Genomic DNA, 68,647 nt, shown 5'->3' on the forward strand with positions numbered 1-68,647 from the left:
TCAACATGTCATTTTCGTCTCGTTGAATTAGATATAGATTTTCGACTCAAACATTAGCTCCAAGTTTTGGATAACTCATTTAGTGGGAGCCGCTATCACCACAGAAAGCTCTCGTTTTTATCTCGATAAGATTTCTTCTGTCTACTGAATTCAAAAGCTCATAACGCTGCCAAAAACTTAGTTTGAACTAATTCTACATTGACTAAATCATGAATTCAACAATTTTAACGTCGAGAATATAATAGAGATTAAAATGTTACCTACCCATAATAAACTTTAATATTAACGTTAAAATATTTCTTATGACGTAAATAAAAGTTAGTTTTATATAATTTTTTATATGGTCGATCTAATCCAAGGCGGCCACCTAAAATAAATAATTTTAAAAAATAATTTATTAAAAAAGATTGGTATATAAAATTATTAATATTATATTGTATCATTGAAATTATTATTCTCTCTTCATGATTAAATTTTACATCAATTTTGTCATTTGAAAGTCAACCTTAATTAAAAATTAGGTGGAAAATTGAAGCATTATTTCAAAGCTTTTTCTAAAATAATAATATAAAATCAAAGATTTAATAAAATAACATAAAATAAAGTCAATATCATACGACAATTATGCTTTTGTTTAGATCTCAAAAACATTAATTAATTACATACAGCTGTCGTGCATAGGATCTTGTTTGGTTTTATTTATTTCCACCAAACATAAGATTTTATTTCATGATTTTCTAATTTAATTTGTTTATAATAAATCCTTTTAAAAATAATTAAACATTTTATTTTTATTTCAAGTTCATCCATCACATTTATAATCTAATCAATCTATAAATAATTATTTTATATAAATATAAAAAAAAAAAATTAAAATAACTTTTTCATCTACTCGTAGCTTCTTAAAACTAAAAACTATCGCTACGAGCCGATACGAGTTCTTCTAATATGACCCGTCCTCACTCACATGCTGAAAAAGAATGTGCACATTGTTGGTATAGATAGTAACTTTCATGTCATTTGAACTTTTTTTTAGTCATCATATTCTCAGGATCGTTCTCATTCAGATGTGATTTCAGTTTATTCATGTATCTGTTTTTTATTCGAGTATCACAAAAATAAAGAGAATCCCGGGTGAAAACATGAGCTGGAATGAATTTAAATTTTGTTTTATTATTATTATTATTATTATTGGCAAGTGGGTGTGATAATGTTTGAATTCATGGTATATGGAATATTCTTCTATTATAATGGACAAAGAACATGAATAAAAAGATGTCTCCATTCCTTTTCAATAATTTCAAAACAAATGTCAAAATTCTTTAAAGATATCAATATTTTCATTTTAGTCCTTCAATTTTAAAGTAATTTCAAAAGATACCCATCCACCATTTTATATATATATAACATATATTTTTAAGTTATAATAAAAGGGTAAATAATAATTTTAATTTTTTAAATATTTCCGTTATGTCGGATGAGTTTTTGAATTTTTACACGTTAGTTGTCAAATCAATTTGTATTATTTATTTGAACGAACCATTCGAAACTTCGAGTCAATAATTTATTGTGAATATTCTAAAAATCTACACTCCCAACCCCACACGTTTTCGAGAAAGTTATATTGTCGTATTGCTTTTTATTATTCAAAATTTCTTAAAAGTAAAATATGTTCATAAATTTGATGGTGACATTTAAACTTTTACACCGTATTGTTTAAGTCAAGGGTTAGGTCTCTATTGTGTATTGTTTTCGATGCATTTTCTTAATGAATTTCATTTAGTAGTTAGAGCGTTCTTTGTAATCGTTTTTCGCTCGATTCAATTTTATCAACCTAAAAATTTAAGTGAATGGGTTAAGTAAATTTAATAGTTTGTTAGTTTGAAATTTTTGTAGAAACTCCAACAATTGGAAATTAATATTATCTCGAGGAGAATTGAGAGGTTTGAATATGGATCTCATGCTCTATATCGTGTTGTTTGTAATGTGAATTTGAACCTTCGACTTAAGTAAAAGAGTAGATATCTATTATTATTGAGCTATACTCATTTTGTATAACGTTGCATGCCCATGATTTGAAGGTTTTTTTTCTCGAAAGAGTAAAAATTAAAATATGGTCACATGGAAGATTACCCACAAACCAGCACGAGTTCTTTTAGTATGTTTTTTCTTACTCACATGTTTCGTAAAATAATTCACAAGAAACTATCCACATATATAATTTCTCCAAACTAAGCTTATTGAAGTTATAATTGATTGAGTAATCAAAAGGAAGACGCACGTCGTTGTATAAGTAGTAACTATCAATTGTTTGTAGCATTTTTTACCATTCTATTTAATAGATCACTCTCGTTTAGATATGGTCTCAGTTCATTCATATATCTACTCTATATCATGTTAATCCATCAATCAACCCAAAAGTTTAAGCTAAACAATAACGAAAATTAATTTTTTTGAGAGTGTCATGTTAATTTGTACGTATTTTGGGTAGAAAATTATGAATAGTTGATTTGTGATGTCCCACATCGGTTGGGGAGGAGAACAAAACACTGTGTAAATCTTTTCTTAGCAGACGCGTTTTAAAGCCTTGAGAGAAAACCCGAAAGAAAAAGTCTAATAGGACAATATCGACTAGCGGTGGATCTGAGTCGTTACGTGATTCATGTGAAGGTGTCGTGATCGTATTTATTTGGTGAGGTATAGTTGAGAAGAGTGGGGTTAGGTTCATAAGAACAGTAACAGTTTGTTGAAAAGTAATGAGAGTTTTTAGTATGAAACAAGAAGAAGAATCCAAGTTTGAATATATCAACAAAAATAGCAATGAGTGGATACTCTTTTTGTTTGATGAAAGTTGTTATTTTTACTGGAAATCAGTGATATTCCTGCAAATTCATTTATGAATCTCAACTTAATTGGTTACACCAAAGTTCCATTAATTCAACTTGGATGCATTGGAAATTCATCTACAAAATTCTGAAAGCAATACTCTTTAAACCCTAAAATACAAAATTTAATGAACAAATATACTCACGGTTAAATTAGATGGAAATATTCTCGATTTCAATTAGGCATTATGTATTTTGGCGCTTAAACTTTGAAATTGTTCTTGGATTGAGACTACGTGACGTCATATATGATTTGACGCTTAATATTGTTTTCTAGTATAAAAAATGTGGGGTACGAAAAAATGAAACACCTAGATATTAATAAAAGTTATAATACAATTCACAAAATAAAAACGGTGAGCTACTAATTACATGAATAATAATGCTATAAATGATATCACGTGCCTCATAGTTTCAGTACAACCATGCCAATTTTCATCCATTATAAGAACAATTTCGAAAGTTGAAGTGAAACTTTTCGAAAACTAATCGAACAACTTTATGTAATAGAATGTTATATTTGATGGAACGGTTCATTAATTACTCTATACACCGATCACTTTTTGAAAAATGAGGTCTTTTGAGTCTATGGAAAGCTAAAAAAAAGGTATTGTTTTGCAGCTCTTTAGCTGTGATGAACTCTAATGAAATAGTTTCATTTGAATCCATAAATAACAAATCCTTCCAAATGAAGTTAGGATTAATGCATACCAAAATTGAAATGATCGGACCTCTCAACATCCATGGATTTTAGAAAAGGTAAAATGGAGGAAAGTCAGTCCCCATTGTTGCTTCAACCTACTTTTCTTACTTAAAACAACAAATGCTATCATTATTGTGCCCAGAAACTATACCTCAAATAAACATTCACGAAGCAAAGTTGGCTTCATATATCTTGGCCACCATTTCCATTTTAGTATGGCTGCTACAATAATCAAGTTTGATCGACTCAAATAGCTGAACTTGATTACAACTCTTCTTCTACCAATAATTCATAACAATTTAGAGTGAAAATTATCCAAATGGAAACTTTTAATAAGTCCTCGAAACTTCAAAAGAAAAGAGTCAGTATCTTGACAAAACCAACGTCTTGAGTTTACAGTGGAGAAGAGCAGACATGGGAATGCAGGTCAACGTCACTAAGAGAGTCATTCCATTTAGGGACGAGCACAAGTCGTCTCTAGAACTTTCAATAACAACATTAAACCCTGTAAAACTTAGAGCTCATCTTACTCTCTCTTCATCTCCCAAATTTCCCTTACCTTCGACTGTTAATTTTAATTACAAAGAGATAAATCAATAGAGATCGAGATTATCTTTCATTAATAATCAACAAGTACAGAAATCAGTAATTTACCACTGATAGAAGCTTACTCTTGATGAAGTGAAGCAATGATTGCCCATTCTTAGCAATCGAAACAATCAATAAAAGGATGATATCTTACACTTCAATTTGTATTAATTTCTGCCCTTTTTGAGTAAATTGAGTACCTGCAACTTCAGATAGTTTTTCTAAAACAAACCATTGATTCCTTTGTTAGCTAGCTCCACACTGCTTTTCCCTAGACCCCCTTTGCTTCATAGAAAAAGGTGGTGCCAGCCAATTTGGAAACTATCGATATCACTTTTCCCAGCTTTTACATTCAATAAAGACTTCTCCTTTACCACTAAACAACACTTTACCAAAATTCACGCATGATTTCCTAAAGCATAAACACAATTAAAGTTACTTGCAAGGAAAAAATACATCTTGAGAAAGAAATCAGAAAGAATCTGATCACCTACTAATAATTATATAAGATATTGCCAAATCTTCTATAATGTATGGCCTCTAAATAAGTGAGAAAAAGAAGCATTATGATGTGTTTAAGGAACAAAGCAAATATATACACCTATAGTTAAGAAAAAGAAATGTGTGTTGAACAACTTGGAAGGCTAACAACAGCTCATTTTACTATATTTGCTGAAATATCCCGATGGGTCAAGTAATTTTGTAATGAGAACATGCTACTTCTTTTCTTTTTTTTTAATTTTTAAATTTCACTTTGCATGCTTATGGTNGCTTCTTTTTTTTTTTTTTTCACATGTACAATATTTGTATGACTATATGAAGAACTGAAAAGGGGAAAACAAAATAAATATCCTCACGCAAGATACATACAGGATAAAGCCGAATTGATTTACTGCACCTTCTACAAGTACATCAGCTCCCATTAACCGCTGCATGATTTTCTTCATATTTTGTACACATCTAAGCCCACATGGGAGCAGAAAGTTAGAAGGGTTGCATATTATCCATGAGGCTGAAAAGACAAAGAGGAAGGTATAAATAAGCTTACCTGAACTTCTTCCAGGAGATTTTGAAGTTCAACTTTTATCACAGTAAATGGAGGCCGATTGACCGGATCTGCATCCCAGCATCTTTGCATCAAATCCAATACTTTAGGGTGCACATTTTCGGGAAGATCCGGGCGTAGTCCCTGAAAACAGATTGTAAAATCTAACCCTTGAATACTGCGTTCTGTCAGGTTGCTAAATGGGAAATAATGCAATGCTTTGGACTCCTCCATACCAAAAACTTGAGGAATTCTAAAGAAAAGTAAAAAACCAGCAACCGGAGAATTCTTCTAAATATATCCTCAATTCATCCTAATTATCTGGACTTTTGTATATATTTATCAGCAACCTTTTTCAATTGCCCTCATCTTTCCTTTCACAAACTTTAAATTGAATCTTCTGTTCAGTTTTCCCATTCGTGTATCATAAGCATGAGTTTTCTTATCAAACGGAAATTTATACAACAGCTACGTCAAGTTTCCTCATTTATCATTGATCAATAGGTGCTACATATGGGAAGGAAAAAATTGATCTTCTCATATATTTTTAGTAAAGCGCCAAAAATTAGGACATATACAAACCTGTCTTACTCCTAGGGCAGCTTGTAGCGGTGTCAATGAATCATAAGGAACCTGAGATGCCAAGAGATTGGGTCAAAAGGATAATCCCAAACGTTGAAGTAATTATTGTATAAATATTAAGCGATCAACAAAATAATAATAAAGATATCTAACCATCTTATACATAATATTGCTCGGTAATAACTGCCCTATTATATAACAGGAAAGTGAAAAAACAAAGAAAATTTAGCATTGTAGTCAGACTTGAGACGTACCTTTGCTGTAACTAGTTCCCACAGCACAATCGCAAAACTGAAAACATCTGCTTTCTGATCATACGGCAGATGATTTATTACCTTGAGGTAAAAATTATTCATCGCCAAAAGATTGAAGTCAAATGAAATGCTGTCAATACTATAAAATACAATTTCTAAATTCAGAAATTAAGTTGGCTTGGTAATTTGTAAATCTTAGTAGTGAAAGTTTTACTTCTGGTCTCATGTCTTAAAAAAAAAAGCATAAAAAATAAATAAAAATTGGAACTCCATGTATATTATTGAAAATAAAAAAATCAGTTTATCTATGTATACATAGAGCGAGAGAGAGAGGAAACACATATTTAAAGAAAATAGCTATTTCATAGGGCAACCTTGCACTGAACCAACAAATCAGTCCCAAGAGAAATTTTCAGGCATTTCCAGGAAATACAGGACGATCAAATGGTTTTAACTTCTAAGAGATGAAAGATCTATTAATATATATATATATATATATACACAGAATATCCACTGACAGATCTATCACCTCAGGCGCCATCCATCTATATGTTCCAGTTTCCGCTGTCATGACTCCTTGGCTCTGGAATCGCGCGACACCAAAATCTGCCACCTTTACAACCTTGAACACAACAAGAGGGCATGCCTATTACTCGTGAGAAGATTGAAATTTTATCAGTACAAGCTCATAAAAGCACATCAATAGGCGTATATAGACTTATATCCATGCCCTCTATTAATTCTCCATAAGTTAAATGAAAGCGAACAGAATCCTCAGATGAGGCTGACTAAGTCAACAGGAAGTAATTGTAAGGTATACTATTGCAGAAAATTTACAATAAAAAAACATGATGTAAAATTGTGAGCTACGTTAACAGTTTCCTAACTTCATCTCTTTAAATGTTGGCATTACTATTTTTTAACAAGAGAATATCCAAAAGCTAAACAACCCAAATCCTGCTACAACAAACAATGAACAAAATATTGCCGACTTTGAAGTAATAATGAGTGTGTGCAATCGGTTCAGAAGTTACAGAAATGATCAAACAGCCAAAGGATCCTAGCAATGTTAACCAATAATACAAAATGCCATAATGTTATGTACCTAATAGGTACAAAACGCCAATTCAAGAAAAACAACAGACTAGTTCAAAGTAGCAGTTATACATGAAGACACCATATATATTTCGTAGAGGATAACATGACACCACTTAATATATTGACCTTTACAGGCAGCTTGGGGCAACAGTGACTGTTAATTATGATGGTAGAGTGAATTACTTAGAGCTTAGAGCTATATCTCGTTTGTATAGCCGTTTCAGTTTGGTTACCCTGGTTTTTTACCCATTATCCAAGGGAGGGAATGACTTCTTTCAAACTCCAAAAAACTTGGAAATATATTTCATTTTAATTTTATTTTCCAACACCTAATACAAATAAAACCCGTTTGACATTAAAATAATCATTTAAGATGCCTACACTACTACAATTCAGAAGCTAACAAAGCAAATTGCAGTAAGAATAAGGTTCTAGTCTTACATGTTCAGTGTTCATTAGCAGATTTGCTGTCTTCAAATCTCTATGAATAATGTTATTTAAATGTAAGTATGCCATTCCTTCACAAACATCAATAGCAAACTTCAGCAGTTGCGACAGCTGTAACACGCAATGATTCTTGTGCAAGTACTCATAAAGACTCCCTCCAGGCATATACTCTGCAAGAAACAACGAATTAAGATTTATATTCCACAATACAAATAGAACACAAATACAATAAAACAGAAGAAAGAGAATTTAAGATCACACCAGTTGGAAAGACATTTCAAGGGTATAGTAAACATACAGTTGGAGAGACAGAAGTTGCAATAAAATTTCCCTACTCTCTTATTGTTGCAACAGTCATCCCTACTAAAAAATCACACCAAAGTTGTGATCCCTACATCAAAAACTACTTTCATGTTAAACTGATTTTATGGTCTTCCATCAAATTAGTTGATATCAAAATACTCTTGATCTCCAATGGAAACTGAGACAGCTTCATCAATATTTTAATTTTAGATTCATGCTCCCAGCCTCCCAGGGTACCAATTAGATAGACAAGACATACTTATTTGTATTGAAATGGTAGAAAGATCAAAATGGGGAAGAAATTAGAGCCCTCACCTCAAACTCTATAACTACCTATCTACCCCACCTCAAACTCTTCATTTCTTCCCTGTGGTCTTCCAAGACATGTTATTCCCAGGCTTTTGTTTATCTTAAGACAGTGAAAGTTTTTTTTAACACCTTTTCAAAGAGAAAAAAAAAAAATCATCAAACCAATTCTTTTCTTCCCCCCCCCCCCCNATAATGAGTCCTTCGCTTCCTTGTGCTGTCTAATAAACATCACGAAGTATTGCATGACGAAGACACCAAGAAGTCTTGTCTATTTGCCAAAACTATTGTTAGGTCAATTTCAGACGGCCAACTTACTCTCTAAGGAAAGTGACTATTCCTGGTAACAAAGTTGCCGTCAATCAAAACCTTGCACTAGAACGTGAAGTTAGGAGAGCTTCAATAGACCAACTAACTTCTGATTGCTGCAGAACAGCACCTTTTTGCATGCAACTCTATCCGGTAGCAGGCGAACAATTATCAAGATAGATATGTAAACTACAGAAAAAGATCCTACAAGAGTGCTGTCTAATACCATCACGAAGTATTGCATGACGAAGACACTAAGTAGTCTTATCTATTCACCAAAACTATTGTTAGGTCAATTTCAGACGCCAACTTACTCTCTAAGGACGGTGACTATTTCTGGTAACAATGAGGCCCTCAATCAAAACCTTGCGTTAGAACCTGAAGTTAGGAGAGCTTCACTAGACCAACTAACTTCTGATTGTTGCAGAACAGCACTTTTTTGCATGCAACTCTGGTCGGTAGCAGGCGAACATTTATCAAGATAGATATGTAAACTAAGCAAAGATTGATGATGGAAAAAGAAGAAACAAGAAAATAAAGAAGGAACACTAGAGCAGAGATTTCTATACCTGTTACTATACACAAATGTGGAGAGTTTGTAGATGCACCTATAAAACGAACTACATTTTTATGCTGGACCTTCCTGCATATCAGATTAATTAAGATCCCTTCACAAAGGATGTATGGCGGTAGATACACCTATAACAAATTGATTAAAAACATAACTCCGGAAATTATCCCTCAATAATGTTGAGATAAAAGGAAACCATTATCAATGGGTAGGGGAAATGTGAATTGGAACATCAAAACAGTTCCAGGAATATGAAGATTTTTTAATCCGTAGCACCTAACCAATATTACTATCTGCTAAAAGATTATTTCAATACGAATGTATTTAATTCTATTACCATCACTGAATGCCAAGAATTTCATGAACATCATATTTTGTAATTCCACTTTCAGGAGTGCAAGTTTATTTCTGATTAATTAATTGAACAGTCATAAATTTTAGGAAGTCTCTTTCCAAAGCCACCTATATGTAAAATAATCTAAACCTGATCACCTCTAAAAACAAAATAAAGAAAGATATCTCATAGGTTCATCACCATTTAGTCCATATACTTTGGATCATTCCATTTTAGTACTTTCAAGCGTCCAATGTTAAACCATATACTTTTAATATATCTTAAAATGATTCCACATGGTTAGTTTGAAGTTAATTTTTATCGAAATTAGCTATATAATAATAATTTCATTAAAAAAAACACGATGTGAATATGATTCAAAATTTTATAGGAGAAAGGCTAATAGTCTGTTTTTGGGGGAAAAGTTCACATAAACCAACGATAGGGACTATTTTTAAGGTTCATGAAATAATAGGGAAAGTAAATTTGGACAATTGAAAGTACAAAAACCAAAATAGAACAAGCCCTAAATTATATGGACCAAAATGATATTTTAACCTATTTCATAATATCTATCATAATGGGTGAAAAATGTGCATCTCCCAATGTGTACACTTTCAACATTTTTCATCTTTATGTCTGCATTCCCTAAGTTCATAAACTCAGATTTGATAGTTTTCCAAAAAAATATTATTATCACACATCAAAATTACCTGAGAATTGCCACTTCTTGATTGAATTCATCCTCTAAATCAGCATTTAGATCTTCTGATCTTAATATCTTGACAGCTACATCTTGACCAAGATATAGTCCATGATACCTGTAGACGAGTAAAGCAAAATGAGTCACATAAAAAGGCTGTCAGAAATCAAAGAAAAAATAAATAGCAAACATCTAATTTTATCATATGAAATTTGAATGAATGGCAACGATGACTGCTTAATTTATATTATTATTATTATTTATATCAAGAGTGTTTGAGCCAGGTTGGAACAAATACTAGAGAGGTGGTCACAATAGCTTGAACTCACTCCCTCTAAGTCCTAGCTTGGACTCGTTCGCTCCAAACCCTTATTGACCATTAATGGTTGATGGTCACTTAACTTTATTGCTCAATTTGAAAATAATACGAGTCTTCAACTTCCATGTCACATATCACCACAATATACCCAGATGTAATTAATTCAGATGCAATTTTTGTAAGCTCCTAATAACGGAACCATGGTTCTAGACATAGTCAAATGAAAGTGTGTTTTTTGTTCAAACTTACAAATCACCACAAGATCCAGTTGCAATTTTTTCTCCAATCTTCAGCAACCGTCTATCTATTTCCCAATCTGCTGATTTTGTCTGGGCGTCTAATGCTTTCTTGACTGCTGAATGAGAGTGTGAAGAACCAGACCACGACCCCTGCATTCCAAAGTTGTGCATTATTTCCTTATATTCTCTCTTCGGGAAGGGAAAAAGAGTGGAAATGAGGTTCAGGCAATAAAAAACAAATCACTAAAATTTTCATATGACAAAAAGACAAAAATAATAATTAGTTAAAGTATTATAACTTATTGATGCGGGCATTTGCTGCAAAAATATCTAGGGACTATTACTCATTCAGCAATAACCATTTCACTTAATATCTCTTATAAGGAATCATTTCCAAAAGACATAGTTTACCTCATATCTAGCAACTGCTTTTTCCATAGCTTCGTACAAGCCATCAGTTTCCTGGTCACAAGATTGCAAAGTCAGCAACATTTGGACTCAGCACAGATCCTGTCATAAAGGATACATAATACCAGTCCTCCTTAAAATATTAGAAGGTGGCAGTCCTGGGATAAACCATAATTTTTTAAGCAACCCGTCTGATACAATTTTCCATTTAAATTCTTAGATACAAATGCAAAATGTGAAGAATCTTTGTTAAACATCATATCCAATAATATCATACATGTTTTCATCTCTCTTTATTAATATCCGCCAGTGTCCAGATCAGCTTGCACATACCTCAATATATTAAGATGTCAAGATTCAACTGATGTGTACCTCAGCTATTCTTAGTAGTCAACCGTCCAACCCAACTACATTTGATTGCCAAAGCACCTCATAGACACTAAAGTTGATAAGACCACCATAACTTAACCTATTCTCTTTGACCTTTTTATTATTTACATTTTTACCCTAATTGACCACTAGGCCAATCCATAAAAATATTTAAAACAGACATGTTAAAAAACCGCCTAGTTGAATGGACAAATTTATTAGTTTGGATCCTAGCATAGAAATATCATTTATTTTGATTAATCTAAATTCATGTCATTTTCTTTTTCTTTTGTTTAGTTGTTGAGAGAAAAAAAGTTCTTTTAATTTCTTTCCTTTTTTTATAATTCCCTAATAGGGTAATCTTTTTTTCCACTAATACTCTTACTCCTTGATGGTAGATACCTTCCTTATGTTTAGATTATTCGTCTATTTATGTTCCCTAAGTGAATCTTTAGCCATGTTTATTTTGCCGTGACCTAAGTTTAAAAAAATATATAATAAAACTATGGTCAATGATGATCCTAGGTGGCTGTTGCAAACATGCAACTTATAAGGCCGATGTCAGTTCTCAGAGTAAATCTACAGTTCTTCAACCAAGAATTTTTTTTCTTTTTCTGGAGGCCAGAGAGAGACATGAGGAAGGTAGGACCAAGAAATAATGAGGGAAATAGGGAAAAATTTCAACAAAATAGCAAAGATATACCAGAGTTTACCATCATTCCATATGATAATTGCATATCATGCAAATTTTGGATATGATAAGTATAAGAGAATAAAACCACAAAATTCGACAAGATAAGATAGAAAATGTACAGTACAGAGGCCTAAACTATACATTGAACATATATCACAATACTGTACCTCAGCAGGCCATCCATCCACCACAAATACATCCAAGGAGTAACCATCAGATGTTGAAAACACATGTGCTTCTCGAATGTTAAGTCCTATATCAGAAAGCAAAGCAGACAGCTAGAAAAAAAATTGAAAACTTGTTAGGAAAAACCAGAGTGAATGCTACCACATTGACATTTTCATAATGTTGATCTACAGAAAAATGACAAGGAGAGAAGTCGAAATTATTCTCAACACCTAGTATGAGCATTAAACGCCCCATAATTGTTCATTTACTGTCCATCTCAGATACAAGCTTCTAGCATTTTTAGCCCTCAATTTGCGTACCCTTGGGTTTGAAGATAGATATATTCCATGCGTTAAATTACATGCATTAATTGATGACCTCTCTGATAGTCAGAAGAACTTTGTGCTTGTGGTTCAATGTTGTCAAGGCCTTTTTTAGGGTTTTTAGTTATTCAGGAATAGAAGTCTTTCGGCAAGATTGGAAGGGTACCATGAAATTTGGGTCAACATATCTTTTCATTACTTCTTTACCGAGTACAAGCTTTTTATAATTACGTCCCTCCATCTATATACATTGGAAAGGTATTCCTCTTCTTACATTATATAGCCTTTGTTAGAAACAAGTAATCATATAGTCCTAAGTTGCACCTAAGGGTTCCCTCAAGTATATTTCATTCTTTCAATACAAAAGGTTTCTTGATGAAATAAAAATTCTCCCACCTGCCAAAAACATCTTGTGGACTCTAGTCGTTCAAAAGAGAGTGACAAACACGTAGATAATGTAGCCACTAAAATTGATTCTTTTTAAGAAAAACTATCGAAAAGTTTCCACCCTTGCTAAAAGTTCTGTAGTTCCTTTCGATCCATCTACCAAAGACTGTACCAGAAAGCTAGTAAGAAATAATAAGCACCTATTACAAAACTAAGTGGACGGATAGGAACTAAAAAAGAAAGATTGATAAATTCTATAACTCCCATAAATGTGGAATTCCAACCTTGATATATGTCAGTTCATTTAGTACAGGAGCATTAAGAACAAGCCACCAAAGAGCATGCCTGGCTAATAAGGTTTGGCTTCTTAAAAGATTCATATACGAGACAATAATAAAAATAAAAAAATAAAAAAAAAATAAAAAAAAGATAATACACAGTCCAGCTTACCTGGCTAAGAAGCTTAGGCTTGTCAACAGTTGAAAATATCACTTCATGTACCGGTACGTGTGAAATACCCTGCCTGCATTGTGCTTTTATCAAACATCTTAATTTCTTTTTACAGAGATGGCCAGAAATAATTATACGTAAAAAATGAACCCTAAGGAGAACTACAAGAATTTTCAGCATGATGAATCCACAGAAATACCAAATACGAACAGGCTTATGATAAATCATAAATTTCATTTTCTTCAATTAAATTGTACCTTTTAGAAAAACTTTCCATATGATATCTCCCATCCATGGCCTTTGAGTTCTTTCTAACATCCAGTTTTAAGTCCTCAAGCTTGGAACAAGGCTCAAAGTCAAGTATATTGCCCCTTATTCTGAAAATCAATGATTAAGAAACCAATTGACATAAATTATTTGTTGAAAGGAAACAAGGTGATTGGAGAGAGGGCAGAAGGGAGGGGAGAGGCAGTTGGCCTGTTGATGAAAATGCAATAAGCCCAAGAATCACCTCTTGTGTGACACTGGAAAACTTTTATCAGCTGCCTCATTAGATGAACCACTTAGAAGAATACTATCAAGTTCTTCATCGTCATTGCCATCTGTTTTAGTACATATGTGCTACAAAACAAAAAGAAAAATGTAGAGCAATAAAACCTCCAACCGCTAAAACAAAGCTGAAACAAACATGTGAACCTTTGGGGAAATGAAACAAAGTGATTGGAGTGAGGGCAGAGTTGCACGGGTATAAGAGAGATTAATACAGAGTATATCGATACGAGAGAACAAACATGTGAACCTTTGGGGAAATGAAACAAAGTGATTGGAGTGAGGGCAGAGTTGCACGGGTATAAGAGAGATTAATACAGAGTATATCGATACGAGAGAACAAACATGTGAACCTTTGGGGAAATGAAACAAAGTGATTGGAGTGAGGGCAGAGTTGCACGGGTATAAGAGAGATTAATACAGAGTATATCGATACGAGAGAACAAACATGTGAACCTTTGGGGAAATGAAACAAAGTGATTGGAGTGAGGGCAGAGTTGCACGGGTATAAGAGAGATTAATACAGAGTATATCGATACGAGAGATTGTTACAGAGTTACAAGGGTACAAAGAATCATTACGAAAAAAGGACAATAATTTCATACCTAAATGCAACGGGACAAGAGAAGAATCAAAATACAAAGATTTTATATCGACATTTCAGACCACCAACAAGTAAATATCCTCCTATCGTCTATATCCACATAATCGGTTTTCAGAAAATCTCTCATTTCTCTTGAACCAAATGACTGAACATAATGCAAAGTTTTCAGAATCCCAAAACAACTATTTCCTTATGATTGTCCTCAAAAGTCAAAATTATCATTAGATCTATTTTGGCATGTGGACTACCAGAAAATAAATAAATAAACAAATAAATATATAATAAAAGGAAAAAAATTACAGTACTTTTATATCTTACAAAATATGAATGACCAATGCAGCCACTAACTTATAGAACAGCTTATATCAATCAATATTCAGGAAAGAACATAAATCGTAGTCAAATTATATAACGTATTATCTTAATTCTTTTGTACAACCATCTGACTTTCTTCTGTGCAACCATATTGCTGAAAATCCAGACAACCACATTCTAGATTCATTTTGTATTGGATATTCGAGAAGATGCAGGGGCTGGGGAGGATTATATTTAACAAGCAGAATAGCATTCCTACCCTCCAGGTGCCACCGATGGCAATTTGATGCAGTCCGTCGCAATGTGCCATCCTCAGTTTTTTTTTCTCTGATATTAGGAAGTTCGACCTTCAGCAGTTGTGGTTATGACCCCATACACAGTAATTCCAACTTGTCCCTCTCTAACTAGTCATCAATAGGAAACTGATAATATCTCTCTCTTTCTGCAAGCATTTTTCTAATTTTTGCCTCAGGTTATATGTTTTCACCATATGTTTGGGATAATCACACTCTATGCACAAAACTATAAGAACGTTTAGAGCCAAGCAACAATACCCATTAGTTTCCTCTACAAATTTAACAGATAGAATTGAAAAAATACCTCGAGAAAGCGAATGTGGTAAACAGGGCACTTCTCTGGATCCTTTGCTAGAGAAAGAAGATTTTGATGTAACACAACATCTTCCACCTTTTCCATGTTAACATCAAGTCCATAACTGACACAGAATAATTATCAAAAACGAAGTTAATAATTTAAGAAGAATGGAGTAGACCCTCCCTACCCAAAAATACCATATAGCGATGTGATTTTTATAGGTTTTACTCCTATACTTGCCTGCCATTCAGAATTCCATCTTCTATTTTCCAATGAGAAAACATAATCAAAAAGATCATAAAGTAGGGGATGAAGATAAGCCATAAGCGCCAAGCCCAAGCCATTGGATTATTATTTGAAAAAAAAACTGAAGTAGTTTTTTATAACATTAGTAAATTTCTTATCCAAAAAAGTCTGAGGTGACACAATACAAGTTTAAAAATTCTATAGTACTTCAAGTCTTGATCCTTATGTTCAAAAGATCTGCCTTTCTTTTCCACTCACAAGTACTACCAAAGAGCTCCGCAAGCATAAGAGATGTGATAGCAAAAAAATTTAATCATCAAAATAAAATTTAAAGCGCTTTAATCTGTTCCCTGTGTCTCCAAACAAACTACTAAATACTTTCAGTCCTCATCTAAATTTCAGTAACTTCATCAGAAATACATCATTTTCTAAAGTCAGAAGATGCACTGATGAACTCGGAACATATTAGTTATGTAGGGAAGAAAATGTTGAAATGTGAAAGACTTTTTTAATGGAACAACTAAGGCAATAACTACAGTGATGACAAGTAAAAATGCTTCCCAAACTCTGAATGAAATCAGAGAAGTACTTTTATTAAAATGAAATCATATAATAGAATTGAAACGTTGTGAAAGAATAAAAAATGCAAGTGCAATATATGACCCTTAGCTAGCATGATGAATAGAGACTTTATCTTATTAAAGGTCCAGTCAACAAATAGGATGATCAAGTTGAGGGCAACCTCGTCTTCCCCTAACGTTCTTTCAAAGCCAAAGCAAAAGTTCAGTGAACCTCACAAAGATCACTTACGGTTACTCCTTGCTCTTAAAGTGAGTTTTCTTATAACCTTAAAAGCTAAGTAGCTAGTGGCTGTTCGTCTATCTAAGTGGTAGGATGAGCCTGAACTTTTTGTTTTTAAGAAGTGACACCATTTAGGATCAAATTTCTCACCTCGGCCATTGAATAGCTAGGAAAGAAGAACAATATCTCACCATTTATGGAAACAACGTTAGAGGGCTCTTTAGAATATTATGTATCAGGACCATGACTGACAACAACACTTAAAAAAGATTCATTGGTAAGAATAAACTGAACATTTTACATGTTGCTATGAACACTAGTTCTAAATTCTAATGTCTAAAGTACAAGTCAATTATAAGCATCTCAAATAATTATGTGCCTCCAGCTCCAAGGAGCATTCATGTAAAACAACTAACCTTTCTCTTGACTTGAATATAAATGGTTATTTTCGTAATCAATATAATTGTATTCTACAGCATATCAACCTTGAATCAAATTACACATGAACTCTCGCCTTCATCCATATCATGACTACGCCATTGTTCCTTCATTGTTTGTAATATTTAAGCACTAAGATGTTAAGCTGGGAAGTTCAACCTTACTACAAACAAGTAAAAATGCAATCCAAATTTAATATATATCGTCTAGTAATAATTATTTAAAAAACCAATGAAGTCTCAATTAACCATTCAATTTCTGAACACGCTTTTAAAATATGACCTAAATTTTAAAAACTAAAACAAGCAATTAAAAAGAATCCGTTCTTTGTTATCAAAAACAGAAAATTCAAAAAAGAAATCGTCATCTCACGAACCCTCCCAGCATCAGAATACAGCATATCAATTAGCAGAGGTGGTAGGATTATGACAGACATGTGATAGAAAGGAAAAATCCCCCCACCAAAATCAGGAATCACTAATCAGCTTCCTAATTCAGTTAGACAAACTACATCCACTACAAATTCCTAGGAAAAAATCGAAAAGCAACTAAAGCAAAGGATGCAAAAAGCACTTACACTAACACTCACACCATTAAAGCAACTCAAAATCAAACACAAAAAGAGAGTGAAAACACATAGAAAACAGAAAATAAAACAAAGCTAGAAACAAAAAGTCAAAAATCCAAATCAGAGTTAAAAATATCGAATGAAACTACCTTGGAGGCAAGCGATTGAAGTGTGCATCCAAGTTCTCACGAAACAGTGGATTAGAAGCGGCCTCCTCATGTCCACTCTCAACCAACCGAGTATAAACATCGTTCCGAATATCGTGGACACCACAGAAGGCACCAAAGCTTCGAGGCGGCGAAGAACTCTCTCCAACACCTTCAACGAAATCCATATCCACCAAGGAATCAACAGAGACGAGGAAAAGCCATTAGGAAAGATAGCGAGATAGGGAAAAATTGGAGGAGAAAGGCAGAGAAGAAGATTAGGATATTTATTGCTCAGTAGAGAGGATCTTTGACTGCTGAAGAATCTTGAGGAAGAAGATGGACTGGTTTGGTAATTTGAAGTGAAGATGGAGGGCAATTTCGTCATAAAGATTTTGAAATTTGAGGCCAAATAAATAAGCGAATTTCGAAGGTTGTTTTAATAGTTTCTATTTATACTCCGGAAGTTGGTGCAGAATGGAAATGGATACTGGATAGTCTGTATAAGGCTGACGTGTCAAAAACGAAGAATGTTCTGTTTAATTGACGAAAATACCCTTCCGTTTTGCTTTTAATTACGAGATGATAATTAAAGTCCCCACGCGGTTCTGTAATCTCAACCAGTTGGCTGCAGGTCATGCTGTCTAATTAACAGCTGTAAAATCTGAGATCCTCATCAATTTTTACCAATAACTTTTTTAAACTATATTCTTTTAATTGTTATTTTTTAAATTTTAATTATATATTTTAAAACTAATATTCCATATATTATAAAAATATTTTTCAACTTTTTAAAAATATTTATAGGTATTTTTAAGTTTTTAAGACCGGAATTAACTCTTTGAATATTTATAAACATTATTTAAAACCAACCAGTAAAAATCTGGTCTATAATGTATCCTTAATTGTGTGTGCCTTTCAAGGATGACCTGTACTCCAAATTGAAGTACCTATCGAGGATTATTGGGAGTGAGTCCCACATTTGCTAATTTAGGGAATGATCATCGGTTTATAAATGAGGGATACTATCTCCATTGGGATGAGACCTTTTAGAATACTCAAAGCAAAGTCATGAGAGCTTATACTCAAAGTGGACAATATCATACCATTGTGGAGAATAGTGATTCCTAACAGTACCCATAGCCAATAGGATTCAAATTTATAAATTAGTCGTGATTCCTAAAATATGATTGATTGAACGTCATGTATATCCATGGGCTCGAAGTATGCGAATATGTTATGTCATCTGCGTGTATAAAAGCAACGTGCACAAATTCCGACATTAAAGTCACTTACTAATTATTTTTAATTAATAAGACAGCAAAGTTACCATAACTTCTGCATTTATATTATTTAATGTTTTTAAAACATATATTTTTAATAATTATTATTATGAGAACATTTATTAAGTCGGGTTGTAATAGATCATATAAATAAATATGTGAAAGAATTAATTTCATTATCTTTGCCTCCTCACAAATATCAAGATATTTTCTCTCCTCAACCCTATCCTCACAAAATCAAATACCATAAATAAAATATTATTTTAGTCACCATCTAACTTAATCATATTAGTTTGTCCAATTATGCCCTTAAATTGTGAAAAAAATGTAATATTATTTTATTTTATTTTTTTCAATTTGAAAGTACAACAATAAATAAATAAATAAAGGTTGACTCTTGCTTATTACGATATTTCTACTCCAAAAGAGTTTTAAAAGCAATTACACTTTTCTCATAATTATTTTTTTAAATAAATAGAAAATTTTAAATATACATATTTTATAATTTAGACTAAAAAAACCAACGGGGTAGAAACGTAAATCTAACACCTGACGTGGCTTTCTAGGAGATTCCAAAGCGGAATCACGTGATTCGGGCGATGTCGGCTCTCCTTTCATTTTCCGTAAGAATATTCAATTACTTATTTTCTGGGGCCCACCCTTCCACATGTGTATGGCCTCCCGACCATTTATTTTTTTACCCCCGAAAATATCATTGCTTTAATTAATGTACATTAATTTTAATTAATTAATTAATTTTTTAATATTCTCGACCGCGTCTATAACAGCCCAGATCCACCGCTAACAGATATTATCCTCTTTGGGTTTTTCCTTTCGAGCTTTCCCTCAAAAGCGTCTATTAGGGGAAGGTTTCCACACCCTTATAAATGGTAGTTTGTTCTACTCCGTGGGACATCACAATCCACCCCTCTTTGGGGCCCAACATCCTCGTTGTCACTCTTTCCTTCCTCCAATTGATGTGGGACTGCCCCCAAATCCATCCCCCTTTGGGGTTAGCGTCCTTACTGGCACACCGCCTCGTGTCTACCCCCATTCGGGGAACAGCGAGAAGGATGATACATCGTCTGGTGTCTGGCTCTGATATCATCTGTAACGGTCCAAATCCACCGCGAGTAGAGATTGTCTTCTTTGGGCTTTCTCTTTCGGGCTTCCCCTCAAGGGTTTAAAACGCGTCTGCCAGGAGAAGGATTCCACACCCTGGTTTGTTCTCCTCCCCAACCAATATGAGAGACATCACAACGTCTATTGTCAAACCCTACCAAAATATATATTCGGCTAATTCATAGCTAAAGGATCTTATATTAATTATATTTGGAGATAAAGTTATATAAATTTATAAATGATTATTAAAGGCATGCATAATTAAGTCATTAATAAAAGGGTGAAGATTCGATAATTTTTCATGATCATCACATGTGAACTTAAGATTGTACTCATCTTCATTTCTCTCTCTCTCTCTCTTTCTTCCTCCCTTGGCAAGAGCACACGGCGCAACATTCTTGATTCCAGCACATTTCCGTCTCGAGCGCGAATCCTCGGGCTAGCCACTCAGGTTCCGTCTTCATCTTTGCAACTGTCTCTTTCGTTTACTTTCCGTTTTTGAGATCTGTTTGGAGTGTAAGTTTTGATTGGTTTTTGAGATCTGTTTGGAGTGTAAGTTTTGATTGGTTTTTGAGATCTGGAATAGAAACAAAGAGAAAGAGTTGTTGAGAGGAAGATTAGTGAGATATGGTTGGCAGCGCGATGGGGATGAGTGAGAAGAACGGTGAGGCTGAGATTTTGATCGGAGATTTGGATCCCAGTGGTCTTTTTTTGGAGTCTCTGACCAACGGCATGGATCTCGATGGAGAACATCATGCGGAATTGAAACAGAATGGGAAGAGGGAGATTGTGCTCGGTAGAAATGTCCACACTACTTGTTTCACCATCACCGAGCCAGATGCCAATGATGAATCCACTGGTGACAAGGATGCTTACATGGCTAGTGTGTTGGCTCGCTATAGAAAGAATCTCGTCGAGAGGACTAAGCATCATTTAGGTTTTTTAGTTTCTTGAAACCTCTGTCTTGTTTCCGGTTGCGAAATTGAAATGTTCGTTGTTCTGATTTGGATTTGTATTTCTGCTATTTGTTTTAGGTTACCCTTATAATTTGGACTTCGATTACGGTGCTCTGGGTCAGTTGCAGCATTTCTCGATTAACAATCTCGGCGATCCGTTCATTGAAAGCAATTACGGTGTGCACTCGAGGCAGTTTGAGGTTGGGGTTTTGGATTGGTTTGCTCGTCTTTGGGAGATTGAGAAAAATGACTATTGGGGTTACATTACAAATTGTGGCACAGAAGGCAACCTTCATGGGATTCTCGTCGGGTTAGTTTCATTGAGTTTGATTTACTCTTATGTACGGTGTTTATGTATGCTGTTTTAGCAGTGGTGAATTNCAGATGGGATTCTATATGCTTCTCAGGAATCTCATTATTCCGTTTTTAAAGCGGCTAGAATGTATAGAATGGACTGTGTGAAGGTTGGAACTCTGATATCTGGTGAGATCGATTGTGCTGACCTTAAACTCAAGTTGCTTGCTAACAAAGACAAGCCAGCTATACTCAATGTCAATATTGGTAAATTCTCTTTCCTTTTCTTCATGTTTGCATCTAGAAAGGGGATCATATTCGTTTTATTGGTGGGAATTGAGGGAATTCTTGTTACAGGAACCACTGTGAAAGGAGCCGTGGATGATCTTGATCTTGTGATACAAACACTCAACGAATGTGGATTCTCAAATGATCGGTTCTATATTCATTGTGATGGGGCATTGTTTGGACTTATGATGCCTTTTGTCAAACGTGTAAGTGACTTTTTTGCCTACTTACAATTTTCGATAGGGCATGTTCAGACTTTCGCTGTTTTTTTTCTTTACATCTCACACGAGGTAAATGCCCCGTGCTTGAGCTTAATTGCATCCATAAGATTAAAATTCTTGTAGGTTGTGTACTGACTTGAAGGAACTTGGTTACTATCCAATTTGGGTCCTATGCCTTGGAGCCTTTCCAATGAGCTACGCTCTAAATGCTAGTTAAAATTCACACAACCACCATCATCCCTCTATGATTATACATATCTATTTTCTTCCAGACCAAGTTACTGCACCTTTTTTTCTTTTGGGTTTTACCGACTGCCTTCTAATTATTTCAGAAAGGGTGGTTGCTTGTGCAGTTGCTACTCTCCTATCTTACCGTAGTTCTTGGTTGCTAATTGTGGCCTCCTATCCTATCAATGTTACTTTTACCTTTTTACCTTCACCTATTCCAAAGAATACTCTCTTTTTCATACTTCGTCTGCAAGCACAAAGTTGGCTAGGGCTTCCAGTCATCATCATACACCTGATGAAAGAGCTTTGAAGGCAGCATTGCTCTTCTTCACTTGCACAATATTGCTGGACCAAACGTTCTCCCGCTGTCCAAGATTCACCACCATTCCTATTATCAGCCCTTGTTAGAGTTTGGATGTTGCATCAATCTTGTTGTGGCTGATCATCTAAAATGACTAGCTAAACATCATTGACTTGGTCAGAAATGACCAACTACTTAATATCATACATTTTAGGATTTGGCCTGAACTATATTTATTAGATTCTTGCACATTATGCACCTCTTTCTTGCTACCTATCTCCTTGAAAACAATGTTTGACGTGCATGTGTTAAGCATATTGATAACATTTCTTATAAGCTAGGTTTAAACTCTTCTTCATAGTATGATTGGGCCCTATTATGGTAGAACCTAGTGAATCAAGCATACTTCCTAACCTTCTATAAACCTTAGTGTTCATATCATTTATTATTGTCTTTTGCTCAAAATGTTTTGATATCAAAGGGAGTCAGTGGATATCAAGGAGAGTCTCAGTTTAGGCGACAAACTTATCTGGTTATGGAGTTCCTTTGGTAATAGTAATAATGTGGGAATTTAGATTTCCCCCTATCTGTTAAAGCTATGTCATTCCTTCGATCTAGTGGTAGTATATAAGATTTTTGCTCCCCACTTCAAGTATTCACCCAGTCTTCCAAATCTCACAACTAATGGTTGCTAGGCAAAGGCAGAATGGAGAAGGAACCCTTCTCACTTCGTCTTATGTAAAGGAAATTGTATAAAAACATTAGAATTTTAAAGTTGTCTATCTACTTTGTCTCTCTCCTACCTATACTTTCAGAATTGAAAGATTATATGTATAAAAAATGTAATTGTATGTAAAATTTTGCCCCTCTATTTGAACTACTTTTTGTACTAACATTTGATTAGTGAACGGCTGAATCATTTTCATACGCGTTAAAGCTTTAAAACATACTCGCGATTATCTTTTGGTTTTATATTCCCCTTCACTGTTGTCTTGCATGAAATGAAAGCAAATATAGAACTGGGTATCTCTTTTTTTTTTCTTCTTCTTTGCTGGTAATTTTCAATCTGAATTTCTGTAATTCATCCCGGCTCACTAGTGTTGTTTTTGAGCAGGCACCAAAGGTCTCGTTTAAGAAGCCCATTGGAAGTGTTAGTGTTTCAGGTCACAAGTTCATTGGATGTCCAATGCCTTGTGGTGTTCAGCTTACAAGGTTGGAGCATATAAATGCCCTCTCAAGGAATGTTGAGTATCTAGCCTCAAGGGATGCCACAATCATGGGAAGCCGGAATGGCCATGCTCCTATCTTCCTTTGGTACACCCTCAACAGAAAAGGCTATACAGGATTTCAAAAGGAAGTTCAGAAGTGTCTCAGAAATGCACACTACCTGAAAGGCCGGCTTCTTGACGCAGGAATTAGCGCAATGCTGAATGAACTTAGCAGCACCGTTGTGTTTGAACGACCCCGAGATGAAGAGTTTGTTCGTAGGTGGCAGCTTGCATGCGAAGGAAATATTGCTCATGTTGTGGTAATGCCCAATGTTATCCAAGAGAAGCTGGATGATTTCATAGCAGAATTGACCGAAAAACGCTCAACCTGGTATGCTGAAGACAAAGATCAACCTCCTTGCCTCGCAGCAGAGTTGGGAAAGGAAAACTGTGCCTGTAAGTTGCACAGGACTTGATATGCTTTTATTGTAGCTTTATTATGTTGCGTTGCTTATTTCTAGTGAAACTCTAGATTCACTTGAATTCTAGTTGTTATAGTCGTGTGTTTCGAGTATTAATGAACGGCTGTAGGCGAGTATTCCGAGTATCAATGAATAATAGTATGTTCTAGAACTCCTCCCTCATCACTATTTATCTATTTGTAGATACTGAACCAAATAATTGTTGAATAAATATCTGATCTCTCTCAGGGAAGTTGATATTAAATGAGGAGAACAGTTCGTTCATAACAAGAAATATGATTTGGTCGCTCATAAAGAAGAGAGGCCCTATTATTTGCTGAGTGGTAGTACAATACAATCCTCAATCATCAAAGAGATAATACAGCTTTCTATACACATGTATTTGTTTGTTTTTACAAATATACTCAATACAAATTCAAATGTAGAAGACACATGCTGCTACAATTCCTTAGCTTTCGAAATAAAATATCAAGTAATGGATTAGCTGAAGATGTTACTCAGGAAAAAGAGGAAAAGCTATTCCAGGAAGATCGATAACTGACCCGGATTGGCGGATTATGCTCCGGAGAAGCTGTGATGGTGGAGCATCATAGCCAGCAGTAGCTATTACTGTTGATGATTCTGAGAGTTGCCAAACTGATGCAAGGATGGCTGGAGAGTATGGAATTGAGGGGGTAGCGCCCCTCCTCCAATGTTGAACGAGCTGCCATTTGCAACAGGCAATTGAGCTGCAGCTATCTTCAGCCGTTGCACTTCCTCCTTCAATGTCTCGTTCAGTGCTGTAATCCACCACCTCGAGTTACCATTTTTATACGAGCCATAGTAAGTAAGAAGATGAATGATGAAGAAGAGCCACACATACCATCTCTGAGTTGGGCTTGTTGCTCCATGGCCTGCAGCCTTAGTTTAAGCTCTCTGTTTTCAGTAGTCAATTCAGTGGTATCTCTCTGCACCATATTAGATTACAGAGCTTGATTTAATCAACAGTTTCCCACCTTTTCTAATTCATCAAGAAACCCACAAATTATAAAGCCTGATTATCTGTTCAACAGTTCTTGAAAAGTCAAGGTCACCAGTTCCTCCATCAGCACAACAAATTAACAAGTCCAGTTGATAGCTACAGCCCACCCGTGAGACTTGTAAAGTAAGAACAGATAAAAGATTATTGTTCTTATTCCCTTCCCCTTTAAGCTACAACAAAATAGAAGCTATACCTGTAATACAGTGACCTGTGCAGAAAGGGAAGTCGCTTCTGATTGAAGCATCTGCACCTTCTTCTCTAATTCGTTTGTGTAACGTATTTTCCTCTCCTTGGATCGTGCAGCAGATTGTCTGTTCGCCAGGATCCTGAAATGGAAGATTAATCCCGAACTGATCATGACTTAATCAAAGACAGCGACTCATAAATTCAATAATCCAAGCAGAAAATGACGGATGAACAACCTCTTAGCTCTTTTAGGGTCCATCAAAGCAAGCTCAGCGAGTTTATCAGGTGCCATGGCCTTCTTGGAGCAATCAATTACGCCGGTGGATTCAGCTTCAAACGACGAGGTCAAAGCGCCATCCATGGAATTGCTATGCCTATGGCGACCGATCTTCTTCTCCCCGACCGTTACCCTCCCGCCAAGTACCTCACCGTCGCTGCCGTCTCCGGCGATCCCTAAGCCGTCGAAGAAGTCTGAATCCATCGACAAACTCCGGCAGTGAGCACCAAAGAAGTCCGAAGCCGAGGTATCGTTACTAGCTTTAGGTTTCGAGGCAGAGGCGTCGTCAGGGGACTTTGAATTGAAGGAATCGAGAGCCATACGAGCGCCCACCGGCGTCGGAGACGGCGACGGCGAGGGAGAACGAAGGGAAGATGATAAATCGTGGTCGGGATGATCGAAGAGGAGAAGATCGTCGAAATTAGCAAAGCGGAAAGATGTATCGGAGTGAGAACGGCGATGGTGATAGCCACGCTGTGGAGTCTCCGGCATCTGTTCTATGTCCATCCTCGTCGCCGTCTGCGGCGGTTTCCGGGCGGTGAAGTTCAAATCCATCATCAAAACTTAAGATGAACTACAGAGGAGAAAGAAAGTAGCTGAGCGAGCTCAAGTTTTGGACATGGTTAAGAAGAAGGAGAAGCTATTATAGCGGGATTAGTGGGGTGAGATTGTAATTTTCTAAAATGAAGGGTCAAAAACACAATAAGAGGAAAAAGTGGGCATTACTTTGCTTTCATATTATCAAATTTTGGTGGTATTGTGTAATTTGGAGGAAGTTATTTCAGTTGTAAACATACAAAGAGAAAATAAAATAAAATAAAATAAAATAAAAAGTATTCAAGAATTTTCCATAGGTAAAGACCAAATTCAAATAATCCAAATCTCGACCGTAACGGCCCAAATCCACTGCTTGCAGATATTGTTCTTTTTGGGCTTTCCCTTTCGGGGGAAGCCGTCTCCTAGGGGAAGAGGTGTCTGTAACGGCCCAGATCCACTGCTAGCAGATATTGTCATTTTTGGGCTCCCCTCAAGGCTTTAAAACGCGTCTCCTAAGGGGAGGTTTCCACATCCTTATAAATGGTGGTTTATTCTCCTCCCCAACTAATGTAGGACATCACAGTGTCAAGTCGAGCATAGAATGTTTTTCTGTATTTTAAAGTACGAACTGAGTTATTATGTATATAGAAGACGGAAATGAGTTGATACAATGTCATATTAATTCGTGTCGTGATCTACAACCTTTATCAGTTGAGCTATCTACCTTGAGACCCAGCCACTTGGAGATCGAAACCTGCAAGTCATCCAAGTCTAATAAGTTGAGCTACCAACCTCGAGACTACACACCCTTGAGATGTTTCGATGATATAATAATTAGCCCTGAAATTATAATATATAGTTGTGATTAAATTGGAGCAATTAGGTTAGAAATTGATTGAGGTGTTTCCATCCCTACCGACACTTATAATCCATGAATTAAATTGACATCTTACCATTAACGATTAGACAACATGACTTCATTTAGACTTCATTCAGGTAGAAACAATAATAATAAATAAATAACTTTTTTTTATTCATATTTAAGACAAATAAATTTGACCAAACTATATACAATTAAAAATATATTTTACGTAGGATTTATAACTAATAGAGCATATATCGTAGATTTGGGACGTTATTGTGTTATGTTGACGTTCAGATTGCTTCAAAGACGGTATATTTTACATTGTTATTTAGGTAAGTAGGTCAGATTAATAGTATGACGTGTGCTATATTGTATAATCCAGTAACATGATGATTATGATATATGCTATGCTGTGATGATTTTTTTTTATAAATATTAATGTTGTATTAAAACTGATGTTATATACTCTGAGACCTCGTGTATGTGTGTAATTCATTAGACATGAAATGAAAGGAAAAGGAATAATGATGTACAATATATTCGTGTTCCCTTCTTTCTACGACTCTTCTGGGGTCCTAACTTGCAGTAAAGTGTTTAGATTAAGGTTGATGCATCTGTAAGTGATACCACTTATGTACGAAATGATGCATACTTGACAAGACCCATAGTGTAACGCTTGAGTCCGAACAAGGTATTAGATACTTGATATTTCCTATCGAGCCAAAACTTTTGGGATTTTATTGAGAATCTTAAGGATGGAATTTCAAGATAGCGTAGAAGAGAAAAAGTCTCACAAACTCAAGAAAAATACAAAAGTAAATGTTGAAAAATTAGAAAAATGGTATCAGAGCCCGACATTGGATGATGTGCCAGCGATGAGGTTGAGCCCCAAATGGGGGTGGATACTAGGTTGTGTGCAACCGAGAACGCTGGCCCCAAAAGGGGTTGATTGGAGGGTCCACATCTATTAGAGAGAGGAACGAGAATGCTGGGCCCTGAAGGGGGTGGATTGTGGGATCTCACATCCGTTGAAGAGGAAAACAAAACATTCTTTGTTAGGGTGTGGAAACCTATTGTTTTAAAAACTTTGAGAAGAAGCCTAAAACAAAAAGCCCAAAAAAGACAATATCCACTACAAGTGAGTGGTATTTTGGTAACTTATTCCATTACAAAAATATTTTTATTTATTTTTATTTTTTTATGACATTTTTATTTTATATTTTATATTTTTAAAAGATTAATTTTTTTTTTTAATAAAATAACAATTATTTAATTGATTAAAATTGTTGAAGGAAAAATAAAGTAATTTCTTTATTAAAAATACAAATATACTTGGCCCATTGTGTTATGTGGTATAATGGGCCAAAGCCCAATGGGCCAGTTTCGAAACCCAATCTACTTTTGTGATTCTTTCGTTGAAGCCCAATAGGGATCCAAAGACGGAGGATGGTCCAACTTCAATTTGGGCCTTACTTATATCTTGAAACCAATCAAATCACAAAATTTCAACCGACCAATAAGCGGAGTCCGAACATCTCATCACTATCATCAATATCGCCACTATCATCAGAAAACCCTTATGGTTGTTATCCGGGTTCAGCAACGGGATTGAATATCTGAATCAAATCAGAGTTCACGCCCCCGCCTTGAAAAAATAGGACCACAGGTCACACGATAGAAGAACACCCAAGATAAAAGATGCACACTCCTCCATGTGAAATATTCATCTTCATTGGAGTTTTTAGTAATAGTCGTGACCAACAACCATAAGTCGTCAGCTCGTAGGAAACGCGAGAGCTTCAAGCCCGATTCCTAGTAACACACCCCACACACAAGCACCACCCAACGAAAGGTGGATGAAAGCTACCGACTTTACTCAAGTTCCGTTTGATATATTCTCACACACCCATTTTATTCACTAGACCTAATATATAAACAAAACCGAGATCGTTTTCCTATAATGACCTAAATATGCACGTTCAAGTGGTCTAGACACTTCCTAATCAATTGTTGCTCGTCCAAGCCCAATCCCAACTGGGGTCGTAAGACTCCTCAACCTCCTACATGGTTAAATCTAAAAATTTTAAACATATAGCCAAGAATAAACTCGATCTACATTTCCAAGCTCACATAACACATGTTTGAATCTAGACTTTGCAGTAATATGATTAAAAAAAATCTTAAGAGATAATTACAAGTCAGATCAATTTTTTTAATTAAAATAAAAAATCATCGCACATTTGAATACAAACGTTAGCCACTAAATAACGATCATTACGGCTTAACTATAATTACGAGTCAAATTAGTTTTTTAATACTTAAATTAAGATCATGATTTGGGTAAGATTAAGAAGAAATGGATGGATTAATAAGATTAGAAAAAGAAAAAAAAAAAAAAAAAAAAAAAAAANTAAGATAATGGTATAGTTGGTGGTGGTCACGTGGATTGCACACTCTTTAATATTTTTTTATGTCATCTTCCTTACTCTCCACACTTGGTGTAATCCCTCTCACCATTCCAATATTATTTTTGTTTTCTCAAATTATTTAAATATTCTTTACATTATTATTTAAAAAAAAAAAAATTAGTGGTCGTTATGATTTATTGAAATTAATATTTAAATAGGTCGCTCTAACCATATAAATAATATATATTGAATAGCGATTATCGATATTGTTATTATTATCTTATTTAACATATTTAAATTATAGTTTTTAATGTTATATTTATATGTATGTTGTTTATATGTGTTAAAGATCTCACGTCGATTAGATAAAGGAATGAAACATTTTTTAAAAGGGCGTGGAAACCTTTCCGTGGTAGACACGCATTTTAAATTTAGCGGGTCAAAGCGGATGATATCTTTTAGTGGTGAATTTGAGCTATTACAAATAATATCAGAGCCAGATATCGGGCGGTGTGCCAATGAGAATAGTGGCCCCAAAGAGGCTGGATTGTAAGATCCTCCATCAATTGGATAAGGGTATTAAACATTTCTTACAAGAGTGTGGAAACTTTTCCTTAATAGACACGTTTTAAACTTAACGAGGCAAAACAGATGATATCTGTTATCAATAAACTAGATTATTATAAATAGTATTAGAGCCAGACATCGGGCGGTGTGCCAACGAGACCAGTGGCTCCAAGGAGGGTGTATTGTGAGATCTCACATTGGTCGGGAATGAGAACAAAACATTTTAAAGTTGTAAATTGGAGAGATAAACGAAACATTTTTTACAAGGGTATGTAAACCTCTCCAAACGCGCGTTTTAGAACTATGAGGCTAATAACGATACGTAACAGGCTAAATGATTTAGATTAGATAACCTACGTCGGTTGGATTTGTGTTCATACGAACACCTCTACCAAATATAAACAAACCCCTTTATTAATAAAAAGATGATTCAAAGGTGGGATTAATGTTTTTTTATTTTTTATTTTTTATTTTTTATTTATTTTTTTATTTATTAATCTCACTTTTGTATTTTTTAAGCTTCAAATCTGTTCGATTCCTTTTATAAAGCTTTTTTAATTTTCCTAATTATTCTAATTTTATAATATTTCTTTAATATATTCTTAATATTCAATTTCTTTTACCGAAAACTCGAAAAATTGCATTAAGTCAAAAAAGTTAGGCTTGTTCGTTCATTCATCTGGCTTACGTTCTTCGCGTAGCGGTTTAAAATAATCATATTTGAATAAAATAAAAAGAAGAATAATAATATTTAATTAACCTTTTTACTGTGGGGGCATAAGCCACCATGTTTTACCTTGTTCAAAGGGGGATAGAATTTGCATTTTTCCACTCTTTTTCTTTATTTATTTTTTAATTAATTTCCTAAATATCACTTTTGAATAACTTTTTTTTTTTAGAATCCTAAATAATTCTTTTAAAATTTAAAATATTATGGAGTAGTCTCAATGTTAGAAAAGTAAAAACTCTTTTTTGAAATTTAATTATATATTTAAATATTTCTCGATTTTTAAAATTTTTAATAATATTATTACAAAAATACCCTTTTAAAACGTGAGGGATAGTTCTATCTATATACTAATGGTAAGGACATTTTGGAACTTTTTAAAAAAAGTTTAAAAGGTCTCGGTTAACATTTAAAAGTTTAAAGATATTTTTTAAATAAATTATTAACCACGGTATTGTTGAAAACTTTCAAAATTCATAAATATACAACTGATATTTTAACCACTCAAGCCCACCACTAGTAGATATTATCTGTTTTAGTCAGTTAGGAAGAGGTTTCCACACCCCTACAAACAATGTTTCATTCCCCCTCTCTTATATTGTAACAGCTCAAGTCTACTGCTAACGGATATTGTCTAGTTTAGTCGGTTAGGAAGAGGTTTCCACACCCTTACAAGCAATGTTTCATTTCCCTCTTTGATATTGTAACACCTCACGTCCACCGCTAGCAGATATTGTTTGCATTAGTCTGTTAGGGAGAGGTTTTCACACCCTTACAAGCAATGTTTGATTCCATTCTCTAACTGATGTGGGATCTCACAATACACTCATTTGGGAGTCCAATGTCTTCGTTAACACACAATAATATTATTTATAATTGTCAAACCCCATGGCTAGCAGATATTATCCACTTGTTACATATAGTCATCAGTTTCACGATTTTAAAACGCAACTATTAGAGAGAGGTTTCCACTCTTATAAGCAATGATTTGTTCCCTTCTCCAAGTCGGTACGGGATCTCACAAATATACACGAACAATAAAATAAAATAATAATAATAATAATAAATAACGTAAAAGTTTGTTTCTTTTTTTGTCATTAATTTTGTTGTTTGTGTTGGTTCTTTAAGTGGGTGTTGTGTGTGAACTCCACTTTGTTGTCTATTCTTGAAACCCCAAATGAAAAGCTTTTGTTTTTCCTTCATAAATACTCTCTTAAGGCGTGTGTCTTCCACAATTCCCCCTTTACTCTTCTTCTTCTTCTTCAAACTTCATTGCTTTTCTCTTCAAAAATGGACCCCAACAAGTTAACCCTAACCAATTTGGAGCAACAATCCCCCTCCGACGTCGAAACCAAGCAATTCGACTACTCAAAACGCGCCCAATGGCTACGTGCAGCCGTGCTCGGTGCCAACGACGGGCTCGTCTCCACCGCGTCTCTCATGATGGGAGTTGGAGCCGTGAAACAAGACATCAAGGCCATGATCCTCACTGGCTTTGCCGGGTTGGTTGCCGGTGCGTGTAGTATGGCGATCGGTGAGTTCGTGTCGGTTTACTCACAATTAGACATTGAAGTAGCTCAAATGAAGAGAGAAAAGTTGCAAAGAGGTAGCCATCTAGATGGGCAAACCCAAAGCCAAGAGAGCAAAGGTAATGAAAAACTGCCTAACCCACTCCAAGCCGCTATAGCCTCTGCCTTGGCTTTCTCTATTGGAGCAATGGTGCCATTGTTGGCTGCTTCCTTTATAAGAGAATATAAGGTAAGGCTTGGCGTGGTTGTTGCAGCGGTAACGTTGGCTCTCCTTGCGTTCGGGTCGTTGGGCGCTCTCCTTGGAAAAGCATCACCGGTTAAGTCGTCCATCCGAGTGTTGGTTGGAGGTTGGCTAGCCATGGCTATAACCTTCGGATTAACTAAGCTAATCGGAGTAAGTGGACTCTAGTCGTTCTAATATTATTTAAAGGACCCGAACCGAACGTATGGAGCTAAACTATTATTTTGTATACAAAAAAAAAAAAAAAAAAAAAAAAAAAAAAAAAAAAAAAAAAAAAAANGAATTCATATGTTGGTTTAAATTAGAAAGATGAGCAAAGCAAAATCAAAAAGCCAAAAAAAAAGCTTATTTTCTTTGATGAATACATGTAGCAGGTATTATTATTATTATTATTATTTAATTTTGTTTGGTGTAAGATAAATATTTTATTTATTAATTAAATATTTTATTTTATTTTCATAGAATATCAATATTTTAAAGAAACTGAAATAACTAAAATTGAAAAAGAAAATATTAGACGTTTCGTTCTTTAATTAACGATTCCTTTTTGGGTTAGGAAAACTATGCACACGTTTCGTGCCTATTAGACGTTAGAATTAGCGTATATTTTTCTTTTTTATTTAATTTAATCGTCTGAGTTATAAGTAGTTTAATTTATTAAGATATATATTTCAACTCGGAAATAAAAAGAGACAATACTGCTCGCTCAAAATATTAGGAATGATTTTGATTGATCTCGATTTATATATATTTTAATTTAAAAGAATTTTAAAAGAATTTTGTAGTTTGGGTTGGTGTTAGGGGTTCTTGGAGAGACCAAGGTGATTAGATTAGTTTAATATTTTAATTAATATAATATGTGTTAACCAATGTTCTAACTTTGGAAATTTTGATGATTTAAATTATATTATATGATATTTAATTTAAGTATTGAAGCAGTTTTTAATACTAAATTATAAATACAAGGAAGAGTTAATTAGAAATTAAAAATAATAATTAGAACTTCATATCTTATAATTATGAAAATTTAACCAATAAATTTTATTTATTTTTATTAATTATTATATTTATAAAGTTTGTTAAAATAAATGGCCCGGATGAAAATGGACCAAAGAGTTGGGGGGCCGAATTAGAAAGGAAACCGGCGGCGATGAGACCAGTGGCCGAAATTCGGCGCGAGGCTTTCTCCTTCCTTGGCCTGAAACGCAGCCCCGATCACCAACGGCACCAGCGTTCGCCATTTCCGGCGAAAGAAGCCAATCGTACTTATACAGGTACAGAACAGGAGTTCTTGTTCTTTATATGCTGAAGAATCGACGCTGATTTTTCTGCTTGGAACTTTCGGAATCTTTTACTTTTCTAGGGTTTTATAGTTGTCGGCTTTGACTCTGGCATGTGCAATTCGAATCTGTTTTGCGAGAATAAATTTGTACTCATTGTTTAGTTGATGGATTTGGATGATGAGTTTTTTCTTTTGGGGCTTTCAAATCATGTTTTGAAGTGCGTCGGCTCTGGTTTTGAGTTCCCGGTGTCTCTGTTTCCCTTGTATTTGACTATCACTATATGTTGTTGAGCATCTTTCTTTTTCCTTGTACTTTATTAGGCATATAATATGCTTGATGGAATATGCTTGATGGGGTTTGATTATCTATAAGATCCCGATTCGGGGGGAGAACGAACCACCTTTATACTATGCGTGATGGAATATGCTTGATGGGGTTGTGATTATCTATAAGATCTATCCTTATAAGGGTGTAGAAACCTCTCCTTAATAGACGCGTTTTAAAAATCTTTTAGGGAAGTCCGAGAGTGAAAGCTCATAGAGGACAATATCTACAAATGGTATTAGAGCCAGACACCGGATAATGTGCCAACGAGGAAGCTGAACTCTGAAGGGGGTGGACACGAGGCAGTGTGCCAGCAAGGACGCTGGGCTTCGAAGGGAGGGTGGATTGGGGAGTCCCATATTGATTGGGAAAGGGAACGAGTGCCAGTGAAGACGCTAGGTCTCGAAGGAGAGTGGATTGTGAGCTCCCACATTGGTTGAGAAGGAGATACAAAGCATCCTTTATAAGTGGGTGGAAATCTCTCCCCAACGCGTTTTAAAAACTTTGAAGGGAAGCCCGAAAGGGAAAGCCTAAAGAGGACAATATCTACTAGGGGGGACTTTGGTCATCATGAGTTTCTTTTTCCTTTTACTAAAACCTGATACTAAGCATAGCTTAAAATAATGATTGATTAGATCAAAAGTAGAAAATATTATCTGAAATTTCAAAAGAAAGCCATGAAAGTGTATGGTCTTTCTACAGATTAGAATTTTCAAAAGGAAACCATGGAATTCTAACATGTGCTTAGTACTGATAGTGATAGCCAAACGTGGATTTCACAGGTCTAGCTAGGTTTCAATGATCCATTTGTGTCCAATGCGAACATAGTCCACAGGTCTAGCTAGGTTCCAAACCTAAGGCTTGTTTAAGAAGGAAAAACCAGGGAAATATCTCCAGTTCCTTCAAGTTCATGAATAGATTTAGTTTCTCCCAATGATCTTACCCCTACTCAACCCAACAGATCAATTTTTTAGTTCAACAACATGCAACATGATAGACAACAATGCTAATAGTTCCAAAGCTAAATTGGGGTAAGTTAGCAACATGATAGACAACAATGCTAATAGTTCCAAAGCTAAATTGGGGTAAGTTAGCAACACGATAGATCGATTCATGATACTCATTCACAAATACATAAGAACTTTTCAACTATTTTATAAAAACAAACGACTTCAACAACGCAACGTACGAGTACAAGCATTTCAGTAAGGGAGGATGAAAACAAAATTTTCAAAAACAAAACAAAACAAGCGATGCTTCATAACAACTCTGGCTTAGATGCATAATATCGAGTTGTCCTTACTTGGCCTTACATGTAAAACCTAAAGCCATTCAAATAATGCAGCCAATGACAATATCAAATACTACGGCTAAAGACTCAAATATATCAAAAGCAACTAACAAGTTGTCTGTTCTAACATAACAAAATACAACATGCATATCAACTAATGAAGGAGCTATTCTATAAACGAGGTCAAGTACTTGATGTTTCTAAATTTTGGATCTTCAAACTTTTCAGCTTCAGTAAATCAAGTAGAGAGATGAATAAGAACTTCCCATTAAGGATGAACACAAGTGAACTTCCAATGCAAAACTTAAACAGTCCTCAGCGGAGGAGAAACCAATATGACACCATCTCCTCTAACGAAAAGAAACGGGACCGTACGCCTGGATGTCTGGAAAAGAAAATCAATAAATATACCAAATCTCCATTGAAGTACATACAAGAGATATCATACTCAACTTAACATAACAAGTATGGATATAGACTCAAGCTTAAGGGACTCCGGGTATACTTTTCTTCCTTTCCTTTAGTTTGAAACTTCAAACGTTTGAGCTATATGTATTTTCTGTCCGTTAGAAACACAATACTTCACTAGTAAGCCAGTGTTCACGTCTAAAAGCCCACATGGTTTACTTGAAAATGATACCTATTTAAGAGTATTCAAACCTATCTTCCACTTTGTTAGTGAATTAAGTGTTTATGGAATGGACTCTTGTGCGTGGTATGTATCTATTTTATAGCACGAAACTGAATGCTTCGAGTAAATACCAAGATTTTCACAAACATTCCTCGTGCAAGACTCGCAGACTCTATTTCCTATGAATAATTCTCCTATTTTATCGGGAGTGGGAGCGAGAAAATGATCATACCCGAACTATCTCTTCATAAGTCTCATCATCAATTTCAACTGTGGTAACAATTTCTTCAACATCACCAAGAATCATATTTAGATGCTGATCATAGGCCTGCAAAGCAAGAGAGCCAGAAATCGATAATAGAAATGAAGAAACGTTTCAAAGCTTGAAAATTTTCCATTCACTATGTTATCTCAAAACTAGAAATGCAATACAAGAGTCAACAGGTCAGTTATTGATCATATTCAACATCATGTAGATGAGTGTGTCACAATCTACAGGGCATTGCAACAGTGGTTTGTTAAAAAAACAAGGTCTCCACTTAGAACATCATTACTAACTACTAAATGAGAAAATGTAGCTCCAAGAAACCCGTCAGTACCAAAAAAATCCAAAAAATGGACCATATTTGTTTTAGAATCAATAACTAGCAGACTTGGGCCTTGATATTGTAATCTATGGGTAGAAGAAACACATTCATAATGGTAAATTGGCATGGATAATATGGAACATCCTCCAATTTCATGCCACTCCATTCCCATAAAGGGGTAATTTCTAATCGGAAGAAACTAAGATGTCGCCATAATGAGCGTAAGCAAATTTCAAGAGAAATCCATCAAGAAACTCGAACAATAACAAAACCCTAATTCCCAAACTACCAATTTGATAAAAATTTATTGAAAAAACAAACAAGTGATGGCAGTCGATTCATCATTAGTGAAAGAAAACAGAAGAGATATAAGGGAAAGATAAGAATCAATCGAAGGGGATGAGTATAATACATGGAGCTTCCCACGGAGTTCGCGGTCAGAGCGAAGCTTGACGTAAATGCGCTCGTCAAGACTCAACCTAATGAGATCCAACGGCTCCTTGACAGTGCTTTCTTCCTCGGTCGCCATTTTCGATCTCTCGAAGCTCTGAAATTCACGAACCAAATACTGAGGTTTATAATTCCGATTCCCAGTCACCGGTCCACCCCTGTATTTAAGGCCGACCCGACCCACGTATTTTAGGATCCAATAATATTTTTTAATTTTCCTATTTTGATTAACTATATTTAATTTATTGATTATTGTCCTGTTTTTTCAATAAATAAATAAATAAATAATTGTCAATTTAAAATTAATTAACAATTTTTATTTTACTAACTAGAATTATTGATTTTTTATTTTTTTTTTATTTTATTTAGAGTTTGCACCCCATTTGAAAAAAAAAAAAAAACTTGTTTTCGGGCTCGGTTTCTTATTTTGCCTTGTCTACTAGGAGCACATACTCGTACACATTTCTTTCGGTATCTAATCATTTTAGAGAATGGTTTATTGATAATTGATATGTACTCATTTTTTTTACGTCCACAATTTTTATAATGTATTCTCTTATAGACAAACACGACTCTCCACAATGGTACGATATTGTCCACTTTTTCATCATCCAACACCTCCCCTTGAACAAAGTACGCCTCCCTTAATCGAGACTCGACTCCTTTTCTTTTGGAGTCCTTTGTTCGACATGACTAAGTTTAAGACATGACTCTGATACTATGTTAGACGAACACAACTCTCAACACTATGATATTATCCACTTTGAGCATAAGCTCTTATGCTTTGCTTTGGGCTTCTCATAAGGTCTCGTAACAACAGAGAGATTATTCTTTGATTATAAATCCATCCTCGTCCAACATTCTCGGCCAACAAATTGTTTGAATTTCTCTTCAAATAAGAAAGGTTTAATTAAAAAAAAAAAAAAAAACTTTAATTCCAAGGGAATCATTTTTATGATAAGAATATGGGAATCAAAGTTTTGAGGTTGAAGAAGCGAGAATCAAAAACGGATGGGTAATACTCATAGAGGAGATGCTTGCCCAAACATGGCATTAGATGAACTCCCAACCCAATAGCACGCAAAAGCTTTTCTCCGTTACGTGAAATTTAATGACCCACCAGATCCTCCCCATTCATTGAACTTTCATAAATCAATACCTACGCATTGGCTGTTCTGTTCGGTTCTTTCGCCCACTAATTTGACGTTTTCCCTCTTTTTCTTCTTCATTTACAGAACCCCACATCCCTGCTCTTTCCCCTCGCTTCTCGATCGCCACACCCACCCAATAAGCGCCGTCGTCTCTTGTCTCCGCCTCTTTCCGTTTCCTATTTTCTGGGTTTTGCTCAGATAAGTGATTCTGCTGCTTCTTTCTTGACTCTTTTGCTTTGAACTGTGAAGGGTTGTTTCTCTTTTCTTCCCCTTTTTGGGGTTTCTTCGCGAAATATCATGTTCTGTTTGGCTGATTCCTGTGTGTTCTTTTACTTTTTGTGCAAATGGGATTTGTTTGAATCATATTTCCAATAGCCTACTGTGGAAAATTTGATCTGGGTATGCTTGATTTTCCCGTCCTGTAATGTTATGGATGATTATTTGGTGATTTAGTAGCTTTAGAATCATGTGAAATGTTCTTTTGATATATTATATGGAAGGGAGTTTATCACAAGAAGGGTTGATTCCAGGAGGGGCCTCTTATGGAGGTCCTGATTTGCAAGGCTCGTTTAAGGTTCATAATCAGGCACAACATCATCATCTTCATACTCATCAGGGTTCTTCAGTAAATCCTTCCACTCAGGAGGGTTTTTTACTTCTACAAAATTGTGACCATACCATGTCTTTGGTAGATTATAGCAAGGGAGAGAGGTGTAAAAACTCACAGAGTGACGATGAGCCAAGCTTTAACGAGGACGGTATCGATCCTCATAATGAGACGATTAAGGGGAAGAAGGGATTGATGTGGCATCGTGTGAAATGGACGGATAAAATGGTGAAGCTTCTGATTACGGCGGTGTCTTATATCGGAGATGATATTGCTTCGGATTATGAAGGAGGTGGAAGAAGGAAATTTCAAATTATACAGAAGAAAGGTAAATGGAAATTGATGTCAAAGGTTATGGCTGAAAGGGGCTATCAAGTTTCACCACAGCAGTGTGAGGATAAATTTAATGACCTCAATAAGAGGTATAAGAGGCTGAATGATATGATTGGGAGAGGCACTACGTGCCGAGTTGTTGAGAATCCTGCACTTCTTGATGTCATTGATTATTTAACAGACAAAGAGAAGGATGATGTGAGAAAAATTTTAAACTCGAAGCAATTGTTCTATGAGGAAATGTGTTCGTATCATAATTCGAATCGACTCCATCTACCCCATGATCCTGCTTTGCAGCGTTCATTGCAGTTGGCTTGTAGAGTTAGGGATGATCATGATTATGATGAGCCAAGGAGACACCAAAACGATGATTTTGATGAAAACGAACATGGTGAAACTGATGAACATGACGATTTTGAGGAGAATTTTGCACCTCATGGGGACGACACACTATCTCTAGGAGGCTCAGTAAAGAGGCTAAGGCGAGGTCAGGACTTCGACGATGCTCATCCCTGTGGAAATTCCTTGAATTCTCTTGATTGCAATAGAGGTTCTCATGCTTACTCACAAACACAATTCGCTCAAGGCGATATAGCTCATTTAGAAACCGAAAGTATGAAAGGTTCTTCGTCGCAAAAGCAGTGGATGGAGCTTCGTTTACTAGAGTTGGAAGATCAGAAGCTTCAAACTCGAGTTGAAATGTTGGAATTGGAGAAACAGAAGTTCAAATGGGAGAGAGTTAACAAGAAAAAGGACCGTGAGCTTGAAAAAATGAGGATGATAAACGAGAGGATGAAGCTTGAAAACGAGCGCGTTGCGCTTGACATAAAGCAGAAGGAAATCGGTTCGAGAATTCATTGATTGGCTGCTATAATATGAACTATTATGAATCGTTATGCTGCTGCTGTTTATACATGTCTGGTTATGCTAGAGTAATGAGGTAGAGTTGTATTTGGGTTCTTTTACATTGCCTGCATCTAGCATGTATAGTTAGATAGGTTTCATACAAATGACTGCGTTTCATTGTTTTGTCTCTGCTTATATGGAATCTATTGTGGTTTAGGAACTTGATAAAATGGTTCGATATCTTGTGTCAAATTGATGCCATTGGTCTCGTGTTCAAGTTAATGAATTGTTGTGAGATCTCACATTGGTTAGAGAGGAGAACGAAGCGTTCTTTATGTGGATGCGGAAACCTCTCCCTAGTAGACGCGTTTTAAAACTGTGAGGCTGACTATGATATGTAATGGGCTAAAACGGACAATATCTGTTAGCGGTGTGCTTGGGCTTGGGCTGTTACAAATGGTATCAGAGCTAGACACTGAGCTGTGTGCTAGTGAGGACGTAGGGCCTCAAGGAGGGGTGGATTGTGAGATCCCACATTGGTTGGGGAGGAGAATGAAATATTCTTTATAAGGGTGTGGAAACCTCTCCCTAGTAGATGCGTTAAAAAATCGTGAGGCTGACAGCGATACGTAACGGGTCAAAACGGGTAATATCTGTTAGTGGTGGGCTTGGGCTGTTACAAATGGTATTAGAGCCAGACACTGAGCGGTGTGTCAGCGATGACACTAGGCTCCCAAAGGGGGTGGATTGTGAGATCCCACGTTAGCTGGAGAGGAGAACGAAACATTCTTTGTAAATGTGTGGAAACCTCTTCCTAGTAGACGCGTTTTAGAACCGTGAGGCTGACGACGATACATAACAGGCCAAAACAGACAATATTGATAGTCAGATATTGGAAACTTCTCTCTGCATTATGCTTATGGCTCATCTCTGATACTGAAGCTGTTTTTCCCTCTTGTTTATACTGATACTACTAACACATTTCCTCATCAGCCACTGCCACTTCTAGCATCCATGCACAGAAATCTTGACAATCTGCAATCCTGATAGAATAGCCAAACTCCCTACTACGTGAAGGGCTCGGCTCGCGCTCGAGCTCGAGCTCTCACTTGAAGGATTCTTGCTCTATAAACAACTGTATGTACTCTTGCTCGTCCAGAAAAGTTCTTTCTTTTATGCCATTTAATCCGAAAATAGACAGTTTTGAGGCCTCATATCTGTGTTGATTCTCTTACAGATAGGAAGCATGAACATTTTCCTTTCTTGGCACTGTTTTCTGCATCCATTAACACTCATCAAATGTTATTTTGTCCATGGAATGTGATTCAAACTCTAATTTTAAACGAACTAGACCTCATAATATGAACTGTTATGACCGTAAACGTTAGCATTTACATTGTAAAGCAAGCAGGGCGTTGTTCGAACAAGTCGAACCGCCCAAATCGTATACTTTACAGATGAGCTCAAAGTCCCATAAGCATTCCAAGCTACAGTTTTGGTCATGAGCAGCAGACATTCAAGGCTGTTCTTTCTGTCTATAATAATAATAATTATTATTATTTGGCACAAAAAGTTTTTGTATATTCAAACGAATGTCATTTTAGCACTAAGTGGGCCAAGCTGGCCCAGTGATTGGAACATCATGTGATCCAGCCCAATTCACTAATGCCTGTCCTCCTCTAAGGTAGGAAAATAGGTCTCATATATATAGAAGAGTAAACCGACCGTGTTTAGCCAATTTGAACATAAGTCAACTGGTTAGGGTGTGGAAACCACTCCTGGGCATATGCGTTTTAAAACTATGAGGCTGACGACAATACGTAACGAGTCAAAACGAACAATATCTGCTATCGGTGGGTTTGGGTTGTTACAATGTTTCATCAGCCAAAAAGTGAACAGTATCTAGGTCAAAACGATCCGGGATTTGATTTTGAGTCTATTATTTTCAAAATTTTATAATTAGGTCTACTATTTAATTTTACATTTTAATAGGGTCATTTATGCAATAAAACTATACTTCCATAAAACCAAATAGTTGTTCCTAAATTAAATTTTCTTTAAACTAATTATAATTTTTTTTCCTTTGAGTCAATTACAATTTTACCCCTCAAACTCTAATTCAAGTTGATAGTTCCTAAAGTGTTAAAAGATAAAATTGTCATTTCACGTCATTTTAATGCCCAAATTGGAACCTCCAACCTTATAAATAGTCCAAAATGAAATTACAAATGCGACCAAATTAAATATCGGTGAATGATGGGACTAACTATGACGTGTGCATTATGTCATAAATAAAATTTAAAATTAAAAAAAATATCTAACATTAAAATTTTTATAAAGTAAAGAAATAGTATATCAACACTTTGTAGGGAGAAAAATAAAACTAAAAATTATAATTAAATTAAATACCCAAAAATTGTTTCGTAATTATTATTCTACTCGAACGAAATAGACCCAAATTTATTTTTCGTTCATAACATTAAATAATTAAAATAATAATAATAATAACAAATTTTATTCACAAAAATTCATTCGAGGAAATTAAATATATTTCTAGAAACGAATGAAAATTTTGATTTTTTTAATATTTAAAAAATATTGTAATGTTGTAAAGAAGATGAGGTGAGATGAAATTTAGTGATGAATGGATAATGGTGAAAAAGTTCCAAAGCATTTGCAAGGGAAAGTGATTGTACACTAACACCCACTTCCTTTTCCATTGCATTTCGGTCACATGGTCTATATCTTCGACTTAAGTTTAGGTCATAACGGAGATCATCATTACGTTACCATGTTCAAAAAACTCGATAACTCGAAGAATTTTATCAACCCAACCGAACTCTCAGAAATTAGGTTAGGTTATAAACTCGAACAATCTTAACAGTTAAGAGTTGCTATGGTTGAAAAAATGTATAACTGAACAATTGGGTCGGGTCTATAAAGTATTCCAACCTGACCCAGTTCAATTCATGAACATCTGTAGATGAGTATTCCAACCTGACCCAGTTCAATTCATGAACATCTGTAGATGATGGTACGAGATGACGATGGTAGATAAAATCATAGAGCACGGGAAAGTAATGGGACGAGGAAACCATCTTCGCCAAAGGTTGTCCTCTTTAATTAATTGTTATCTTGAAGGATAAAAAAAAAAAAAGAAAGAAAGTGGAGAACTTTATAATGTGTCACATTCAACGTAGAGTTACAATGTGTTATTCCTTTTGGTGGTATCGTACGTATTCAACTATTAAAATCATCATATATGAATTACTTGCCCTTTTTGCGTGCCATGGTAGGACGGAGTCCTATGAAATGCAATTCCGAATCACCCTAATTCATGTCGTAGGTACCTAAAAAAAACGTGGTAAATTATAAGTTCGGTTTCTAAATTTTGAGATTTCACGTTGGTTGGAGAGGGAAACGGAACATTTCTTATAAGGGTGTGGAAATGTCTCCTAGTAAACGCATTTTAAAATCGTGAAGCTGACGGTGATATGTAATGGGGCAAAGCGGGGAATATTTGCTAGCGGTGGGCTTGAGTCGTTACAAATGGCATCAGAGCCAAGACCAGGCGATGAGCCAGCACTGGACTCCCCAAAGAGGTGGATTGTGAGATCAACAAAATATTCCTTATAAACACATGAAAACTTTTCCCTAGTAAACGCGTTTTAAAACACTGAGACTAACGACGATACGTAACAGGCACACTGTGCCGTTACAAATGGCATAAGGGCCAAGATCAGGCACTGTGCCAGCAAGGATGCTGGGTCCCAAGGGAGGTGGGTTGTGAGATCTCACAATAGTTGGAGAGGGGAACGAAACATTCCTTATAAAGATATGGAAACCTCTTCCCAGTAAACATGTTTTAAAACCGTGAGACTAACGACGATACATAATGAGCCAAAACGAACAATATCTACTAACAGTGGACTTCAGCTATTACAGACTCATAAACTAAGTTGATTAGCCAATAAGATCGGATGTTGATATCTCCTTTTGATTTTTGTTAAATGCTAACACTATTTCTCTTAATTGATCTTCACACTTTTGGTAACCAAATAAAGTGGCTTTATTTTCCACGTTTGGAAAATAAAAACTTTATTTTTGCTACACGCAAATGAATGTTCGAGATGTGTAATCCATAATAGATAGTGATCGTGACAATGAAATGAGATAGAATGAGTCGTAGATCTTATGTGATTACGTCGTTCTTTATATAAAATAGTTTTTTTTTAAGTTAAATGAATAAAAATACCCGTAAACTTTATACTTCGTCTAAAAAAATAAATTTATTAAGGTTTCTTACATGCACCCATGCACATTAGGTGATCTAACGTGCATGTCGATGGTCTTTGGACACAATGAAATTGCTTAAGTGAACGTTGGTAACCCTCGACCATTCTCTACTCAACCTTAGCCTAATAACAATCTCTCTCTGAGAAACAAAACATTTCTTGTCCTTTTTGAGCTTTCCCTTTCGGGCTTCCCCTCAAGGTTTTTAAAACGCGTATAGGGAAAGGTTTCAACACCTTTATAAAGGGTGTTTCGTTCTGCTCCCCAACCAATGTGGGATATCACAGAAAGTCTCTCATTAGTAGACGCGTTTTAAAACCTTGAGGGAAAATCCAAAAGAAAAAGCCCAAAGCAAACACTATCTGGTAGCGTGCTAGCGGTAAGCTTGAGCTGTTACAATTCAAGCTCCAACATCACCGAAACATAAATCATCATGTCAATGGAATTCACCCGAACTCTCTCTCCTATATACTTATCATTCACCCACGTTTCTATTTAATAATAGTTTTGAAGTACAATAATATATTACATTATTCAACTAAGTATCGATCCCTACCATATAATAATCGTTCCATTATCTCATCATTCCTTCCATTATCATGCTATTAATTAGTGTGACTAGTGAAATTAAAGTAAGATAAGTGTTATTAGATTAATTGTCACATGTTTAAATTAACATCCACTAAATATATAAACATTATATTATATATATATATATATTATATAATATGCTTTAATTGTTCTTGTACATGGAAAAGAAATGAAGGGATGAGAAATAAAAATAAAAGTATATATATTTTTGTGCATTGGTTCTTCTACTTTGAAATGATATATCGGATGACAACAAAATAAATAAATAAATAAATAAATAAAAGTTAAAAAGAATATTTTTCTTCTCCAAAAAAAGAAAAAGGTTCCTCGAGTAAATTTGTCCCTGTATGTCAGAACACAAAATGAAGTGTGATTTGACTAAAAGACCCTTAGTGGACCAATTGATTTACTTTTTTTTTTTTCGTATAATTTCATGGGGTGAATTGTTAATTATAATATTTACTGCGCTGTAAATATTTGTTGGTATCAAGAATATTTTACTTGACATAGTAAAAACAAGATCTTAAAAGAAATGATTATATTCCTATATAATAGGGCAAAACTTTTACGACCATTAATAATTAAATATACAAGAGGGAACAAAAAGTATTCTTTTTTTATTATAAAAATAAAAAAAACAAAACCAAAGAACACGTCATAATGTTGATAACATAAAACAAATAATTAATCTAGAATTAAAAAAGTTAGGTATGAGATCTGGTTGGTTGGATAGAGGAGATATCGGACAATGTCAATGAAGACGTTGGCCTTTAAGGGGGTGAATTGTGAGATCCCACGTATATTGGAAAAAGGAGACACTGGGCGGTGTACTAGCGAGGACGTTGGGTCTTCAAAAGAGGTGAATTGTGAGATCTCACGTTGGAGAAGGGAGACACTGGATAGTGTACGAGTGAGGACGTTGAGCCCTCAAAAGGGATGAATTGTGAGATCCTACATCGATTGGAGAAGTGGGACATTGGGCAATGTGCCAGTGAGGACGCTGGACCCTCAAAAGGGGTGAATTGTGAGATCTCACATCGATTGAAAAAGGGGGACACTGGGTAGTGTGTCAGCCAGGACGCTGGGCCCTCAAAATGGATGAATTGTGAGATCCTACATCGATCGAAGAAGGGAGACATTGGGCGGTGCACTAGTGAGGACGCTCGACCCTCAAAAGAGGTGAATTGTGAGATCACACATTGATTAGAGATGGGAGACACTAGATGGTGGGGTAGTGTGGGCGTTGTCCTCCAAGGACTGAATTGTGAGATCTCACGTTTGTTGGGAGATAGGAATAAAGCCTTACAATAGTGTATGGAAACCTCTCTCTAGTAGACACGTTTTAAAACAGTGAAACTGAGGAGGATTTGAGCTAATTTCATTACATAATGCAAATTAGTGAAAAGAAGATCGAAAAGTTAAGATATCATTCGATCGGACTATCACAGTGAATTTAGTAATTTTGGAACGTGTAAAGTAAGAGATAATTTTTTTATATTATCTCATAGAGAATCCGAGAAACAATTTCACCGAATAATTTCTCGAAAAAGTCCCAACTTTTTTGGGTATATAATCCTCAATCACCTTCCTAAATTTGCAAAAACACACACACACACACCCCCAAAACAAGCCAACAAACATGAGGAGCTTGGTTAGCTATGCAGAAGCAATGGAGGTCCACAAGCCATACATTGCTATGCTGTTCGTTCAGTGTGTGTACTCAGGAATGGCTTTGTTCTCAAAGGCAGCCATTTCTCAAGGCATGAACCCACCCATCTTCGTCTTCTACCGCCAAGCGTTCGCTACCATCGCCATGGCTCCGTTCGCCTTCTTCCTCGAAAGGTTCGCTTTCAAACTTTCTTTCAATCTTCCGCTCTCAATCGTTTCACTCCGTTACAATATCGAAATCGTTGCAGAAAGAAGGCAGTTCCTTTATCCTTCAAGTTTCTCTTCAAAGTGTTCTTGATTTCTCTAAGTGGGTATGTGAAATAATCTTCAAATTCTAATCTTTATAATTTGATCTTAAATTCATCACCAAAAAAATCACTTTTTTGTTTGTGTTTTTTTTTTTCAGAATCACCTTGAGTTTAAACCTTTATTACATAGCTATCAACCACATATCAGCAACATTTGCAGCCGCTACAACCAACACGATCCCCGCTATTACACTCCTCTTCGCTCTCCTCTTCAGGTAGTAATAACAGATCAAGCCCATTACTAGTAGATATTGTCTTTTTTGAACTCAAAGTTCCGTTCTCCTGTCCAACAGATATGAAGTGATTTCGGTGAGAAAGATGGAAGGGATAGCGAAATTGGTTGGGGGTGTGATAGGTTTTTCTGGGGCTTTGGTGTATGCTTTTGTGAAGGGTCCAGTGATGAAGTTCATGAATTGGTACCCACAAAACGCTCGTAATTCGTTCGAAGGGTACTCGGGTTCGGAATGGATTAAGGGTTCATTTGTTATGCTTTCAGCCAATATTGCTTGGTCTTTGTGGCTTGTTTTGCAGGTTTGATTCTGTTTGTTTTGGGTCAAATTTTTGAAGTTGTTTGTGGGGTTTTGGAGTTTTGATGGAATTTTGGTGTTTTGTTTTAAGGCCTCAATTGTGAAGGAATATCCAGCGAAGTTGAGGATTACAAGCTTGCAGTGCTTCTTCAGCTTGATACAATCAGGTTTGTGGGCTGTGGTGATGGAGAGAAAGGCTGATGCTTGGAAGCTTGGATGGAATCTTCAACTCTTCTCGGTTGCCTATTGCGTAAAAATCTCTCGAGTTTTCCCTCAATGTTTTAAAACGCGTCTTGTAGGGAGAGGTTTCCACACCCTTATAAACAAGGTTTCGCTCTCCCCAACCGATGTGAGATCTCACAATCCACCTCCTTTCAGGACCTAGCGTCGTTGCTGACACTCGTTCCTCTTTCTAGTCAATGTGAGGTCTCACAATCCACCCCTTGTTGGCGCTCGTTCCTCTCTCTAGTCAATGTAGAATCTCACAATCCACCTTCTTTCGGAATCTAGCGTCCTTGCTTACACACCGTCTGGTGTCCACCCTCTTTGGGGATCAGCGTTCTTGTTGGAACACTGCCCAGTGTCTGGCTTTGATACCAACTGTAACGGCCCAAACTCAAACCCACCGCTAACAGATATTGTTCTCTTTGAGTTTTCCCTTTTAGGCTTCCCCTCAAGGTTTTTAAAACGCGTCTACTAAGAAGAGGTTTTCACACACTTATAAAGAATGCTTCGTTCTCCTCACAGTTGGGGAGGAGAACGAAACACCCTTTATAATAGTGTGGAAATCTCTCCCTAGCATACGCGTTTTAAAAACCTTGAGGGTAAGCTCGAAAGGGAAAGTCCAAAGAGGACAATATCTAGTACAGTGGGCTTAGGCCGTTACGTCGACCGATATGGAATCTCACACTAATAGTCTCTCGTCTTAATCTACTCTCTTAAGCTTTCGAGTTTGACCGTCTATCTAACGAACGATTCAAAATTACAGGGTGTGATCGTGACGGGAATGACGTATTGGCTACAAATATGGACAGTAGAGAAGAAAGGACCAGTTTTCACAGCCATGTTTACACCATTAGCACTAATCATAACAGCAATCTTCTCAGCATTAGTATGGAAGGAAGCCCTTCATTGGGGAAGGTGATCAATTGCTCTAACTTCTACCACTAAATATCATCATAAACTAACAAAACAAAGGGCAAAAAGAACACAAATCCATGAATTTTAGCAGAAAATAAGGTTAAAAATCAAATAAAAACCATGAAAAGACTGAATTTTTATTGAAATGTGGCAGTGTTGGTGGGGCTATATTGCTGGTGGTGGGGCTTTATTGTGTTCTATGGGGGAAGAACAAAGAAGAAGATATCAAAACTGAAGCAATTGAACAAAGAGTTGATATCAAAGAGGAAACCAATTCAGCCTCCATTTGCTAATTCATCCTATCATCATCACCATATTAATATCTAATAGATTATTCCATATGTCACTGTCATTAACCTATAGCCCTTGCTGTTTAGCTCTCTTATGATCTTAATGGATGACTTGGTCATCCACTGGATGACTTGGGTCTATGTCAATTGTAAAGAACAGACAAAGTAATTTAATATTCGGGGGTCGGGTTTCTATATGTGAAACGATCCCACTTAGTGAACTGAATATAAAAGAATTTCTGATAAAAACGTGCATGATATGGACGTTCAAGTATAGCCAAAAGGAGAATTTAAGGCATAATAACCAAATGAACGAAACTCATACGAACGCTCGATCTTGCAACGAGGGAGACAATGAAAATGGTCAAAAAATTCAAAATTAATACTATATGAACATCTGAATTCATGACTAATGAATTCATATATGCAATTTGGGCCACTGGACACTATTTAGACATAAAGTACATGTGACCGAGCTACTTGTCTTTAGAATCCGTTTGGGTTTTGAATCGTAAAATAAATACCACAAGAACTCATAAATATTTTCTTTTAAATTGAATTTGTTCGGGTTAGGTTAACGACAAATAATACTATTTGAACCAATCAAAACTTGCCACTAAAGACATGTTACACAAATTATTATCATCTAGTGGACCATATGATTGCAAAATAGGGGAGAAATCTAATTCCCAAATTGCCCCTATTTAATATCCCATGTGCATTGTCTCTCCCCTTATTAAACCATTAAAATTAATTATACATTTTTTTATCCAATTCAAGCATAAATCAGCTGAAAATAATATGAATGATCAAAATAATAAAATTAAGTTAATTTATCATATATTTTTTATTCAAATTTATTTCGGTAACTATTTATTTTTAATTAGTAATGTACGGAAGTTGAATCTCGAATCATTAACATATGCTACAGAGTTCAATGATAGACAATAACTCCTCCCGAACACAGTAAGTCATAATAATTGTACCTATTTTCTCTTTCGAGTGGAGATCGTTCATTCCGGTAAAAGAAATACGCTATTTTAATGAATTTTTGTACTTACCTTGTCAACCACTTTATACCATAATTATTTAGTATCAAAAGGCGAAAAGAATTCAATATGGTACTCAATATTACCCAACACTATTTGTTAATAAAGTCATTTTAAAAGCTATACGCTAGCACGAATCATTATACCTCACATTTGTCAAAGGACACGCTAATCTTACTAGCTATGAGCACGGCCCTATAATAACTATGTCCCTTTGAGAGTCACATATGCTCGATCACGTGCACACGGTCAAATGGTTGCTAAATTGAAGCCTCTCTCGAGTTTTCTCGTATGCTATTAGGGTTCTCTTTTTAACTCATGCATTCTGATTTACGAGCAATCGAGTGAAAGAAAAAATATTTTATAATGTATAAATATGGTAATTTAAAAATTTAACGATGAAAATGATATTGTAACGTAAAGTTTAGAGATTATTTTAAAATTAATATTAAAATAATAGTTTAAATAATAAATAATTATTTTTGTTGAAGTTAATTAATATATTTCGTATAGAATAATCTTCTAATTAATAATAATAATGGATTTATTAAAAATCAGAGTTGAAATGTCTAAAAGCCCCATTAATAATTATTTGAATTTTTATTTTTAGAAATTAGATTTGTTTTCTCACTATTTTATTCCGTGATATTTATTTCCTTAGAGAAAATGATATTTTAATTAATTATATCTTTTAAAAATGTATTTTACGTGATTAATAAACCCGTGATGAATTAAATGACGTCATCACTCATCGAATTAACGTCAAAAAGATGCATCCACACAGAAAAAATCATGGCCTGCAACGTGTTTGATAACTGCTCTCTCTCCCTCACCTTCTCTAACGTCGTTTACCATTTAACGTGTCGTTAACGTTTAGAAAACGTGCGCTCTCTCTAACCTTCCTTCCAAACTTTTGCTTCGTTAGCTAACGGAAGAGGACCACGGCTTAACTGTCAACTGTTCAAGGGTATTTTTGTAAATTCACTTTCTAAAGGTAATATATTTATTTTTTCTATAGAGGTAATTATTATCTCTATCATATCATCATAATTTTTCTTCCCCCATCTATTCCTAAAAAGTCTAAAAAAAATTCCCCTTTGAATTTTCAAAATTATTAATTATATAAATAAATAAAGTTTTGTTCATTATTATACGGAAAAAAAATGATTTTAATTAGTAACTAACTCGTTGATTAAGCTATTAATTACATTAATTATCATGAAAATCGAGAAATTAATGAAATTTTTAGAATTTATAAAGAGGGATTTGTTTGTGCAAGAAACTATTTATTATTAAATTGTTTAATTGAAGGAGGAGACAAAAAAGTAAATTAAAGAAGGAACTTTATTGAATTGTAGACATAAACAGGTCATGGGTTCGATCCACGAGCAAGGAATTGAAGTCCGGTCTTGAAGAGAGAGAAAGAGGGAGCAAAAAGTTGGGGCTCTTCTGGGTTCCCTTCGAAGCTAAAGAAGAAACGGTGAGTAGTAACTTGCCTTTTCGCTTAAGCAATGGCCGCCTTCTACTGCTCGCATTTTTTCTTGTTTTACTGAACCAATTTATCGTTTTCTAGAGATGGGGTTTCCTCATTTCCATTTGTTCTGTTCTTGATTCTGTGTTTCCTCTGCGATAACATCTTCAAATCTTCATGACCCATGTGTTCTTTTTGCTCTAATCACTGAATTTTTCATCTCAATTCCTTGTGGGGTTTCGTCTTTTCTTTGTTATCAAGTGATTTTAGTGTAAGAAGTTTATGTGATTCTTGTTTATGGAGGTTCTTAGTGGGTTATCTTCAACTGGGTCCTGCCCCAATCCAAGGCTTTTGCAATTGTTCTTCACTTGCTGGTATCTGAGCTCATTTTCTTTCATTTGTATTGGAATTCTCTAGTTGTTTTTCTTGAATTTATCCTCTTTGATCTTGAATTTATGGTTTCTTAGATTAGTTTGTGTTTAGAAGCTAGCATTGTTGCTGGGTTTTGTTGCTAGGCTTTGATCTTTTCCTTTTCTTGTGTGTTCCTTGTTGATCTGTGGAAGATTTAGTGGTAAAACAATGTGTCTGTGATCATCATTGAGGTTTGCTTATCTTTTGCATCGTTTTCTTATTCAAATTATTGGATTATTGAATCAAAGTAAAGGATACAATACCCAATGTTGGGGTTTTCTTGACTCTTTAACCTCTGGGAAAGCTCTTATTGGAAAGAAATGTTAATGGTTCGAGGTGGGAAATTTGACGATATTGTGCTGGATGCTCCTTTTGAGATCCCACATCGGTTGGAGAGGAGAACGAAACATTGCTTATAAAAGTGTGGAAACCTCTCTCTACAAACACGTTTTAAAACCTTGAGGAGAAGCCCAAAGAGGACAATGTCTGCTAGCGGTGGGTTTGGGCTGTTAGAAATGGTATTAGAGTTAGACACTGGGCAGTGTGTCACGCGGCTCCAAGGGGGGTGGATTGTGAGATCTCACATTGGTTGGGGAGGAGAAGGAGCATTGCTTATAAGGGTGTGGAATCCTTTCCCTACAGACGCGTTTTAAAACCTTGAGGGGACGTTTGGAAGGGAAAACTCAAAGAGGACAATATCTGCTAGCGGTGAGCTTAAGCTGTTGCAAACAGTATCAGAGCTAGACACCGGGCGGTGTACTAACGAGGACGCTGGGTCCCCAAAGGGGGTGGATTGTGAGATCCTACATTAGTTGGGGAGGAGAACGAAGCATTGCTTATAAGGGTGTGGAAACCTCTCTCTACAGACACATTTTAAAACCTTGAGGAGAAGCCCGGAAGGGAAAGTCTAAAGAGGACAATATCTACTCGTTCTTAGGTGTAATAAGATTCCATATTTGAATTAAATGGTTGGTATCAAGCAATGGTAATTTGGTTTTGTGTCAAAATTGAGAGAGCCAACCAAAAGAGTGGCATTTTATGCTGCTTTAGGGGTCCATCTTTAGTTTGCTTTTGTTCTTTTGAAGAATCTTCTTTCCTTGCTTTTTGCTTTACTCAACCCATCTCCTTCCCTTTCTTTCTTGTTCATTAAGTATGGTTAACCGAAATTAATCGATGTTTAGTGAATTTGCAGATGGACTTCTTGTCGTTCTTCAACCGCCTTTTTGTTCGTACTCTCTCCTCAAAGATACATTAACACGATTAGGCCTTTTGTAAAACTCGGACTAAATGTCATTCCGCAGCATACTTCGTGATGTAAGGGATGGATTTGGAAGCTTATCTCGACGCAGTTTTGAACTGAGGCTGTCTAGCCATTCCAGGGGTAAATCTCATGGACCAGTTCATGAGTTTGATGATGAACCTCTGTTAATCCAAACTAGCCGCTGGGCTAGCCTTCCGCCCGAGTTATTATTGGATGTGGTTCGGAGACTAGAGGCAAGCGAGAATACTTGGCCTTCTCGGAGAAATGTTGTTGCTTGTGCTGCTGTATGTAGGTCATGGAGGGACGTGTGCAAAGAAATCGTCAAAAGTCCTGAGTTCTCCGGGAAAATTACATTCCCCATCGCCTTGAAGCAGGTAGGTATATGCTCGACTGTTCAATGTCTATATGCGACTGATAATCATGCTGATATGCACTCTTTTTTTTGGCAGCCCGGACCTCGTGATGGTACTATTCAATGCTTCATCAAGAGGAACAAATCTAATTTAACCTATCATCTTTATCTTTGCCTTAGTCCTAGTAAGCTCACGTTCTTAATATGCAATGTTCTTGAACTTAAGTGCCTTGTTTGCTGCAATTTCTTTTCCATATCAATATATCATCTTGAACTTAAGAAGCCCACATTGTAGTAGGGAAGCTGAACTAAGGGGGTAGCCTTCGTGCCCGTGCTCTATGCTTGGCTTAGCACGGTTATGGGGTAACATTGAAAACAAAGCTTAAGTAAGCCTCTGGATTCAAAACCGTTTTTGTGAGATCCCACATCAGTTGGAGAGGAGAACGAAACATTTCTTATAAGAGTGTGGAAACCTCTCCTTAGTAAGTGCGTTTTAAAACCGCGAGGCCAGAACGGATAATATCTACTAGTAGTAGGTTTGGGTTGTTACAAATAGTATCAGAGCTAGTCATCGGGCGGTGTGCCAACGAGGACACTGAGCCCCTAAGGGGGGTGGATTATGAGATCCCACATTGGTTGGAGAGGGGAACGAAACATTCCTTATAAGAGCGTGGAAACCTCTCCCTAGTAGACGTGTTTTAAAACCGTGAGGCTGATAGCGATACATAACAGGCCAAAGCGGACAATACCTGCTAGCAATGGGCTTGGGCTGTTACAAATGGTATCAGAGCTAGTCACCGGGTGGTGTGCCAGGAAGGACGCTGGGCCTCCAAAGGAAGTGGGTTGTGAGATCCCACATCAGTTGGAGAGGGGAACAAAGTATTCTTTATAAGAGTGTGGAAACCTCTCCCTAGCAGACGCTTTTTAAAATCGTGAGGCTAATGGCAATACGTAACGGGCCTAAGTAGACTACATCTGCTATCGGTGGACTTGGACTGTTACAGTTTTTTACTTGTTCGTTCAAAAAGGAGTTAGTATTTTGTAAGGATGGTAACATGGTCGTGGAGTACTAGCATGTCGTCTTTCAGTGAGAAATTGAATGTTTATACAAGTTATGCCTGCACGTACTATCGAAATTTTATCGTTTTGACTTCTGTTTAGCTTCGTTGGCTTAATGAAAGCCGACATATCTCACATAATATGGATGCCGAGTAACGTTTTAAGTCAGTCGTCGCTTTATCTTGCCCTGCACATACTAATCTAAACACGACCATTGCATAACTATGCAGCTTTACTTGTTGAGAACGGGAAATTTCTTCTTTCTGCAAAAAGAACGAGGAGAACTACTTCGACCGAGTATGTTATATCATTGGCTGCAGACGATATATCGAGATCGAGCAATGGTTATATCGGAAAGCTAAGGTATGCTGCTGGTGCACCTTTAATTTTCAGGTTCATTTTGATCTGATGCATTATTATGAACTTTGCTGAACTATGATCACCAATTCACATGAACTTGGGAAAATGAAAATGAACTGTAATTGGCTTTCTGTTTCAGATCAAATTTTCTGGGAACAAAGTTCATTATATATGATACACAGATTCCTTACAACGGCAACCAAATTCCGACCCTTGGCCGAAGCCGGAGATTCTACTCCAAAAAGGTCTCTCCGAAGGTACCGACGGGTAGCTACAGCATAGCACAGATTGCATACGAGTTGAACGTCTTAGGTACAAGGGGACCCCGGAGGATGCACTGCACTATGTACTCGATCCCGACTTCATCTCTTGAGCCAGATTCCTCCGTTCCAGGACAGCCCGAGCTCAATCCTCGCCCCCTCGAAGACTCATTTCGAAGCATTTCATTCTCCAAGTCGATCGATCATTCAACTGAGTTCAGCAGTTCCCGCTTCTCCGATGTTGCAGGAATGCTTGCTGATGAAGATGGCGAGAGGAAGGACATAAACATACCCTTGATTCTCCGAAACAAGGCACCAAGATGGCACGAGCAGTTGCAGTGTTGGTGTCTCAACTTCCGGGGGAGGGTGACGGTTGCATCTGTAAAGAATTTTCAGCTGATCACCGCAACGTCGCCTGCTGCAGAAGTGTCGGTACCGTCACAGCCACCTCCCCAGCCCGCCCAACCTACGCATTCCGACCACGACAAGATCATTCTGCAGTTCGGGAAGGTCGGTAAGGACATATTTACGATGGATTATCGATACCCGCTGTCTGCATTCCAGGCTTTTGCTATATGTCTCAGCAGCTTTGACACCAAATTGGCGTGTGAATAGAGGATGCTGTTGTTTGGATGCAGTTGTATTAAATTAGTGACTCACCCACTGCAAAGAATTAGAACAATTTCTCATTTTTTTTTTTTATTTCATTTATTTTTTTAAATCTTTTTCTTAGTTTATTTGAATGGTTTTTATAAAATACTTTGTCGACTCTCCACAATGGTATGATATTGTCCACTTTGAGCATAAGCTCTCATGGCTTTGCTTTGGGCTTCCCTAGAAAGCCTCGTGTCAATGAAGTTAGTATTCCTCACTTATAAACTCATGATCATTCCCTAAATTAGCCTATGTGGGACTTCCATATCATTCCCTAAATTAGCCTATATGGGACTTCCATCATCCAACATCCAGGTGCACATGGGTTGGGTTAGGTTAGGTTGAGTCGAGGGAAGTTTTTGGACCAACTCAAAAGTTTTGGTTGAATTAGTAACACAACCCAACCCGAAAATTTTTCGTGTTGGTATGCTGGGTTGTCTAATGGTTTAAAAAATATTTTTAAATTTTTTTTTTATTTATCCAGATGGATATTAAAAGTTTACCAGAAAATATGAATCAATTTATAATTATTTAAAAAATAAATTAAGTTCTAATTTTAGCATTCTAACTTTATTTAACATGGTCATATAACTAAAAATAACTAAATACAGACCTTTCTTAATTAATTGGTTACTCTAGAAGTAAGGAAATATATTTGTATTAAGATATTATCACATGAATATTTATTCATTACAATTATACTTCCAAACTATACACGTAATTTGTTAAGCGTATATATAAGAGATTACTATTAAAAGGGACATAAAATGCTTTGAGATAGTTGCGTAGTGTAAGTTAAGGTCGTCCTCGATCGTTCTTCCATCTCTTCCAGTGGCTCTAGAAATGATTGATACAACAAAACGACTCGAGAGAGACAGGTACGAATGGGCATAAACCATCTAATAACGTACGTTTATCCACAAAAAATAATGTTCGAATTCAAGTTATATGAAGAACTATTGTGACAGACTTACGAGAAGTGAGCATCAAATATATCCTCCCGTTCATCCATCTTTGCATCTTTTACCCTTCACAAAGCTCAAAAAGCTTCCTCTTTGCCCTTTCATGGCGGAATCTCCCTTCCTTCTCTCACCTTCCACCATGGATGAAGCTCTCTATTTCTCTGTCTAATACATGAATTTATCATTACCATATATATATAGTAGAATTAGTGATGAAAGTGGATGTTTATGATCAATTAATGTAATGATTATGTTATGTTAGGGTGTTAATTAAGCTTAGCTTAGCTTATAATAAGAAGAAAAATGAAAGAAATAAAATAATAATGATTACAAAATCATTTTACCTAATAAGATTGATTTTAAATGAATTAAAGTTTGATTCTTGAAGATCTAATCCCCATAATAAGACTGTTTTTAAATTGATGAGTGATATGATAGTGCTTCACAGTGCTATCTCCCACGAACCAACGCTAGCTTTTACAATATACCTTGTTTTCACTCACATGTATTCCAGAAAGATTCATAGAGGTCGCACAATTTGTGAGATCCCAGGTTGGTTAGGGAAGAGAATGAAATATTGTTTATATGGGTGTGGAAACCTCTCCCTAATTTAAAAACCTTGAGGGGAATCCCGGAAGGGAAAGTCCAAAGTGGACAATATATGTTAGTGGTGGGCTTGGATTGTTATAAATGGATCAGAGTCATACATCGGGCGATGTGCTAGCGAGGAAGTTGAGCCCCAAAGGGAGATGGGCACGAGGTGGTGTGCCAGCAAGGACGCTGGACCCTGAATGGGGGGTGGATTGTCTCACATTGATTAAAGTAGGAAACGAGTGTCAACGTCCTCGCTGGGCCCTGATGGGGAGTGGATTGTCCTCGTTTGGTCCAGCGAGGAGGTTGAGCCCCAAAGGGAGATGGACACCAAGCGGTGTGCCAGCAAGGACGCTGAACCCTAAATGGGGTGGATTAGTCTCACATCGATTAGAGAAGGAAACGAGTGTCAATGTCCTCGCTGGGTCCCGATGGGGGGTGGATTGCATCGCTGGACCCCAGCGAGGAGGTTAAGCCCCAAAGGGAGATGGATACGAGGCAGTGTGCCAACAAGGACGCTAGACCCCGAATAGGGTGGATTGGGGGTCCCACATCGATTAGAGAAGAAAACGAGTGACAACGTCCTCACTGGCTCCGATGAGGGGTAGATTGTGGAAAAAAATACTTCCTATCTCTAATCGACTCAAATTTTAAAGTAAAGAGTTAGAAATTTTTTAATTTATTATTATTTGGTTGAAACTCAAATATTATTGATTAATGTATAAATCCACAACAGAATTTACATTTTGGTAGATATTGATGTTTTAAAATCATGGTATTAATTGTGAATGTAATAATAAATAATATAATTAAATTAAATTTAAATTATATATTCCATAAAAGTGAATAAATTTTCCCGCTAGAAATCTACGGCATCCTAACCCCAATTTCCAAATCCCGTTCTGGATCGCCGTTCCCGTTGCTATCACATTTGGTTAATCACAGAAGCTCTGGATCTGTTAATGGTCACAATGCACAAATACAAGTGTTCTTCAACGTCTTCAACTTGCTTTCTGATGCTCACATTGCTCCTCTTCATCTCATCCATGGCTACCGCAACTGCAAATTTATCCTCCTTCCTTTCCACAAACAACCGCACCATTGCCTTTCCGTGATCCACGGCGTCGCCAAGCCGTACCACGAGTCGGCTCGTCGTATCGAACTCTCTGTTCAGTATGTAACTTCCCTTGGCTGCCGCTTCCAGTTGTTCGCCTACTCTTTCAAGGCCGCCATTTCCAAGCATCTGATGCTGGAGAAGCTTTCTGCGGATGGATTTCAGTCGGAAGTACCGAAGTACTGGACCTTGATCGGCTGCCAGTACTAAGGCAGTCAGACCGCGGGAGGTAATGGCGACTAATCCACAGGTATATCTATCGATGATTTTGATTGATCTGATCTTTCTCGCTACCTTCTTTCTCGTGATGTTCAAACTACGCGAAACCGCCGCGTAGTTGTCGTGGATTCGCGCGAAATCGCGTTTGTCGAGATCGGACAATGGAGCTCTCTGCGCGAGTAGATCAGAGGTAATCGTTTCAATTTCTTTCGGAGAACAGCATTTCTCGATCGAATCGAGCAATTTTTGAACGAAGCGTGAGTTAGATCGGGCTAATTTGAGGTTCGCCAGGAGACGATGGCAGAGATTTGAAGCCTCCGCACTAACATTGAAGAAATCGATTAAGAGACCTCTAAGCTCCGGCAACATCACAAGCAATGGCGATTCGAGAATCGAAGGATTGGCTTCTAATTGATCAGACTGCAGCAAGATCGTTTCCGAAAATTTGCGGCAGTAATGGTCGGCGGAGGAGGATGTAGACGGCGGCGATTCCTGGACAATCAATTGAGCTTTTGCGAAGAATTCAACGAAGGATCTGGACCTCAATGCACAAAGGTATTCTTCATTTACATTGAAACTTCTTTGAGGCTTGTTTCTAATTTGGTGTTTCACATCTGCAAAAACCGAAATCCAAATGAATCTTGAAGCCCTAAATTTTGTCCACATAATTGAATCTTGAGTAGGAAGAAGCCAACAATTTGTTTGAGAAGAGTAATAACAATTTATTTATATATAATATGGAAAAGCACCCAACCAGGGAGAAGGAAGAGTTGCTTGTTCAAATTGATTGGTTGCCGGAGAATACTCCAATTTTTTGGGTATGTTGATTAATTAGTATTGCATAAGTTTTGATTCCCCTTTGTTGTTTTGGGGTCATACCCAAACTTTGAAAGCTTCACCCCTTATCAAACAATTTCTCGAACAATTTGAAAGTGTATCTAACAAGTTCTTGAATTTTATTATCTGATTCTTAGACTTTAAAAATGTCAGAACTGTCGTTATTTGAACTTTCAATTTTGTATCTAGCAGCATTGTCTTATCCCACCTTTCCAGACTATGTTTCCTATCATGCCTTTAGCCTTCCGACGATATGCTCTAATAGATTTGACATTTTTTTTAAATGTCAAATAAGTCAATAGTCAATTATAAGGTACAAACAGAAAGTTTATAGACTTATTAGGCACTTTCTAAAGTGTAGAGACATATCTATTGAGGATTATTGAGAGTGAGTCCCACCTTGGTTAATTTAGTGGAAGATCATAGGTTTATAAGTGAAGAATACTATCGTACGAGACCTTTTAGGAAAGCCCAAAACAAAGCCATGAGAGCTTATGCTTAAAGTGGACAATATCATACCATTGTGGAGAGTCAGGATTCCAAACAGAATCAAAATTGTAACTTCTATTATTTGACACAAAATTGAAAGTGACATCAACTTAAAACTTTCGAATATTAGTGGTGATAGGGATATAAATTTAATGATGTTTAGTAATAAGGAAAAGGCCTTGGATTTTTAGACACGTGGAATTTGATTACTTATACTCTTTTTTTTGAATTGTGGAATTAAGGAAGCAAGCGAGGAGAGAGCCCAAAAAGAGTTTAAAGTGTGTGGTTTGAGTATGTATTATGTGTTAGGGGAAGGTTTCCAAGAGGCTTATTCTTAAGCTAGCTACCATCTTTGGCCTAATTATAGGAAAGATGTACAAGCCATAAAATATGATTATTATTATTATTATTATTATTTATTTAAACATTATGTTATATAAGCCAAGCATAAATACATGGTCCCAATTAAAATTTAGATTTCTAAAGAAATACTAGTGAATACCCATTTGTCGGGATTGTAAAATTGGTTGTAAATCTTTGTTTGTTCAAGATAAATATTTCAAAATTTCTCTATCGAAAACTAAATATATGTTAATCTGAATATAGATCAACTGGTCAAGTAACATCATTGACCAAAATATTAGAGGTTTAAATTTTCAGACTTGTACTGAAATTTAGAACATTTCGAAAAATTTAGAAGAGTAGATAAAGAGGGAATAATTTCATTTTCCTTAGATGTTTGACAAAATTAATATGGTTGACAAATGACCGATGGAAATATGCCATCTTGTGGTCGAAAATTCTCGAAGGAAAAAACCTAAAGAAACGTAACACTCCAATTAAATACTACAATTTCAATTTTAATTATAAGTTTGATTTTGCTTTTTAGTTTTCAAAATTGTATTGATTTCTTTGTCATTTATCGTCAATTAATTTCATCCTTTAAAAAAAGAAATTTTGAATTTTAGCCGAATTAAAAAATATATATATAATAAGCTTTTAATGTTTTAATTTTTTTAATCTTTTTAAAAAAATATTTATATTTTAGACTAATTAAAAAAAATATAACTACGGTATTTAAATTACTATTTAAAAAAAAAATTGTTCAACCAATTAGGTAAATTGAATTAACTCACATTTATGGATTAGGTTGGATTTCTCTTAATTGAATTAGGTGAATTAGGTAAACTGAATCAACTCTAATTTATTGTAATTTTAAAAAATATATTTTATATACAATCCAATTATATATATAATTTATTTATTTTTAATTAATGTCATAATTATTTTTTTGGATTATTTATTTTTCAACAGTTCTTAAAAATAATTTTTAAGTACAGTAATTTTTCAAAAATTATGTTATTTAAATTAAATTATAAATCTGAATTAAATATTTAAAAATAAATAAATAGATATTTTATTTTTATTAACGAGAATAAATGACCCAACGCAACAAAAAAGAAAAGTCGGTTTTTTACCGTCAGTAATTGAGTAGTTGTGTACAGTAAAATTTTGGTCGGGAGGGGAAGTATTGTGACAGGGTCCCAAATGTTCTAGAAACTTCCGGTAGAATCTAGTCACTAATTACAATGCCCTTCACCGGCAACCGGCTAATCCAGGTTCCCTGTTCCTCTCACTCTCTCAGTCGCCATCTTCCTTTTTCCTCTGCCCCAACAGTCGCACACACACGCAGAGACCAAAATCATAATCGAAAACCCAAAAACGTCGCCGCTCTCAAATCCCAATCCGGACACCCCGAAATTCCTCGCGAAAATCTTGTTGTGTTGTGTTACTTGAAAGATTCCCATTGATTTTCGAGAGAATCTTCGCGAATTCCTTGCCTATTTTAGGGGACAAAAATGGCATCATCCAAGCTCTGGGCATCTTCCAGTTCGCGAAATTCGGATCTATCTCGAGGTTCTTCTTCTTCTTCCTCTTCTGCTTCTCTTTTAAACCCTCAATTTCTCTCCAATAGTTCCAGGAATAATGACAACAATCGGACTCGCAATCGAAGCCATAGTCTTAGCTCGATGAATCTCGATGGCTTAGTTCGTGATGGGTATGATTCTAATCCCACGGAGTCTATTCTCTTAGATGCGCAGATCACTCTTGTTGATTCCCCTATCCCCTCTACGTTTCCCATGAATATGACTAATTCCTCTGCCGTCATTGATAGTTATCACAATACTTCCTCCGGCGCGCCCAAGACTGTGGATGATGTGTGGAGGGAGATTGTGTCGGGTGAGAGGAAGGAGTTGAAGGAGGAGGTTACTGATGAGTTGATAACCCTCGAGGATTTTCTTGTGAAAACTGGAGCTGCGCCTGTTGAGGATGTCAAATTGCCGCAGACGGAGAGGCTGAGTGGAGGGATTTTTTCGTTTGATTCAATTCCAGGCAGCTCGTTTCAGGCAGTGGAAAAGGTCGAAGGATCCATTGTGGGGTTTGGGAGTGGGGTCGATTTGGTTGGCAGTGGAGGAAGTGTGGGGAGAGGGAAAAGAGGGCGAGCTGCCTTGGAGCCCATGGATAAGGCTGCTGAGCAAAGACAGAGGAGGATGATCAAGAATAGGGAGTCTGCTGCAAGGTCTAGGGAAAGGAAGCAGGTGACTGAATGTGCTCTTTATAAACAAAAGCAACTTTCAGCTTTGATTCTTGTTTGAAATGTATTTGATGGTATACTTTTGCTGTTTGGTTTTTCGATCTCAGGCTTATCAAGTGGAATTAGAGTCGTTAGTTGCAAAATTAGAGGAGGAGAACGAGCGGCTTTTGAGAGAAAAGGTACTTTTATTTTCGATATCATACACATGAGAACATCTTTTTTATTCAATTTTCTGTTCCACTGGATTTTGGGATCTATTTGTTATTGCTTTCATTTGCCTGTTGGAGAAAGTTGCTTAAGAATTTGTAAAGTTTTTTGAGAATCTCAAAGTGGGATTCGAATCCAGAATGCGTCAGAGATTGCTTTTCTTCTTATGAAAGCTACAAGCTATCATTATATTGATCCAGAGAGATCTTACTATATATTGGAGCCTGAACTTTTCTCCTTCCATTTGATCCTTCAGACCTCCCTGAATCTCTCTTTTATGAAATTCCATTCTAATTCCCTGTTTTTTAGTTCCCAACGAACTAGTATAAATTTGAGTACATTGGGCTACATGGAATATGTGATGTCCCACATTGGTTGGGGAGGAGAACAAAACACCCTTTATAACGGTGTGGAAACCTTCCCCTAGCAGACACGTTTTAAAGCCTCGAGGGAAATCTCGAAAGGGAAAGCCCAAAGAGGACAATATTTGCTAGCGGTGGATCTGGATCATTACAGAATATTTTATTTTATGTTAATCTTATGTTGTTATTTTATATCTTAGATCTTGAGCAGTATCTTTGCTGATGTGCATACTGAATAATCATTTGTCTGATTAGGATCAATGGTGGATATATTTGATAGTTGGTGAATAGGAGCTTAAAATTATTGACTAAAAGAGACTGCAGGGCACCAAGAAACAGTTAAAGCTATTGGTATTTCTGATTTTAGAAGGATCCTGAAGAACACAAATAATTCTTTTTTACTAGCAAAATACTATGCGTAGGAAAAGGGAGAGAATAATCGTTGTGGATCCATTTGTGTTATTTAGAAAACAATAATGAAAGAAATATTCTATAATATGTGCTGTTATTTCAAAGATCTAGAAGACTGGAAATAATCCATTTCTGAATGGAGAGACTTAGATGAGTAGGATCCAACTTAGTATAGTTCTGCTTTTGACAAATCTAGGTTTATTCTTTGTGTAGTGTAGGCTAGAGTTGGGAAGTAGGATTTGCAGAGTCTGTATTTTGGTTGTTCACACTTAAACTTTGGGTTTAGTGTTGCATTTGTTTGGTTAATGGGTTTGTAATTTGTGGAAGTAAGTGTGTACGTTGTAGATAAGTTACAAAAGTTCCAGGTTTATGCCTTTGAGATTTGCAAGCTCTAATCTAAGTTTAATAAGCCTACTATGAGATCCAACATCGATGAGTAGGAGACGAAACATTTGTTATAAGTGTGTGGAAATCTCTCCCTGGCATACGCATTTTAAAACATTGAGGAAAAACCCGAAAGGGAAAACGCAAAAAAAAATGTTACGGGAACGAATGTTCAACTTCACATGTTAGAGCTATATATACCTAACTCATGAGTTAAATGCCACCCGAAATTTATTTTGAGGGTCAACAAAAACTTATTGTATTTGAAAAAAGGAAACCTCTCTCATGGCCATGGATTTCTTGTACCTTTGTAAACAGAGGACTGTTGTCTGTTCTGCAATTTTGTTGGTTACATTTTAGCACTTAAAAAATTCATCTCTTTTGCAGGCCGAGATGAGTAAGGAAAGGCATAAGCAGGTATTGATTTTTAACTTTGATGCTACTATTGCTGTGTTATGAAAGAAGTTTTGCTTTGACTATTGCCTTTCAGCTCTCTTGTGCTCTGTCTCTCTTGTTTTCTTTTCAAAAGGAATAGCACGGTGAATTTCTTCTAAAATCTAGCTCTTCTGCTTAAGCAGTTGCAATGAATTTTCTTGCTCCATGTTGATAAGAAATCTTTGATTTGCATTTGAATTTCATCAACCTAATTTGAAGTATTTTTTTGCTGTTACCGAGAGCCATCGTTAAATGTAGCATTTGCGTTCCTCTTGGCTTGTCTGCGAGATATTGAAGTTCATCAAATATCGGATTATCGAATATTTTATTGCATTAGTGATCACGATCATCGAAACATTCTGTGGATAACCTCTATCGTTTAGCTTCTTTTAGAACTTTGTCTTAAAAGAACTTTATGGTACATTCTAGGACAACTAGCATTGGAAACTAAAAAGCAGCTATTTCTTTCGTTACAAGTCTTGGATTGATTATTCCCAAAAGAAAAAAAAGAAACAGTTCTTGTAAGATCACATATTCCACCGGAGAGGAAACAAAACATTTCTTAATAAAGGTATAAAAACCTCTCTTCAGTAGAGGCTAAAGACAATAATATTTGCTAGTGGTGGACTTGAACGGTTATAGATGGTATATTAGTAGTCCTACAGCTTTTTACATACATCTGTTCCTTTATTTATAATTTGCAAAGTAAAAGACTAGTTTCCCTTTAAGCGAGGTATGTTTTCGAATTTAAAGAGTTTTGAGCCCAATCATCCATGTTGTTGATGTGATTAATGGCAAGAAATGCTCACTTTCGAATGTGTCTGTATATTTGTTCATATTGAAAACAAAATCTGCGTGTACTCATCTGATAAATATGACAGACTGGTGACCTCAGTTTTCACTCTATAGTGACAACTTAAAGTTGAACTACATGGCAGTGTTTACATGTAATGATACTGATACTGCTGGTTTGATATTTTCCTGGTACAGCTAATGGAAAAGGTGATTCCTGTGGTTGAAAAGAGACGACCCCCACGAGGGATTCGGCGAGTGAATTCCATGAAATGGTGAACTACTTATCTTCCACGAGACGCATTCAATAGAGCAGAAGAGATGGACATAGGATTATCGTCACTGAGACCATATTCTTTGCTGGTAATCGCTGAGGTGTGGAGCACCAGTGATCGCAATCCATCCATCAAAGAAGAGATTGACAGGGAATGACAAAACTACAGCAGGATACATGAAAGAAGATGTAAAGGTAGATATTTAGAACAAAGTGGATTAGAGCAAATAAAAGTAGAAACTTTGAGGTGCTCAACTGCCCGTCTCACAATTTTTTATGTATGAGAGTAAATATAGGGAGTTGGGTTGAGTTCATTAACTTGTTGATAAGACTAGAAGTGTTCTAAAAAACAGTTTCCCCTATGTATGAAGTATTGTGCTAAATTATAACTTATGAAGACTACATTTTAATCTCAAATGAATAATGAAAATTATTTTCAATAAATAGATTTGAATTTTGGACATAAGTTGACTGAAAAATAAAAAATGATATGCAAAACTGGTGAGAAAATTTACCATCTAACCTTTTGGTAAGTCATATTTTCGTATTCGTATAAATTATCGTGAACTAGGTCTACTAGAGTAAGATACGTACAGATACGCACCTTTAACAAGGCAATATACAATGTGGTGAAGGCAAAGGATAACAGTAGCTCAAAGTTATGGAGGACACTTGTTACAAAGTTCTATTACTAGTAACACGTAGCTTTCTAATTTCGTAACGACACTGTGTGTTCCATGTGATTCGGTCTTATTGTTCTTAATTATTTCTACACAGCTTGGCCCCTAAGGATTCGTTTTACATTGGCTTTTAGTTTAATAATTTGGTTTGTGATTATTGGAAAGGACATATTGTTCGGTCACCATAAGCTCGGGATATCATATAATGTTTCATTAAATACAGGGGCTAACAAATCTTTCAAGTTTCTGAATGAATGGTCAAATTTGTAAACATATAATCAAAGGTGTCTTTTCTTGCTGAAAGATATTGATTTTTGGTGGGCGATCTGCTAAGGTATCATGAAAAGAATATCATGAACTAGGCTACCAGAAAAGGAAGCGTTAACATCAAAAGATGATTTGTAGGCCAAAGCCAGTTGTTCATCAGCTGTGGAGAGCATGGTAAGGGCCACCCGAAAGGATCGAAATCGAGTAGGACAAGAAGAAACCAGAATTCCCGAACGTCGAACTCTACAAGAATGAGGGACCTATATGGGATTCAATTATCAGAAGGAATCCTCTAGAAGGGCCATACCACAAAAACCATCACTAACACAAAAAAAAAAAAAAAAAAAAGGNTTGTTTGGGGAATGTAAGATTACAGGGCACAGTGAAAGTCGACCTCTACCAGAAGAGTGACCTTGATCATCAGTAGAGTTCAAGTTCAATATAATGTTTCCTTTCTCGAAAGGAATTATTAAAAACGAAACATTATTTATAACGGTTTGGAAACCTCTTCCTAGTAGACGCATTTTAAAACCGTGTGGCTGACGACGATACATAACGGACAAAAGTGGACAATATCTGCTAGCGGTGGGCTTGGGCTGTTATAAATGGTATTATAGCCAAACACCGGGCAGTGTGCCAACGAGGACACTGAACTCCCAAGGGAATGGATTGTGAGATCCCACATCGGTTGAAAAGGGGAACGAAACATTCTTTATAAGAGGGGAAACATCTCCCAAGTAGACGTGTTTTCAAACCATAAAGCTGACGGTAAAACATAACAAGTCAAAACGGACAATATCTGCTAGATATAGGGCACAGTAGAAGTCAAACTCAAAAAATGTGGACTTTTATAGAGGGGATGATCAAGAAAGATCATATTACAAAAGTAAAAAGGCAAGGCAAGGCAGAGGCAGAAAGAAACACAAAGCATTCAAATGGGAAGAAAGCTTTTGGGAGATTAAACAAAACATCCAAGAGGGTAATTAAACAAAACAGAGAAGCATCACATCATAACTAAAGCAAACAAAGAACCAACCACAACCAGACAAGGAATGAATAAACAGCCCTCGATGAACCCAACAAGAAAAAACATGAATTTCAACTACCAACAGTAGCGTGAGACAAGGTCTTACCTCGATTCTTGACAACAAACAAAGCAGCTGAAAGCTCCAAGTCTCAGACTCTCAATGCAGAGTATGGAGTAACTTTATGACTAACACTGTAAAAAAATGTTGTGGAGAAAGGGGAGAGTCAAACACAAATTTAGACTTTGACCAAAAGTGTAAGAATAATTCTTACCATTTAGCTGACCAAGTTGTCAAACTCCTTCCTTCAAGGGTCAGCATCCTCAATCTTTGCGGATCTCCTGAGGATGACCAAATCAATATCAGATCTCTGTAATAAAGTAATCAGATGAGGAAGATAAGTATGCTTACCAATTGTCAAAGCTTCCACACAATACCTTCCAGTCCATTCTGTCAGTAACGATGTTCCATGCTCGCTGACGAGGAACACGACTGGCACCTCGAAGCGCAGAATCCAACCACCATATCCTTCATTGTAGTCACAAACCAGAGTGATGCAGGATAGATTCTCCCATCCTATTGGGCAACTTAACAAAGAAATTCAGACAAACTAAAACACATTCATTGATCTGGTCAGAAACAACAAACATACTAATGGGTTTGTTTGAGAAACTGCTTTGTCATTGCGTAACATGTTCCACTGAAATTTTGATCCTCTGTTCGTGGAAACAGCCGTAGCAGCAACACTTCATTCTGTCTTTACAGTGCATCAAAACGTTATATGCAAATCAATCCAAAAGGATCGAAGAAGACTTCGGCGTTTGAAATGATTATATCATACTTCCCAAGGAGGTTTATTGGGAAGGAGAAGAGAGGAAGTTCCCCTTCTCATCTCACAAAACAAGTAAGAGATCCCAATTACAATGGGATGGAAGAGAGCTTTACAGAAGCTATCCCTGAAACAAATAAGATTTCAAGAGTGCACGAACTCTAAGATTTTCTCACAAGATCTAGAAGAAGAACACTCAGAGCATGTCTAAATTGACAGAAACAAATGAAAATTTTGACAACAATGTCATCTTTTGCAGTAGAGTTCGTATAAAACATGGATCAACAGACAACTGTGTAACAATGAACGATACATGTCAGCCATGGGCTGATAAATATGACATTACCACGACGTCGATGGAGAAGATCCATGCCAATGTTTTCAAATCCAAATTTCTTTACACAATATATGCTATGAGTAAATAAATACAGAGCCCCCTCACCAATTCATAATCGTCACTCTCGTCTTCATATTTCCATCCTCTGTTCT

General features: G+C 36.0%; 11 protein-coding genes and 1 long non-coding RNA gene across 22 annotated transcripts in view; 6 read left to right on the top strand and 6 right to left on the bottom strand.

Moving 5' to 3' along the window:
• Positions 1-3,745: 3,745 nt before the first annotated feature.
• Positions 3,746-18,153, bottom strand: LOC111799395 (serine/threonine-protein kinase STY8-like). Of its 5 annotated transcripts, XR_002815843.1 has the most exons (18): positions 17,750-18,153; positions 15,554-15,668; positions 13,997-14,106; positions 13,743-13,862; positions 13,486-13,558; positions 12,325-12,435; positions 11,098-11,148; positions 10,697-10,836; positions 10,139-10,246; positions 9,090-9,163; positions 7,597-7,772; positions 6,587-6,703; positions 6,058-6,138; positions 5,804-5,854; positions 5,225-5,365; positions 5,047-5,136; positions 4,243-4,588; positions 3,746-4,153 (listed from the first exon to the last, which is right to left on the bottom strand). XR_002815843.1 is itself a non-coding variant. In XM_023682863.1 (17 exons), exons 1-16 carry the CDS (start codon positions 17,932-17,934, stop codon positions 5,089-5,091), a joined length of 1,701 nt encoding a protein of 566 aa, XP_023538631.1. In that variant the 5' UTR covers positions 17,935-18,153; the 3' UTR covers positions 3,746-4,588; positions 5,047-5,088. The 5 variants fall into 5 exon arrangements, 4 of the variants coding, with proteins under 4 accessions (XP_023538631.1, XP_023538632.1, XP_023538630.1 ...); XM_023682863.1 differs by having other exon boundaries at positions 3,746-4,588; XM_023682864.1 differs by lacking the exons at positions 3,746-4,153; positions 4,243-4,588 and having other exon boundaries at positions 4,952-5,136; positions 6,587-6,679.
• A 2,298-nt stretch (positions 18,154-20,451) lies between these two features.
• On the top strand, positions 20,452-24,366 carry LOC111806819 (serine decarboxylase). Its single transcript, XM_023692303.1, is given in 5 exon segments — positions 20,452-21,088; positions 21,186-21,421; positions 21,479-21,668; positions 21,759-21,895; positions 23,554-24,366. Coding segments are annotated over 5 exon segments (1,443 nt in total). The 5' UTR covers positions 20,452-20,778; the 3' UTR covers positions 24,124-24,366.
• A 42-nt stretch (positions 24,367-24,408) lies between these two features.
• LOC111806796 (transcription factor VIP1-like) lies at positions 24,409-26,343 on the bottom strand. The gene is made up of 4 exons (XM_023692273.1): positions 25,573-26,343; positions 25,344-25,476; positions 24,992-25,076; positions 24,409-24,908 (listed from the first exon to the last, which is right to left on the bottom strand). The coding sequence occupies exons 1-4, from the start codon at positions 26,169-26,171 to the stop codon at positions 24,736-24,738; spliced, it is 990 nt and encodes a 329-aa protein (XP_023548041.1). The 5' UTR covers positions 26,172-26,343; the 3' UTR covers positions 24,409-24,735.
• A 5,575-nt stretch (positions 26,344-31,918) lies between these two features.
• On the top strand, positions 31,919-32,735 carry LOC111806803 (vacuolar iron transporter homolog 4-like). The gene has a single exon (XM_023692285.1). The coding sequence runs from the start codon at positions 32,008-32,010 to the stop codon at positions 32,653-32,655; it is 648 nt and encodes a 215-aa protein (XP_023548053.1). The 5' UTR covers positions 31,919-32,007; the 3' UTR covers positions 32,656-32,735.
• A 2,589-nt stretch (positions 32,736-35,324) lies between these two features.
• LOC111806813 (sm-like protein LSM3A) lies at positions 35,325-37,194 on the bottom strand. The gene is made up of 3 exons (XM_023692294.1): positions 37,016-37,194; positions 36,249-36,344; positions 35,325-35,770 (listed from the first exon to the last, which is right to left on the bottom strand). Exons 1-3 carry the CDS (start codon positions 37,130-37,132, stop codon positions 35,690-35,692), a joined length of 294 nt encoding a protein of 97 aa, XP_023548062.1. The 5' UTR covers positions 37,133-37,194; the 3' UTR covers positions 35,325-35,689.
• An 864-nt stretch (positions 37,195-38,058) lies between these two features.
• LOC111806794 lies at positions 38,059-40,239 on the top strand. The gene has a single exon (XM_023692258.1). It carries the CDS (start codon positions 38,698-38,700, stop codon positions 40,003-40,005), a length of 1,308 nt encoding a protein of 435 aa, XP_023548026.1. The 5' UTR covers positions 38,059-38,697; the 3' UTR covers positions 40,006-40,239.
• A 6,248-nt stretch (positions 40,240-46,487) lies between these two features.
• On the top strand, positions 46,488-49,028 carry LOC111805561 (WAT1-related protein At1g43650). Its single transcript, XM_023690672.1, has 7 exons — positions 46,488-46,716; positions 46,791-46,853; positions 46,949-47,065; positions 47,144-47,381; positions 47,469-47,627; positions 48,366-48,517; positions 48,672-49,028. Exons 1-7 carry the CDS (start codon positions 46,514-46,516, stop codon positions 48,808-48,810), a joined length of 1,071 nt encoding a protein of 356 aa, XP_023546440.1. The 5' UTR covers positions 46,488-46,513; the 3' UTR covers positions 48,811-49,028.
• Positions 49,029-51,237: 2,209 nt separating this feature from the next.
• LOC111779219 (tubby-like F-box protein 8) lies at positions 51,238-55,732 on the top strand. 5 transcript variants are annotated; one of them, XM_023659319.1, is made up of 5 exons: positions 51,238-51,336; positions 52,931-53,373; positions 53,449-53,536; positions 54,641-54,773; positions 54,910-55,732. In XM_023659319.1, the coding sequence occupies exons 2-5, from the start codon at positions 53,026-53,028 to the stop codon at positions 55,643-55,645; spliced, it is 1,305 nt and encodes a 434-aa protein (XP_023515087.1). In that variant the 5' UTR covers positions 51,238-51,336; positions 52,931-53,025; the 3' UTR covers positions 55,646-55,732. The 5 variants fall into 5 exon arrangements, with proteins under 5 accessions (XP_023515087.1, XP_023515121.1, XP_023515112.1 ...); XM_023659353.1 differs by having other exon boundaries at positions 51,250-51,336; positions 52,920-53,373; XM_023659344.1 differs by lacking the exon at positions 51,238-51,336 and adding an exon at positions 51,343-51,431.
• A 2,430-nt stretch (positions 55,733-58,162) lies between these two features.
• Positions 58,163-59,236, bottom strand: LOC111802630 (UPF0496 protein 3-like). Its single transcript, XM_023687099.1, has one exon. The coding sequence runs from the start codon at positions 59,234-59,236 to the stop codon at positions 58,163-58,165; it is 1,074 nt and encodes a 357-aa protein (XP_023542867.1).
• A 2,291-nt stretch (positions 59,237-61,527) lies between these two features.
• Positions 61,528-65,774, top strand: LOC111791106 (G-box-binding factor 4-like). 3 transcript variants are annotated; one of them, XM_023672331.1, is made up of 5 exons: positions 61,535-61,955; positions 62,073-62,496; positions 62,600-62,671; positions 64,244-64,273; positions 65,282-65,774. In XM_023672331.1, exons 1-5 carry the CDS (start codon positions 61,756-61,758, stop codon positions 65,360-65,362), a joined length of 807 nt encoding a protein of 268 aa, XP_023528099.1. In that variant the 5' UTR covers positions 61,535-61,755; the 3' UTR covers positions 65,363-65,774. The 3 variants fall into 3 exon arrangements, with proteins under 3 accessions (XP_023528093.1, XP_023528083.1, XP_023528099.1); XM_023672315.1 differs by having other exon boundaries at positions 61,530-62,496; XM_023672325.1 differs by lacking the exons at positions 64,244-64,273; positions 65,282-65,774 and adding an exon at positions 63,317-64,237 and having other exon boundaries at positions 61,528-62,496.
• Positions 65,775-66,224: 450 nt separating this feature from the next.
• LOC111791125 lies at positions 66,225-67,726 on the bottom strand. Its single transcript, XR_002814614.1, has 3 exons — positions 67,604-67,726; positions 67,438-67,523; positions 66,225-66,564 (listed from the first exon to the last, which is right to left on the bottom strand). It is a non-coding gene; the product is annotated as an uncharacterized LOC111791125 (long non-coding RNA).
• A 614-nt stretch (positions 67,727-68,340) lies between these two features.
• LOC111791097 (UPF0496 protein 4-like) overlaps positions 68,341-68,647 on the bottom strand; it is a 1,919-nt gene continuing 1,612 nt past the window's right edge. The window contains exon 1 of the mRNA XM_023672303.1: positions 68,341-68,647. This exon is cut by the window's right edge and continues 1,612 nt beyond it. The gene's annotated coding sequence lies outside the window, so the exon portion shown is untranslated.

Source organism: Cucurbita pepo, chromosome LG01 (genome assembly GCF_002806865.2).
Source record: "Cucurbita pepo subsp. pepo cultivar mu-cu-16 chromosome LG01, ASM280686v2, whole genome shotgun sequence".
In the NCBI taxonomy this organism is placed as follows: Eukaryota; Viridiplantae; Streptophyta; class Magnoliopsida; order Cucurbitales; family Cucurbitaceae; genus Cucurbita; species Cucurbita pepo.

What these genes read in the sequence shown, in the direction of transcription:
- LOC111799395 (XM_023682863.1), bottom strand. Translation starts at nt 17,934, where the DNA reads ATGGATTTCGTTGAAGGTGTTGGAGAGAGTTCTTCGCCGCCTCGAAGC. An exon ending in ACATTTGTGTATAGTAACAG is followed by an intron (nt 7,773 to 9,089) that starts GTATAGAAATCT and finishes TGTTTCTTGCAG; the next exon opens with AGTATATGCCTGGAGGGAGT. An exon ending in TGCTAATGAACACTGAACAT is followed by an intron (nt 6,704 to 7,596) that starts GTAAGACTAGAA and finishes CACGAGTAATAG; the next exon opens with GCATGCCCTCTTGTTGTGTT.
- LOC111779219 (XM_023659319.1), top strand. Translation starts at nt 53,026, where the DNA reads ATGTCATTCCGCAGCATACTTCGTGATGTAAGGGATGGATTTGGAAGC. An exon ending in TCCCCATCGCCTTGAAGCAG is followed by an intron (nt 53,374 to 53,448) that starts GTAGGTATATGC and finishes TTTTTTTGGCAG; the next exon opens with CCCGGACCTCGTGATGGTAC. An exon ending in GGTTATATCGGAAAGCTAAG is followed by an intron (nt 54,774 to 54,909) that starts GTATGCTGCTGG and finishes TTTCTGTTTCAG; the next exon opens with ATCAAATTTTCTGGGAACAA.
- LOC111806796 (XM_023692273.1), bottom strand. Translation starts at nt 26,171, where the DNA reads ATGATGGATTTGAACTTCACCGCCCGGAAACCGCCGCAGACGGCGACG. An exon ending in GACCCTAAAAGAGCTAAGAG is followed by an intron (nt 25,477 to 25,572) that starts GTTGTTCATCCG and finishes CTTCCATTTCAG; the next exon opens with GATCCTGGCGAACAGACAAT. An exon ending in CACAGGTCACTGTATTACAG is followed by an intron (nt 25,077 to 25,343) that starts GTATAGCTTCTA and finishes AATATGGTGCAG; the next exon opens with AGAGATACCACTGAATTGAC.
- LOC111802630 (XM_023687099.1), bottom strand. Translation starts at nt 59,236, where the DNA reads ATGTGGACAAAATTTAGGGCTTCAAGATTCATTTGGATTTCGGTTTTT.
- LOC111806794 (XM_023692258.1), top strand. Translation starts at nt 38,698, where the DNA reads ATGGAAGGGAGTTTATCACAAGAAGGGTTGATTCCAGGAGGGGCCTCT.
- LOC111806813 (XM_023692294.1), bottom strand. Translation starts at nt 37,132, where the DNA reads ATGGCGACCGAGGAAGAAAGCACTGTCAAGGAGCCGTTGGATCTCATT. An exon ending in AACTCCGTGGGAAGCTCCAT is followed by an intron (nt 36,345 to 37,015) that starts GTATTATACTCA and finishes CTTGCTTTGCAG; the next exon opens with GCCTATGATCAGCATCTAAA. An exon ending in CTTATGAAGAGATAGTTCGG is followed by an intron (nt 35,771 to 36,248) that starts GTATGATCATTT and finishes TTTCTTTTCCAG; the next exon opens with ACATCCAGGCGTACGGTCCC.
- LOC111791106 (XM_023672315.1), top strand. Translation starts at nt 61,756, where the DNA reads ATGGCATCATCCAAGCTCTGGGCATCTTCCAGTTCGCGAAATTCGGAT. An exon ending in AGCGGCTTTTGAGAGAAAAG is followed by an intron (nt 62,672 to 64,243) that starts GTACTTTTATTT and finishes TCTCTTTTGCAG; the next exon opens with GCCGAGATGAGTAAGGAAAG. An exon ending in GTAAGGAAAGGCATAAGCAG is followed by an intron (nt 64,274 to 65,281) that starts GTATTGATTTTT and finishes TTCCTGGTACAG; the next exon opens with CTAATGGAAAAGGTGATTCC.
- LOC111805561 (XM_023690672.1), top strand. Translation starts at nt 46,514, where the DNA reads ATGAGGAGCTTGGTTAGCTATGCAGAAGCAATGGAGGTCCACAAGCCA. An exon ending in TTCTTGATTTCTCTAAGTGG is followed by an intron (nt 46,854 to 46,948) that starts GTATGTGAAATA and finishes TTTTTTTTTCAG; the next exon opens with AATCACCTTGAGTTTAAACC. An exon ending in CTCTTCGCTCTCCTCTTCAG is followed by an intron (nt 47,066 to 47,143) that starts GTAGTAATAACA and finishes CCTGTCCAACAG; the next exon opens with ATATGAAGTGATTTCGGTGA.
- LOC111806803 (XM_023692285.1), top strand. Translation starts at nt 32,008, where the DNA reads ATGGACCCCAACAAGTTAACCCTAACCAATTTGGAGCAACAATCCCCC.